General features: G+C 39.2%; 1 protein-coding gene across 1 annotated transcript; it reads right to left on the bottom strand.

The window, feature by feature from the left end:
- Nucleotides 1–27,879: 27,879 nt before the first annotated feature.
- Nucleotides 27,880–56,057, bottom strand: NUAK2 (NUAK family kinase 2). The gene is made up of 7 exons (XM_044076809.1): nucleotides 55,651–56,057; nucleotides 43,575–43,695; nucleotides 41,012–41,163; nucleotides 37,022–37,087; nucleotides 34,834–34,953; nucleotides 32,711–32,843; nucleotides 27,880–30,764 (listed from the first exon to the last, which is right to left on the bottom strand). Exons 1-7 carry the CDS (start codon nucleotides 55,867–55,869, stop codon nucleotides 29,647–29,649), a joined length of 1,929 nt encoding a protein of 642 aa, XP_043932744.1. The 5' UTR covers nucleotides 55,870–56,057; the 3' UTR covers nucleotides 27,880–29,646.
- Between the last annotated feature and the right edge of the window lie 16,032 nt (nucleotides 56,058–72,089).

Genomic DNA, 72,089 nt, shown 5'->3' on the forward strand with positions numbered 1-72,089 from the left:
CAGTCATCCAAATAGGGGTATATTTGTATCCCTTGAAGTCTGCAGTAGGCAATTACTGATGCCAGGCATTTCGTGAATACTCTGGGCACAGTAGATAATCCAAAGGGCAATGCAGAGAATTGATAATGGGTTGAACCTGCAAGAAATCTGAGGTACCTTCTGCAATTTTGTCTGATTGGGACATGCAGGTATGCCTCCTTGAGGTCCAATGTTGCCAGCCAAGACTCCTTGCCCAGCATAGGAAGAAGTTGCTGTAGAGTGAGCATCTTGAATTTTGGTACGAGTAGAAATGTGTTTAGGATGGATAGGTCCAAAATAGGTCTCCAATCTTTTCCCTTCCTTGGCACCAGAAATAGCCTGGAATAAAAACCTTGACCTTGTTCGTGCGTAGGTACCTCTTGAATAGCTTTCATGTTTATGAGATCTGTAATTTGCCTTTGTGCCTCTGCCCTTTGATTGTGTGGCAGGTTTGGCATGCCTCTCATTTTTGGAAGGGTGTGAAAATGGAATTTGTAGCCTCTGTTTATAATGTCCAGGATCCATTTGTCCTTTGTGACAATATGCCAATTTTTTGAAAATAATGCCAGCTTTCCTCCTAAGGGGGCTGCCATTTGAGACTTGGTTGGCATGCAAAGGGGAAAGTCATTGGGTTTGCTTTCTGAAAGATTGTGAGTTATCCTCACCACCTCTTTGTGTAGGAGCTTGCCATTGTCTGCCTCTAAACGATCCTTGGGATTGTCTTCTGCCCCTCGGGCGCCTGTATCTGCCTCTTTGAGGTCTGTCCATGGCAGGAAAGGACCAGTTTTTTGGAAGGCCAATTTCGACTAAAACGTGGGGGTTGTACCTGTAGAAATTGTTTCACAGTTTGCATTGATTTAGCCTTTTCCTCCATTTTCCTTAATACCTCCTCAGCATTAGCACCAAATAGTACATCCTTTTGAAGAGGGGCGTCTAGTAATTTAGCTTTGACATGATCAGACAAGGCTTGTTCCTTGAGCCAGGCATGCCTACGTATGACTGATCCTGTAACAGCAGCTCTACATGAGGCCTCTAGAGCATCAAAACCACATTGTAAGGTATGCTTACCCACTTGTTCTGCACTATGCATCAAATCCTGCAACTCCTTCAAGTCTGGTTGATCAGGTTGTGACATTTTACTTTTCAATTGTGATAACAAAAACTGTTGGTATTTTAGCATATGAAACTGACAGTTTAAGGCCCTCATGGATAAGGTAGCCGAGGTATATACCTTTTTTCCCAACCTTTCTAAGGATCTGGAGTCTCTCTCAGAAGGTAATGGATTTTTAGCAATGGAGGCCTTAACTCCCTTGGGGCCCTGTGAGATGGTTTTTGGGTCAGCAGCATGGCGTTTGTATAGAAATTGGTGTCAGGAACCCTGTAGTACCTGTCAGGCTTAACTGGAGCTGGAGGGAGAGAGTCCGGGTTAAGGCAGGCCTCCGAGTAAACATCATCTAAGATGTCCAAGACAGGAGGTATAGCCAGAGGCCTGTGCTGAGGTAGCAAGAGAAATTCCCTGAGCCTTTTCTTGGAATCTGAATAATCTTGGCCTTCCCAGTGGAAGTGTTCCCTTAAGGTATGCAAAGTTTCCCCAAATGAGTAATCCTCTGGGGGGGGATGCAGAAGGGATGGATTCCTCCGCATCAGAGTCTTCAAAAGGGGAGTAAGAATGTTCCTGATCATCAGAGTGCTCTGAAATAATGGAGCCCTGATCAGAGGAGGGGGAATCTTCCTCCACTCTGGGCCTTTTGCCCGGTGGGGGCTGAGAACCTCTGATTAGAGTAATTAAATCCTCAGCCATTTTAAGCATCTGTTTCTTAGGCATGGGGCCTGGAGATGGGCCCTGTGTAGCTGGTCTCTTAGAGTGCATGGTTGCTTTAGACTTAGTGAAAGCCTTGATGGAGAAAGAAGCGGAAGGTCTGAAGACACCTTGAGTGGAGGTGGACCTGTCCACATTCTGAGTTTCAACGCCAAGAGTGGCTTCGGTATCTGTAGTCATGGTGTGGGCCGAGGAGCCTGCGACCTCAGGTACAGGAGACATCGTCAAAGAAGTGTCGTCGGTAGTCAGGGGCTGCGTAGGCGCCTCGCTGAGAACAGGACCATATGTAGTCGGCTTTGGCGTGATGTCGGTAGAGGCCGCGGACCTCGTGTGTCGGTCCTTATCTTTGCGTTTTTTAGACAAAACCGGAGTCGGAGTATCCAACAACATAGTATAGTTAAATGCTTTTCCAAAATAATGCTGGGCGAACTCCGCCCGACGCTTAATAGCTTTTAAAAAGACTTCGGTTTCCAAATTTTCGTAATCTCAGGAGCTGGCCGACCGGCACTTGCGAACTGCTTCTGCTTCGGGCACCGCGCGGCAAGAAAGACTGAAGAAAATGGCGTCGGCTGGTTCCTTTATACCCCTGTCGCACTGACGTCAGGGAAGAAGCGACGACAACTGACGCCGGACCTAGACTTTGGAATTCGGCCAACCGAGGACCCGCCTGACGGCAGGAGAACCCATCTGTTATGACTGCAGCTGTATGCACGATGAACATCTCCAGCTTTACTCCATAGCATATCGCCTACTCCTAGGTGATCTCTGCCTAACATATAAAGCTATGTCAAACCCAGAGCTGTTGGACATGATACACCTAAGGAAATCCCAATCCCTCCAAGCTACACACTCTAGGGACCTAAACCTTGTCACCACAATAAACAGGACATGCTGGAGAGATAGATTCCTGTCCCAGAGACCTCCCCTACTCTGGAATAGGTTATCCATCTATGTCAAACAAAGTTCTTCATTAGCACTCTTCAAGAAAAATCTTGATGAGTGGATGGGAAATAGGAAATACACCCCAGGGATAACTTCTGTGTCTCTGCTCGACAGTGGCACAGGAAAATAACTTTCTTGGGTGGCATAAGCCAGGGAACCTTGTTGGCTAGGCTTACGTAGGCCCTCGGCCTAGTACCTACCTATGAACCTATGAATCTATGATTTTCTCTAGATCAGTACATTAGCAAGGCATGCCATGAAAACAAAGCTAGGAAAGGTTGCTAAAAACACATTTCAGTGGAATGAAACCCACAATAATAAGAAAAGAGAGATACACCTGAAGAGCTTTGAAACACTGACTTTGTTACAGATATTCTCTAAATCACTGTATTAGCAACTAAATCCACAGACAAACTTATAGTGAAGGTGTGATGACCCACCACCACTGTCAACCAGTCATCAAGGAGCCTCAATCCTCATCACTGGCAACAGTGGGGGGACATTCCATATTAATTGGTGGGTAGTGGTGGGATATCCACATCACATATTAATTGGTGGCCAGTGGTAGGATCACCACATTACATACTGGGATTCAGTGCTGTGGATATTGAACTCCTGTAGCCTGTAAACAGTGGTTACTAAAGAAATTGTTTGTACTCTCAAGAAGCCACATGGTAAACATTCAGAGTTTCATATCACAATTGTTTTATTTATTTATTTTTTGTTAACTTAGTTAGTCAGGGAGAGCAGGCAAGGATGTCAGTGGAGGATTATGACAAGCTGACAAGGAACAAGTTGGCTGAGATGTGTCAAGCCAAAGGACTGGTGGATGCAAACCTGACTAAAGTGGAAATGATTGCAGCCTTAGTCACAGCTGCATCACAGATGGCCAGACTGGCCTTGGGGATCTACAACTGTCAGAAAATGGGCAGTTCAACTTTGCCTCAGAGGACTTAAAAATCCATCTGGAGTTAAGGAGAGTTGAACTGGAGGCCAATCATTTGGAAACAGAATCAGCAAAGAGACTGCAGTATTTGGAGGCAGAAGAAAAGGAGAAACAGAAACAAATGGAATTAGAATCAGCACAGAGACTGAGATATCTGGAAGCCGAAGAAAATGAGAGGCAGAGGCAAGATGAAAAGGAAATGTTGACTTCACCAGAGTCATTGAGGTAATGGGGAAGGTAGTAACTGAACCCCAGAAGCAATTAAGGTCAGTAAATTTATTCAGTAATTTTCAGAGGGTGATGTGATACTTTTGATAGTTTTATTCATATGTTTGAAAGGGTATGTAATCAGTATAATGTTGACCAAGGGCTTTGGGTACGATTCCTGACCCCTTTACTCCATGGTAAAGCTGTAACTGCTGTTTCTAAATTGTCTGATACTGACTGCTTAAAGTATTATACAGTAAAGAAATGTTTATTAGAGTGTTTTTAAGTTAAAACCTGAAGATTACAGAAAAAAACACAGATGCAAAGCAGATGAAAGTGTGTGTGAATATATTGCTGAACTAAGTTACTTTCATAGGTGGGTGAGTGGGTGTCAGACCACCAATTGTGAAGGGCTGGCAGACATTTTGGTGAAGGAACAAGCCCTTACCTGTTTGCCTGAGGACATGAGAATCTAGTTAGCAGATCGGGAATGCAATACCACAGATGAGTTGGGGGAAAAGGGAGACCTATACCTAGCAAGCAGGGCATCACTGCACAGGAAAGTGATACCCAGTGCTGCACATGGGTCTAAGAGAACCCATGATAGGCAGGCTAAACCACCCCAATAGAGTCTGCCAGTATAAAAGGAAGCCACTCATTCAGGTACATGGCCAGGATCAAGGGTTAAATGTTTTAAATGTAACCAGTGGGGCCATGTAGCATATAGGTGCCCATGGAGGCAAGGTGGGGAATAAAAGGTGTTAGAGTTAGCAACTGGGAATGACAGAATGCTAGTGGTAAGTTGTCTGGAGGCAACAAGGGTACCAAACTACCACAAGAGGTTATATCCTATCTTAGTAGATGGGAAACAGGCCACTGCTAAGACAGACACAGCTTCTGACCTAACCATTGCAAAGCTTGCAATGGTTAAAGAGGCACACTAGTTGCTTGGATAGTCTACTCCAGTCAGAGGTTTAGGAGGGACCCCATTCTAAATACCTTTGGCCAGGGTTCACCTTGACTGGGAGGGTGGAAAAGGAAGAAAGCAAGTAGGTGTGTTTGAGGATATCCCTGCAGATCTCATGATAGGGAATGTGGAATGTGTGCATGCAGTTACATGCAGTCAGGCTTGGAAACAGGCATGTGGGTCTGGTAGCCTGGGGGGGGGGGGCCCAGACAGACAGCACACTTGAGGAGCTACCATGTAGCAGTGAGACTGAAGGTGAGCCACAGCTGCTGTTGGGTACTGATGTTCCCTTGGACAGACTGACTGCAAGGGCAGAGGTGAGTAATAGTACCCAGGCTGACAGTGAGGCACTGCTATCAGAGGATACAAGACTTCCTGTGGAAGTGCTGGGAAGGGTTACAAAGAGAGAGTTGAGACAGGCTCATCTCTCAGACCCTACATTATAAGGTTTGAGGGAGGTAGCTAGGGAGGCACCTGATTCTTAAGGAAAGGGGGAATCTGTATACTGGGACAAAGGGGTACCGTATAGAGAGTGGACCTTTGATGGTGGGCTAGAGGGTGAGAGAATACAGCAGTTGATAGTGCCCAGAGCCTACCATCTGGCACTTCTAGCCATAGCCCATGACATTCCCTTTGCAGGTCATTTGGTCATAAAGCATACAAAGAGACGTATTATGCAGAACTTTTATTGGCCTGGGATTTCCAAGGATGTAACAGGGTACTGCAGGACCTGTGTGCAGTGGCAAAAGGTAGGCAAGCCAGGAAAGAAGGTCAAAGCTCCTCTGATGCCTTTGCCTGTGATTGAGTAGCCATTTCAGAGAGTAGCTATGGATATTGTGGGACCTCCAGGTACCCCAAGTTCCACAGGAAAGAAGCATATCCTAGTGGTAGTACATTATGCTACCAGATATCCTGAGGTGGTGGCTCTGTCCTCTATGGAGGCAGAAAAGGTGTCAAGTGCTTTGTTAGAGATTTTCTGCAGGGTAGGTTTCCCAAATGAAATGCTGACTGATAGAGGTGCCAAGTTCATGTCAGACTTGTTGGCTTGTCTGTGGGGACGCTGTGGGGTGAAGCACCTAAAGACCACCCCCAGACTAATGATCTGGTGGAGTTGAACTTTGCACTAAAGGCTATGCTACAAGCATTTTCAGACCAGTTTGAGAGAGACTGGGAAAGATATTTGCCCCATCTGTTTGCTTACAGTGGGGTGTCTCAGGAATCCATAATTTTTTTACCCTTTGAGTTGCTGTATGGGCCATAGGGTTAGTTGGCCTCTAGATCTGATTTGTGATAAGTGGGAGGGTGAGTGTGAATCCCACAAGGAGTTGTTGTGGCATATGTCCTAAATCCCAGGACAAGGGTCAGGGAACTCATGGGCTTGGCCCAGGAGAACCTGGCAGAAGCCCAACAGCAGAAAATGGTTTGGTATGACAGAAATTCTCAAGTTAGAGAGCATACTGTGGGCAGCAGGTTATGGTACTTATTCTTGTCAGACACAACAAGCTGCAGGCAGCTTGGGAGGGACCCTTCAAAGTGGTAAGGAAGGTCAGTGATGTTAGCTACCTGGTAGAACTGCTAGGCAGGAGCTCAAACTGTACCATGTTAACATGATGAAACCTTTCCATGACAGCAAGGTCCTTGTGCTAAGTATTTGCAGTACGAGGCAGGAGGAGTCTGAAAGGGATCTATGGCTACAGGGATCCAGCCAGCAAAATCCCAACTTACTATGGTGGAACCTAGGATTGCAGGCATATATGACTTTACAACACTGTACTGGGTTCAGCAATGCCAAGCCAGCTAGGATCTCAAGACAGGACATGGGGTAATGTATTCCCAATTAAGCTCATTCTTGTCAAGCAATGTTTCTGAAGGATCACTTGAAAAACTAGCTTGAGGCTTCTTAGAGTGGAAGAAGTGTGATGAAAGGAGATACTGCCAGCACAGCTAGCTAGAATTTTGTAAATAACGATACGTCACTTGTGAATATCAAACTAATGCATAAAAGATGCTTGTGGTACAAATGTATTACAACTGTATGTCATGTGTATATCAAACTGCTCTGTAAAGATGTTTGTGTACAAAAGGTATGTGTAAAGTGTTTCTGCTTAAATGTATCCACAGTGTGCCTTACCAGAAGAGAAAACGTACATGCACTACTGTAACTGTTTAAATGCATATAACAGAGGAAACTGGAGGATTAACCTCAGTCCAGCAAACTTTAGAACAATATTTGAAATTAAATTATTTTATATGCTATATAACAGGTTTCAATGCAGCTAGAGACACAAAGTCTGTACTAGGAAGCTTTCTGTATTGTCTTTGGAGTGAACTAATTTCTACTTTGGAAGCATGAAAGAATGTAATTGTATTATGACTTCCAGCATCTGCCAAGGATCTGAGCAAAAGCCCTTGTAGGAGTATTTTTACAGGTAAATGTTAAATACTGCCACCTTCAGCAATGGAGGTTTTCATGAGAACTAGAAGTCAGATGACCAGAACTGATGTCATTCTGCAAGCTACCTCAGCAGTAATATTTTAGATGATATCCAGAGAGGTCTCTTAGAGAGACAGGGCATTCTGTATTCTGTCTTGGACCAGACAAGAACCATTCAACACAACATCTGCCTTGCTCTAATTAAGTAAGTTAACTAGGGTGTAATAATTCTCTTAGATACAGTCAGGAATATATTGAAGTGTAATTTAGATATTTTCCTTTATTTGTTTGAGACTGTCCTTCAGTGTTGTTTTATATATGTCCTGTGATTTTGATCTCTGATGTCACTGTGACTATATACTGAGTATTTTTTGTTCTATTATTTATTATTAAATCTTTTATTGTGGCTGAACTGTGTAGAAGTTTTGAGAGGACTTGCATATTTATTTGGTGACACTATGTGGGCCACTCCTAATAGCCTTGCTCTTGGTCAAAGTACCATTTGTATTAATATTAATATTACACAGTAAGACTGGAGACTCTTTGTTAAGGGCCTTCAAGTAGCTGATAAGGAGTTGGCTGGTGGCAGTGATAACTACCTTATAGTCCAAGCAAAAGGGGGCATAGCTAGTAAACCTGTGCCAGCATTTCCCAGGTGTGCAAACCTCAAAGTGTGTGTGTGTGCTACTTGGGCAGGGACATGAAACACTGATTGAACAGAGAGGGTGCTGGAGGTGTTGGCTTGGCCACTCAGTGGAGATCTCAACTATATAGCTGTGCCAGTGCAGAGTCTTATTGGGGATCTGGAGAAAGAGGGAGAAGCCAGCCCTGGACTGACTTTTGTCTCTGTGTGCTCTTAAGGGAAATTGCTACATCTGGAATATTGTATGTGTGTAACTTATCCTCCCGGTGTACAACCACCACTGTTGCCAGTGGTGAGGATTGAGGCTCCTTGATTACTGGTCCAGTGGTGGGGCATCACAGAAGATATCAGAAAGCATATACTTCAAGGGAATGTTAGAACAGTGTTGACTGAACACTGTTAAACATACAACCATCAGGGGATTAAAATCCTCTAGCTAATGTATTGGCAATGTACAATGTACTGTATGGGTACACTTAGCCATGAGCATACTTAGACTCTATACATTAGGAGTTATTTTATTTTATATTTGCACAATGATCAGCTCATATGTATGAGCGATGATAAATTATTAGTGCATAATATAGACTTCTTTACAGACTGATACAAGGTAGACCTCAATGGATTTGTACCCTGCCTTTCTAACTGACCGTCTCTAGACCAGTGTATTAGCAAATGAAGCCACAAAAGCACTTAAAGGGAAGGTGTCAGGAAAAACATATTTCAGGGGAATGTTAGGACACTGTTCAAGACTGAAAACTGAATATTGTAAAACACCATACAACCATCGGGATTAAAACCCTACCATCAGTGATTTGACAATAGGCACATCACTGTAAGAGTTACACTGATCCACAGAAGCTGTTTACATACACATATTATGTTTCCTTATTTCATTTTTGCATAGTAAGTTGTGAGCCCATAATATGAATTTTTCCTAATTTTTGCCAGAAGAAAAGTAGTACCATTTCTCTTTGTTTATTTATGGATATTGCAACTTGTCGTGTAACGCATGACCATGGAAAGATGGTTTTATTTTATAAGCCTATTTTGGGCACGTGTGTGGTGCAGCAATGTATTTTTTGACCAGATTAATTAGGACAGAGTTAAGAAGGGTCTATATTAAATTCTTGAAAGCAGACAATGTCGAATCTCACATTGTCGACACAAGAATAGTGAAACTGCAGAACATCGAACAAGTAAACTGAAATCTCCGTAAGGGAAGATTTCCATTTACTTCAATGTAGTGCAGTCTCAGAGTTGGTATATTTAAGTAGTGGGGGGTGTGGGGGGGCTTGCCCCCCTGCCTACACCTTTTAGGTTTTTTTTTGTTTTTATTTTTTTTTCTGAACATTTGATGTTTTAACAGTTCGATTACTAAAGGTCATCCTTTAGTTATTCAAACTGTTAAATATTCAATGTTCTAATACAGACCCGTTGAGGAAGGGCAACAAGGAAATGGAACAAGAGGTAAGAAAATAAGGACTGAGCAGGATGGAGTTGGCTGAAGAAAAACGTTTGGCATCAATGGATTTGAACCTATGATTCTGAAAGTGACATTATCCATAGTAGTTCATTAGCAACAGGAGGCACTGAAGCTGTCTATAACCTGTCATAATGGATATAGATCATGGAAATGAAGCACATTTGCAGACTGATAGCAAAAAAAAAATACAGACTTCAAGGGATTGGAACCAAAGCCTTTAGTAATCATATTCACTATTGCAGTGCATTATAGGTAGACAGACCAATACTAGACAGTTAGTCTGCAGACTATTATGTACCTAGTCAACAGCCAAACAGAGCCTAGTATGCAACAGCAATTTTCCAAAGATATGGACCTCAAACTTTTAAGAGGCTGATTTTCAAGTTTCAGCAATTAGTGAAACAGAGCAATAATATTAACAGGTGATGACAACTCTGGAACAGGCATGCACGACATGAACATGTCTGCATAAGTTGTTCTTTCATTCAGAGAGGATTTTTCAATTTTTTTGGGTGACTCATGGAAACGTTTGCTGTTCATTTTTATCCACCTGCTGTCACTTTGATCTACACATTATTTTGGTCAGTAAGGATTTTATTGTCCTTTTTTTCCCCAAGTGCCATCACTTCATATTTTGTGCACATATATGTGAACTGAAATGCGCCATGGCAACAGAAGGACATAACACTAGCAATGGCTCTGCAAATATAGCAGAAAATGGAATAACTATCTGACATGATCCAGGTCATGTTGCAGGACACAGCGTGGCTGAAGGAGGCCTCTTCCAAACAGGATACAACTCTACATGGCAGCAATAAATTCTCAAGGATGAAAAACTGCACCTCAGAAGAATGTAGTGCCATTACTTGGGGTTCAGATCTCCAAGATGCTGTGCAAATCATATACATTGAATATTAAGACAAATAATTTCAATAATCATTGTCATCACAAAAATCTAAGATGCAAAGGGATTTCAGAGGGAAAAGAAGGGGCCGAGCCTATTTGCTTCATGAGGTAACAGCTAATGAAAGCACTGCAGCCGGCTCATCCACCAGTACTTGAAGGGAATTACCAATGACAAAATAATACAATGGATGCTATTATTAGAAATGGTGTTGGAAAATAATATATTATTGCACGAAGATAGCTATTTTTTACAACAAAAGGGAGTAGCCATGGGCACTCCCTGTGCAAACTCCTATGCCAATTTGGTATTGGCATATTGGGAGGATATGTATGTGCTTAACAACACGATATACACTGACTCCATAAAATACTATGGGAGGTTTGTGGACGATGTGTTCTTCGTATGGAAGGGGACTGAGGGTGAGCTCTGTGACTTCATTGTGTATCTCAATGGCACAACAGATTTTTTGACATTTGAAGATACTTTTTCATTAATTGAAATTAATTTCCTTGATGTTAAGTTAACTAAGGGACCGAATGGGATAAACACAGAGATTTTCAAAAAGCCTATTTGGAGGAATAACCTCTTACACCGCGACAGCATGCACCCCAAATACATATACCCCAACATTGTGAAAAATCAGACACTTAGAGCTTCCAAACTAACCACTCAAGACACAGCCTTTGTTGAACAACAAACGACACTAGTTGACAATTTTACAGCTAGAGGGTATAGAAAAGATGAAGTAAAAAAGATAATAACCACCTCTAGTGAACTAAGAATATCTAAAGCGAAACCATTTTTTCATAGAAGAATCAGAAATGACATAGAAAAAACATCCACACAAAGAGAAAAGAAAAATAGGTTGATCATTCCATTTTCTAACAGAAATGGTCAGATTAAAACAATAATAGAAAAGAATTGGAAGTTATTATTAATGGATGACAAGATCAAAAAGTTAGTGGATGATAGACCCAGCATAACATACAGAAACATGAAGTCTCTAAAAAGACTATTATGCTATGAACAGACAGGAAAGAAACTGGTTCAGTCACAAAGGAAAGGGACCTTTGCTTGTCGCACTAGTAATCAGTGTAAGTATATAGTAGGTAATGATACCTTTCAACATCCTGTCACCGGTCAGGTCTATGTTTTTAAAGGATATGCAGACTGCAGAACCAAGGATTTAGTATATCTAGCACAGTGTCAGACATGTGACAAGTTCTACGTGGGCAAGACCAACAGAACCCTACGTGAACGCATTAGAGAACACATATATGCAGTCAATCAAGAGAACGACACTAATGCTTTAGCATGCCATATCATGGAACATGGATCTGCACATAGCTTTAAATTTAGAGCATTAGAATTAATAAGGAAAAGCAACAGGTTAGGTAACGTGAAGAACTATACGGAAGAGCTAGAAAGCAAATGGATTCTGAGGTTACAGTCACACAAACATGGGTTGAATGAGAAAATAACCCTGAAGCCGTTCTTAACCTCTAGGTCCCTTAAACACTAACATTAGATTAAATTACTTTCCAGTTAGATGAATTCAGATGCCACACAAGACCATCAGTGTTATGTATGTTTTTTAATGTTTTTTGATGTGTTTGTTTTTTAATATTTTAATACTCTCATATATATTTAAATATTTATATATACATTCAAATATTTTATGTACACATGAGAGTCAGTTTTTAAACTTATAAATGTTACCATAAATTTTATTGGATAGCAAGATAGAAGGTATAATAGTATGTGTTTTTTTATATTAATCATAAATATTAGGTCTTTTCATAAATTACATAGTGATTTGAATCACATAGCTATTGGTTTTTATAGTAAAAAGCACTAGCACTTTAATTTATCAAATGCTATAGAGCCAATTATGTTAATGAGGCATTCAGCTTTCTGTATATAAGAAGTAATTCATTTTGAATTTTATTGAGGTCTGAAGAAGCGTCTGTATGACGTGAAAGCGCTTACCTTTGCTTGTTGTTCTCTTTATATTTAATAAAAGACTTTATTTTTCACTGAACCTGTTGGATTTGTTCACAGTTCGTGGTGCACCATTGGGATTTTGTACTTGACTTTTGGAATATTTGTTATCCACAAGGTGCTTCACTCGAGAAGAAAAAGTTTTTTGCTAGATATATGAGTGTCAAATCTCTAGACTACAATGATCATGAGTATGTCCACAGTAGGTGTAGAGAGCTGGATGCAGACTTTAAAACTGCTGGTGTTACTGTGAGGGTGGTGCCTGATTCTTGCAATGTTTTGTTATTCAATAGGAAAATTATGGTTCCATTTATAAAAGGTGGATGAAGGAAGTTGAAAGGAAATCACAGTTATGCTTTACTGCCACCCTTTACATTGATTTAGATGGGTGTGTTTGCTCCTTTACTAATAGTGAAGAAGCTCACACCTTTGTAGATGACCACGTCTGGCAAAATTTGCAAAGGAACCGATAAGGGGGCTGGGAAGATGGAGGTGGACCACAATCAGAGAGAGGTTTAGTATGTTATTTATTTGTTTTATTTTATTTTATTTTACATTTGTTGACCGGGCTAGTCCAGCTGGATCAATGTCCATTTTCAGTAGAGGCCCGGGGAGAAAAGCTCCAAAGATTAAAGCAAGATAATAAACATAAACAATAAACACTTATTACAAAGGCAATGAGCAAAAATACAGAGATTTTAGTACAGGTAATACAAATCTAAAAAGAAGACAATTAAAACAACTAAGTAATAAGTAAGGCATTAACTACTTTCAGTACAAAATATGGTAGACTGGAAGTATTACGTAGTTCAATATGTAATACATAATTGTTAAAGATAAAACAAAAAATTATATATATATATTTTTTTTAACTATATGAGAACAGTAGTGACATTAAGTCATTTGTAGTCAGAGAGGATATTATAGTGGTGAATAAAGAATTATGATAGGAGATAGATGAAAGTAGGTTAGTCAGGATTGGTACAAGAGCAAAGCCAGAACTTGTTCAGATGTAATAGAAGTTGTTTCTTAAAGAGTGGAAGAGTGGCTAGAGAGGAGATGTGTGAGGGAAGGTTATTCCATATTTTGCCAACTGAGTTGGAGAATAGGCAGTTCCCTGCAGAATTTGTAATTCTAGTAGTGTTAACTTGTAGCTTTTCAGAAGAACGTAGTTGTTTCAGGTTATTACAGGGAGTCAGGAGGTTGCTAAGAGCTGGTGTTTTTGATGGTTGATATAGGATTTTGTGTGCTATTAAGAGTTGTTGATAGATAAGCTTGTTAGGAAGTTCAAACCAGTGTAATTATTTTAAGTTTAGACAGTGGTGAGTTCTAGACTGAGATGCTGTGGCAAATAGAGCAATATTATGGTAGGATGTAGTCAGTTTCCTGAGGTTGCTTTTAGAGAGATTAGTGTAAATAGAGGAAGCATACAGAAGGGTAGAGATAAGATGTGATTGGGCTAAGGTGGTCCGTGCTTCAGGTGTAAGGAAGGGTTTGATTCTGTACAGTGAACCAATCTTTTTATTAACCGCTTTTATTGTGTTATTGATGTGATAATCATAGTTAAGATTATTATCAATAGTGACACCAAGCAGTTTTGTTGTAGAGTCGGGAGAAATGTGGGAATTATCACTTGTAGTTATAGTGAAGTTTAGTTGAGTAGATTTGTGGGTAGGTGAAAATAGTAATAGTTTAGTTTTCTTGGGGTTCAGGAGAAGACATCTTTTTGAGAACCACTGTTCAACGGTTGAGAAGGTTGTTTGTGTGAGAGACTGGAGTTCTATTTGAGAGGAAGCAGTACAAATTATGGTAGAATCATCTGCATATTGTATACAGGTAGTGTTTTGGATAGATGATTGGAGATCATTAATAAAGATAGAAAATAAAAGTGGACCTAGTATAGATCCTTGAGGCACTCCTAAAGAGATAGGAAGTAGAGCAGATAGTGAGTTTTTTCCAGAGTACTGCTTGTTGACGGTTTTCAAGATAGGATGAAAACCAGGTTAAGGAAGAGTACTCCAAGGCAAGGGATTTAAGTATATGTAAGAGAAGTGTATGGTTTACCATATCAAAGGCTGTTGATAGGTCTAGGAAAAGAGAAGAGGTTAGTTTGTTGTTACAGTTACAGTTGATAGTGTTGGTAAAAGAGAGCAATGCAGTGGTGGTACTATGTGAAGGTCTGAATCCATGTTGAGTGTTAGCTAGTAGATTGTTATGGAGGAGATGGTTAAGTAGTTGTTTGTGTATACATTTTTCCATGATTTTAGCTAGAGGAGATAATAGTGCTATTGGGCAGAAGTTAGAGAGGTCAGTAGATTTACCTCCTTTGTGTAAGGGTATGATGTATGATATCTTCCAGATTGCAGGGAAAGTACTTTCTTTTATGGATCTGTTTATTAGAATAGAGACAGGGTAGGCAATAGCTTTAGCTGCTATTTGCAGGAATTCAGCAGGAAGCTTATCTGCTGAAGGGGTAGTGGGTTTAAGTTTTTGTAAAAGAGATTGTATATAGGAGGTAGATATAGGTTGTAGTTGAAGGGGAGGAAGAGAGTCATTGAAGTTACTTAAGAGTAGTTGAGAAGTGTCAGGTGATAGGTGGTTAGCTAGACTTTGTATGGAAGTAGTGAAAAAAGTATTGAAGTTATTGGCTATTAAGGTGGGATCATCAGGGTCAGAATCCTGAGGGTTGGGTGTAACTATTTTGCCTGGGGTTAGTAGATTGTTAATACTGGACCAGAACTTTTTTGGTTCTTTTCTGGTGGATTGCTGAAGTTCAAAGTAATAATTCTTTTTATCTGAAAGGATGGCTTTTTTGGTATTGTTCCTGAGCTCTCTAAAGGTTTGATGATCTGTTGGGTTTTTAGAGGAACGCCATTTCTTCCAAGATTTATTTCTGAGGATGATTTTATGCTTAGTATTGGAGTTTAGCCAGGGTGCTGTTTTAGTTTTTATTCTAATGGTGCGACTTGGGGCATGTTGATTTAGGATTGAAAGGAATGTTGAATTGAAGTGTTCAACAGCCTTGTTAAGTGTGAGATGTTTTAGAGGGGTCCAATTGTATTGTGAAAGTTCTGTTTGAAACTGTTCGGGATTAAATTGTTTTTTGGAGTGTAGTGTTCTGAAAGTGGTAGGTAAGGTTAGGTTAGTTTTAGCTCTAATGACGTAGGTGAGGGAGTGATCACTAAGGTCATCAGGAAGGATGCCAGTTTGGTAGGTTTGCAGGGGGGAGTTAGTAAGGATCCAGTCTAAGGTGGTTTCGTTTTTGCTTTTTTTATTGATTCTAGTGGGACTATTAATGAGTTGTTTGAAACCATAAAGTTTATGTGGGAAGTAGGGTTATTATTGTTACAGGATTTCCAATCTATGTTAAAGTCCCCAAGGAATAGTGCTTCTTGAGGGAGTTTATTAGAGAGTTGGTCAAGAATATGTTCTAAGGTGGAGATGTTATTTCCAGGGGGGAGATATGCGCAAATGACGTTTATTGCTTTTGTATCGTTGACTTGTAATTTGGAGCAAATTACTTCGGCATTGTTGTTTTGGGTAAGGGTAAGGTCTTGAGGAGTAAGCTTTGAGTTTGTTTTATATAGAATTGCTACTCCCCCTCCCTTTCTGGAGGTGCGATCAAGTCTAACAATGTTATAACCAGGTTAGTACCAAATCTAATGTTCCCAGAAGCAAAACTATCAAACTGCTTTTGGAATTACCATGACAAACAGATTTACAAGTCCAGAGATGACCTCAGCTCATTTTGAACTGCAGATCCGGATCTGGTAGAGAGAGGAGGTTGATAAAAGGGTATCCACCCCTTCAGGCACAGCTTGTAGTGCTGTCAGATGCTCAGTGGAATCCTACCTGAACTGTTGAGTTACTGTATTTTTTTTCGATATTACTTCCCATCTGTTATTCCTCCCTTGATCTGTTGGTTCATGCAGTGTGTTCCCTCAGGGATAAAACACTTTTTTTTTTCCCCAGTGGTTCCTGCACCTCGTACTTCTCTTGACTGTTTGTGGTCTCTGCCCCTGGAGTACTATGGTGCAACTTTTTTTTTTTTTTTTGGAATGATTGTTCACTTTTATACACGGATATCTTCACTCAACACTTATTTTTGTCTCGTAGTACAACATTGGTTACATTTTCAAATCCTTCTTGGAGTACTGCTGTTTTGACTGTTTTAGAATTTTATCACAGAATGTGAAAAGTATTGCCTAAACATTCTGCATTTTTTAATGAAATTCATAGGCTTAAACAAGACTTTTTTTTTTTTCCTACAGGAAACAAAACTTCAAAAAAAAAAGAATACTGTACACTACTTCAATGGCACTGGAAGGAATGGTTTGTAAATGGTTTGTTGCCAGTTGTGTCCAATCAGCCAATTAAGAGATGGTGTTGTTGGTGCACACAACCTTGATCTGGTCTAAGTCATTGTCCAACCATGTACTTGCCATCATTCTGAACTGCATTTATGGGCCTTATCAGGATGACCCAAAACCTATTGGGGAATTACTAATACACTTTTAAAGTTGTCCCCCTGGGAACTCTAGGAGGTGACTTTACTATTGCTCTGGACCCTTCTTTGAACAAGCTGGGGAGTTACACAGAGAGGATTACCAAGGTATTGAGAGCTACAATAAACTTTAAAGACTGTAGGTTGCTGTACTCTTAGGGAGCTTTTCATTCTGAGTTGTGAGATTTTCCATTTCTTTCCCTTAATTCAGGCTTAACCAGTAGATTAGTTCACCTGTTTATTAGTGCTGAAAGAATTAATTGTTTGAATTGGGTTGAAAAAAAAAATAGTTCTGCTTTCTGATCACTCCATGTTGTGGACAGAAATTGGAAATTTGGATGTTCTTGCCTGTAAACCACCTTGGTGGTCAAATATGTTTCTCTTGAATAAAGCTTGTAATATGCTCAGCGATCTTATTCAAAAATGTTGTAGTGATGAACGGGTACAGGCACAGGCTTGGTCATATGAAGTGAACAGATTTAAAGGAGATTCAGGCTGATGTCAGAATGCTGCTTACTGAAGAGAGATCAGACCTCTGGGTGAACATTTACGCACTGGAAGTTAGTACCATGCAGCTGGAGGAGTTCAAGGAGCGTGTAACTTTTGGCATTAAGAAAAAAATACAATGTAGTCCATTTGTAGATGGGAGGAGTAAGATTTTTCACTGGGCCAAAGATATTTCAACTCTTGGCATATAAAGTGAAAATTAGGAAAGTACAGTTGTGTACACTTGCCATAAATGTAGATGTTGTGTATTCACTGTTGCAGTCATTACGTTTGGGTTATCTGCCTGCAGGTAGCCCTCAGCCTGCCTGATTAGCAAAGTCTTGGGTCCTGCGTCAGATACTCTCTCTTCTTCCATGACATCAGGTAGTCAGGGGTATAAAGCATGCAGCCAATGCCATTGCATCAGTTTTTCTTGCCCCAGATATCAGGTGCCCCCCCCCCTAATGGGAAGCAATTAAATCTATAAATATACAGGGTTATACCTCAAACAAAAAAGCAAATACACCAACAAGTTTTTAAGCATTGAAAAGGAGAAGAGGTACAGCCAAACAAAATCAGGGGGATGGAGGGAGGGTAACCAGGACTGCAACAGTGAATACACTCGAACATCTACATTTATGGTAAGTGTACACAACTGTACTAAGTTCTTCGTGTTTCACTGTTGCAGTCATTACATTTGGGTAGATTCTCAAAGCTAAGGAAGGGAGGAGGCAGTTAGACAGCATTAGGACCAGCTATTGAGCCCAGCAAGACTGCAGTGGCAAAACCAGCTCTGGATTTAGAAAAAATAGGCAAGTGGTAATGCTTGGTGACGGTATGTACAGAGCTCCAGGTAACAGCTTCTGTGATGTCCCTGGTAGGAACACCTGTGAGAAAGGCTGTTGGAAGTAGATGCAGCTCTGGTGGAATATGATCTTATCCCCTTGTGGGGTAGGTTTTCCATGGTGCTTATAGCAGAAATTAATGCAATGGCTTTTCCACTTAGAAATGGTTAGATTTGAAATGGTCTTCCCCTCTGCCCCTGCAGTAAAGGAAACTAGCAGCTGTTCAGTTTTCCTGAGAGGCTTAATCCTGTCAAAATAAAATCTAAGTTGTCTGTGCATGTCCAAAGAGTGAAGTATTCATTCTCCTTTGTTCTGTGGATTAGAAAAGGTTGGCAAATGAATGGACTGATTAAGGGCCACACTAGATATCACATTGGGCATAAAGGAAGGATTGGTCCTGAGGGACACCCTGTCAGCATGGAAGATGATGAAGGGTTCCACTGCCATGAGGCCCTGTAATTCAGACACTCTTCTTGCTGAAGTTATGGCTAGAAGGAAGGCTGTTTTCCAAGAAAGGAATTTCAACTCTGCAGATGCAGCTGGCTTAAAAGGAGGTAGAGTGAGCTTTTCCAATACAAAGTTAATGTCCCAGGCTGGAGTAGGGGCTCTCCTGGGTGGTCTTAAATTTTTGGCCCCTCTGAGGAATTGCTTCAGCAGGGGGTGAGAGAAGAGGGGTGGCTCAGTATTGTAATGTGCTGAAATGGCAGAGGCATGAATTTTAATAGATGAGAAGGAAAGGCCCTTGTGGAGCATCTCTGTTAAGTATTGGAGAATATGCGGTAAGCTGGGCACTGCTGTGCCCATCCCCTGTGTCTGGCTCCAGGAACAGTATCTTTTCCACTTTTCAACATAAGATTTTCTAGTACTAGGCCTCCTTGCCTCCAGAATGACATCCAGCACTTGCTTACTGATGGATGGTATTGGAGAGCTCAGGTAATTAGCCAGGCTGCAAGGTTCAGGGTTTGAAGCTAAGGGTGCAGAATCTGGCCCTCCTGCTGGGACAGCAGGGAAGGGGTCTGAGGCAGGTGCCTTAGTTCCAGCAGTGACATACTGCGCAAGAGGGGGTACCAGTGTTGGTGTGGCCAGTCTGGAGCAATGAGAATTGTCCTTGGTTTGTCCTGTTTGATCTTTAGCAGAACCTTCGAGAGGAGAGGCAGAGGGGGAAAGGCATAAACTGAGAGGCTTTCCCAGGTAAGGACAGAGCATCTACTTTCCAAGCTCGTCTGTGGGGAGTCCTTGTGCAGAATATGTCCAATTGGTAGTTCTGCGGGGAGGCAAACAGGTCTATCTCTGGGTGCCCCCATTTGTTTCTCAAAATGTTGCATATTTTGGTTCCAGTTTCCATTCGTGAGGGTCCATGAGATTTCTGCTTAGGTCGCCTGCCAGTGAATTTAGCTTGCCTGGCAGGTATTGAGCTTATAGGTGCACTTGATAGCTTAAGGCTGTATTCCACAGATCCATGGCTAGTCTGCAGAGAGGGTACAAGTGGGTTCCCCCCTGCTTGTTTATGTACCACATAACAGTGGTGTTGTCTGTCTTTACCAATAATTGTTCTGGAAGAATGTGGTCCATGAAGGCTGTCAGAGAATTCTGTACAGCTAACATTTTTTTGATTGATATGCAGGTGCATTTGAATGGGGTTCCATTTGCCCTGAATGCACTGCCCTGTCAAGTGAGCCCCCATGCATAGTCTGATGCATCTGTTAGGGTTTGGGTGGCAGGAGGTAGAGTGAATGGCAGTCCCTTGTTGTGGAAGCAGGCCTCTGCCCACCAAAGGAACTCTGTCTTTATACAAGGAATGATAGGAATCACTGATTCCAGGTCCTGAGAATGTTAATACCATAGGCTTTTTAGATACCATTGTAGTTTCCTCATATGCAGTCTTGCATATGGAATTAGTAGGATACAAGAGGCCATGAACCCCAGGACTTGCAGTATTTTCCTTGCAGATAGCTGGGTCTTTGTGGCCAGTAGTTTGAAGTAGGCTGTCAAATAACCTTGTTTCTCTGGCGTGAGGTAGGCCATTTGGGAAGTTGTGTTCAAGCTTGCTCCCAGGAATACAATTTGTTGGCAGGGTACTAGGTGAGGATTATTTTCATTTATGGTGTACCCCAGTGAGGTCAGCAGTTTCTTTACAAATTCCAGACAATTTAATAATATGTCCTGGCTTTCTGCCTGAATTAGACATTAGTCTGGGTATGGGTATATCTGAATATTTCTTTGCCTGCAGAATGCAGTGACTGGAGCTAGGCACTTTGTGAATACCCTGGGAGCAGTAGATAAGCCAAAGGGCAATGCAGAGAACTGATAGTGCATGTAATCTGCTCTGAAGCGTAGGTATTTTCTGCAAGATTCCCTTATTGGGATGTGCAGGTAGGCTTCCTTTAAGTCCAGTGTTGCCAACCAGGCATTTTTGCCTAGCATGGGAAGCAGCTGATGAAGAGCTAGCATTTTGAAATTACCAAAAAGGTGTTTAGGATAGACAGGTCTAGGATAGGATGCCAGGAGTTGTCTTTTCCGGGTACCAGGAAAAGTCCTGAGTAAAAACCTTGTCCCCATTCCTCTGCTGGGACAGGTTGAATAGCCCCAGTTCTTAGAAAAGAGAGAACCTGCTGTTGAGCCTCTGCCCACTGATTTGGGGCTAGGTCTGGCCAATAGTTTGGGGTTGGAAAGGAGTGGAAGTGGAATCTGTATCCTTGGGAAACTATATTTAAACCCTTTTGTCTTTGGGTAATGAGTTCCCAATTTTTTGCATGCAGGGCGAGCTTTCCCCCTAAGGGAGCAGACAGTTGAGCAGGGCTTGGGAGGTTTAGGGTTAGGTCATTGTGACAGTTTACCATAGAGGGTGTCTTACTACTTCCAGCTTTGGAAGTGGGAGCCCCCCCACTGCTTAGGCCTGTGAGTACCTTGAGACTGTAGCCTAGGAGGTCTGCTGTTCCTGGGTTTGGACTGAGAAGGCCGGGAAGAGACAGAAAAGGACCAATTCTTAGAAAGCCAATGCCTACTAAATCTGGGAGGTTGTACTTGCTGGTAATCTTTTAACAGTTTGCATAGATTTAGCTTTTTCCTCCATCTTTTTAAGAACTTCTGCTTTGTTACCAAACAGGCGGTCTTGGTTTAAGGGAGCATCCAGTAATTTAGCTTTAACATGATCTGACAAATTTTGCTCCTTAAGCCAAGCATGCCTTCTAAGAACAGACCCAGTGACAACACTCCTGTAAGATGCTTCTAAAGAGTCAAAACCACATTGCAAAGTATGTTTACCAACTTGTTCAGCAGAATGCATTAAATCCTGCAATTCTTTACTTTCAGCAGAGTCAGGAATCAACATTAGTTTCTGTTTAAGTAGTCCAATAATATGCTATACTTTAACATATGAAACTAGCAGTTTAAGGCCCTAATGGCCAAAGTAGCAGAAGTGTGTACCTTCTTACCCAATCTGTCTAGGGCCCTGGAATCTCCATCAGTGGGGGTAGAGTTTTTGGCAGTAGTAGCCTTAATGCCTTTGGGTCCCTGTGAAATGGTCTCTGGGTCCGCAGTAGGATTCTTAAGAAGGAACTTGAGAGAGTCAGGTGCTCTGTAATACCCATCAGGTTTCCTGAGAGCCAGAGGTAAAGTGTCTGGGGCCAGGCTAGATTCCAAGAAGACATCTACAATGTCCAGTACAGGAGGGACAGCTACAGGTCTGTTTTGAGGTAGGAGTAAAAATTCCCTAAGACTCTTTTTGGAGTAAGAGTAATCCTAGCTTTCCCAGTGGAAATGCTCCCTATGAATGTACAAGGTTTAACCAAAAGAAAAATCTTCTGGAGGGGAAGCAGAGGGTATGCAGTCCTCTGCATCAGAATCCTCATAGGTAGATAAGGGCAAATCCTGGTCATCAGAAGAAACAGAAATTTCAGAATCCAGATCAGAAGAAATCAGAAGTAAAATCAGTTCTAGGTCTCTTAGAGGGAGAAGGCTGCCTTCCCCTAATTTGAGTAATAAGGTCTTCAGCCATTCTTATTTTTTTTTTTAGGCATATGGGCCTGACCGGGTGTTTTGGACGTCTGTTTTCTAGGCGTGGGTCGAGTTTTAGGCCTTGAAGAAGAATATGGTGTCAGTTTGAAATGCAAGTCCATAGGCTTGAATACACCCTCAGGAGCCCGTGCCTGCACAGCGGCTCCGGACCCATCCAAGGTAGAGACATCTGCAGTTTCCATAGTTGAAGCTTGAAGAAGCATCTCGCGGCATACCAGACTCCGAATGGGTCGCAGTAGAGGCCTGCGAATCTGAAGTAGTGGGTATCAGGGGCTGCGAAGGCACTTCACTGAGTACCGGTGAACTGGCGACTAGGAAGCGTTGTTGGCAGCTTTGAACCTATGCGTTCCGTCTCTGTCTTTATCTTTACGTTTTTCAGAATGTCAGTAGTCAGATGGCTTACCGAAGCCATTTCTGGAAAATTAAACAGAGTACCAAAATGGACCGATGAATAGTGAATAGTTTGAGGATTGAATAAGGCACAAAACTGACAGTGAGGGACGTTGTGGTCTGAGCCTAGTCAAGGAATGCAGCACGAATGAAAATCTTTGAGGTATTTGCTTTCCACAGGTAATACAATTGTTAACTTTTACTGACATCAGTTTAAGGCAAGAAAAAGGATCCCCAACTTAGCTTTTTTGAAGACTTCAGTTCTGAAACTCAAAAAGGAAAATTTCAGGAGTTGGCCGACTGGCACTTGCGAACTGCTTATGCTTCAGGCACTGCACAGCAAGAAAGACTGATGTAATGGCGTCGGCTGCATGTTTTATACCACTGACTATGTGACGCCATGGAAGAAGAGACAGCATCCGAAGCAGGACCCGAGACTTTGATAATCAGGCCGGCTGAGGCCTACCTGCAGGCAGATAACCCAAATGTAATGACTGCAACAGTGAAACACGAAGAACATCAGGGAGATGCAGATTCTTGCCCAGAAAGACAGTTTTGGTTACTTGCAGAACAATGCCTATACTATCAACCACATTATGACCAATGCTTTTAAGGAAATTTGACAAGGTACAACCTGTTTTAAGGACAAAGTGACATCGCCCTTCCCAGCTGTCAGATAAGAACTGATGCAACTTATCATCCCGGAGGAGAATAGGAAAGTGAAAAAGATTATGTCTCGAGGAAAGGTGGTGAATCTGGATGGACTCACAGCAGAATTCTTCATCCTTTATGCCAAAGAGCCAACACCTGTGTCTATGCACAGATGAAGAAAAGGGATGGACTTCTCTTTCCTTCTAGAACTACAGCTATGGTTTTAATTCCTAACAAAGGTCAGGGCTTGTCCTTTCCTTCTAAGGGTATAGGCCTCTTTGCTACAACTTGAATCTAAAACTTACACCAAGATCTTGGCTAGCCTATAGGATAGATGCTTGGCATCCTTAATTCCTGTCAATCATTCTGAGATTTGTCAAGGAGTTCCATCAAGGCCGGGGGACAGGATCTTGTTAGAGTTTGGTTGAACATAATTCAGTGGGCAAGTCATCATAGTACACCAGTGGGTGCTTTGTGTCCTGATCTAGTGTGCATTTGATTTTAATGAGTGGGATTTCTATGGGATGCCTTGAGTGCGTATGCCATTACAGGTGCTTCGGTGGATAAGTGTAAATTGCTACACTCTCTCATGCTTTCCAGAGTTAACACTACTGGAATCCTAGTTGCTGCTTTTCCCCTTGCTTAGGGTAACATGGCAGAATTGTCCTTTCGCCAGTGTTATTTGTGTCTTTGTGTCAGTAATTAACACTGTTAGTGTATCTCCATCAAAAGGGATCCAAAATGGCAATTGTATTTCCTAACAGTACAGTTTGCGTTTCTTCATGGGTGCTTTGGATTACCAACCCACAGGATAATCGAGGGGGGGGGTCACATCTTTAACATTATTAAGCAGTCAGAAAGTTGTCCAATTTCTTTCTGAAAACAGCAAGTTATGCCCATTTCTGCTTAATTCTACCTGTGCTAAATTTAGTGTTTTTCAAACATGGGATCACAACTGTCTCACTGTACTTGTATGGGGACCATCCAACCTCTCAGAAATGCTTGATAAAAATACCAAACTTGTTTAATCTGAAGTTAATCTGAAGTTAAGCAAATGTTTCTGAACTGGTAGCACCCGAATATTCCTTTCTTTAACTAGAATAATGTCATTAAGATGTTCCTTTACCTAAATTCATATTATGTAGACACTTGCCTACTATCCGTACCAGTAAATGAGACACTGGAATTCCAGCATATTATAGTGAGTACTTTATGGGACTTCTTGATGCCTAAAAGATTCTGAAGGAAACTCGCGGCTGTTTTCAGTCAGCATAGTCTCCTAACTTCCAGATTGTTCATACTATGCGCTGTCCTCTGTAGCTAGTTAAGTACTTCAGGCAAGATGTATCCCCATGCCTCTTTGGTGGATCCCAGACCTTTATGCTATGTTTGACTACTACATCCTAAAACTGATGAGGGAGGGAAGACTTGGGACCCAGGAGGGTTAGAACTCTGGACTGGTTGCAAGATCACTGGTTGGAAATGTAGCACTTTCTTTGGAATACGAGACCGAATTTGGGATCAGGCATGTTTTAGAATTGATGGACAATGCAATTTTTGACAGAAATAGATTACCAAGGATCGTTTCTTCTAGAAGAATATCATGCATGGCCAGTATCAGGACTTCCCTACATTTCAAGTGTCAGTCCAGACTTAAATTTAAGAGATTCAGGCAATACCACCATCTATTATAAGGCTGTGTTTGGCTAATCTGTTGATAATCAGTTAGAATGGGCAGTTAAACTGGGTATGCCAGGAAGGAGAAGCACTTATTACATCCCCTCCATCTTGGTGAGTATCAGTGGCTTAACAGCCTTAAGGTACAATTCCACATGGACTAGAAATACTTGCATTACACAAGCCACCAACTTGCCCGAGAGCACTTGGGTCCAGATAGGAGTACCATGGAGGTCTTCTCAGGGGAATGCCGATTACTGTACATGGTAGGGTCTTGTCCTAGAGTTAGGCCATTTAAGAGCAGCTTTTTAGATGCTGTTACATGGTTGTGATAACCCTGAATTCTTGTTAATAGGGTCACAGATGGAAAATGTCCACCTCTCTGAGGGGGAATGTATGTGGATAAGAGTTGCACACCATATAACGTTTGTGGTTTTATGTCCTAAATAGTGCAGCAACTGTGTTTTATAGGCATGTTTATAGTGTGGTTTCATCTTTGTCACAAGTTTAAGAATATGTTTCAGGATTACAGGAATACATTTTTCTTGTTTTGGTCTGAATTTTCTTATTCTACTAAATTAACACCCTCATTTATCTTCTTTAAATGTTAAGTGCAAAACCCAAGAATTGTCTGGAGTGTTCTTCTGTTAAGAGAATTAAAGTTTAGATTTTTTTTTTTTAACAAACACTGACAGCGGGTAATATAATAGCAATAACAATTCAAAGTCAACTAAGATTTCCCTATTATTTAAGTTCCTTCTTTGTTTCAGAAAGAACTTTGTAATGGTGGCACAATTTCCATACATCTGTGACAATGGGCAAGACGAAGATAAGCCTACGGCATACATACATAGAAGCTCTACATGTCAGACCAAAAGGATGAACATCAGCAAATCCTAGGAATAAAAACAGCGCTGCAAATGTGGTCACTACAATGAGCATTGACACATTATACTGAAAACTTCAGCTCTCTACTGGCCATAATGTGTGTACTGGTATTGTATAACAATGCAACTTATACTTCTGCCTTTGCTAACCTCAAGTGTATTATGGTTAGATGGGTATAACAGATGGAGACTGTCCGAGAACTTGTTGAAATCCTCATCAGCAAATGCAAACTCTCCCTATCAGCACTCCAACAACCCATCATCTGGTCAACAGTGGCACCCCACAATGGTAGAATTATGGCACATATACTATGCAATACTGCATTCGCCATGGGGACAAGGCATAGAGGGATGGGGGGGGCACTGAAACTGAATCGCATGTACAAGAGGCATAGCAACATTCCTGACATCTGCAGTTGACACAAGGGCAGTGCAGAGGGTATTCCACTATCCAGAGGTCTGCAAGACATTTTTATTTAACATTTGTTGACTGGGAAAGTCCGACTAGGACAGAGCTTATTTTCAGCAGAGGCCCAGACAGAAACACTCAAAAAGTACACTGGTCAAACTCACACAAAACTCAGGGAGGACATCCAGACTATGCACAGAAGACACCCCAGCAGATAATTGAACTGGAGAAACTCTTGCTATGAGGTGACAATGTTAACCACTGCACCACCCCAGAGACAACAGGAAGCATGATCTCTTCTGCTCATTTGCAACAGGTTTGTGTCCAGTGCAATTAAACCTGCTAGGTAAATGAGGTGAACCCTGCATACACTGGGGTTCATACCTCTGTGTTGTGTCAGTAACATGTTAAAAGCATAATGTAAATGAGGTGAACCCTGCATACACTGGGGTTCATACCTCTGTGTTGTGTCAGTAACATGTTAAAAGCATAATGTAAATGAGGTGAACCCTGCATACACTGGGGTTCATACCTCTGTGTTGTGTCAGTAACATGTTAAAAGCATAGTATGCATTCTGATGTTGAGGGGTTGCATTAGGAAGTATCACAAAAGGTCGTCGGAGATCCACTTTTGGCGACACTCCTGCCATTAGTTATTTAACTCCCTTCAGTTACTGCCTCCTGCCTTCCTGACATGATCCTTGAACAGTACATACTCTTGGTTTTGTACATTGCACATCAGTAGATGCATATGGGGTCAAGTAGCACAAATCCTTGTAAATGTCAAACACATGAGAATCCCTCATTGCTGCTTACATATGCCAGAGTCCTTGCTGACATTTTATTCTTAAACGTTTTCTTCATTTTCAGTTTAAACCTGGGCGCCAAGCTAAAAAAAAACAGATTATTCTGCAAGCACTTATCCATACAAGCAAAAATAAAATAATGGCTATAACTCCCATGATGGCTGTAATGTGCTTTCAAAATGCAGTGCATTTTTAACTCTTAAAGCAACAAAGCTAAGAAATTTTATTCCAAAAGTAAAATAAGACTCTCCAATGGTTGCCCACTGTAAAATAAAAAGACACTTTACAGGGGGTCCAAGGAAACACCTATCGGTTTCATGTCTTACAAGACTCCTGCATTAAATGTTGCAGTAACATGATATAAACCCCAACACACAACTCTTCCACAGGGAAAGAGATCTCCATGGTCAATATTTCTGCATGTATGTGTGTCAGAGAGAGAAAGAGAGAGAGAGAGACATTACAGTGAGACAGAAGAAGTGTGTAGAAGAGGTACATGAATGGTTAAACATCATACCTCTTACCACACGAAATCTGGACAAAACCTAAAATAATGGGGGGAGGCCCCAAAATAAGAACAGATTTTAAACATTGCTTTTATACACTTAGAAAGTTGCTAGAATAACAGCATTTGTCTTAGCATGCATTTTCTGAAGGAATTGGAAGTCAAAATTAAGTGTATGGCATTAGTTATTTCAATCCTTGGTGATTTGTAAAAAACACAAATTTTATGAGGAATAGGCCAAAAATAGGAGACAAAAATCTGTACGGTTAAGAGGCATGTTAAACATACAAAGACTTTACAATTAACACCTTGAGAGATGCATTGATCAAATATTATTTTTAAATTTTATTTTATTTTGTGAACCTATGTGGACCACATCCGTAAAAAAAGAATACAAAAATTTAGAAAACATTAAACTTTTGTTACCCTGAACAACCCCATCCTGCACATAGTGCAGCTGATACCCCTTACAGTCCTAAATCATTTCAAGCGATCCAATTTTTCCACAACTTCAACTTTATCAGCAGTCTTGGAAATTAAAAGGATCGAATACAAAACAATTCCTCAGTACTTCCAACTTAAATTAAATAAATCAGAAATATTTCTGAAAAGAAAATAATAAATAAACTGCCCATGTTTAGAGCTCAATATATACAAAAATGTTACTTTTTTAAATCATTAAATAAGATCGGTGAATTCCAGTCATGTGAATGTAGTGTCGTACTTCGTCAGGACATAACAATACTGCAGAAGACTTTCCTTCTGAACAGCAGCCATTCTTCTATCTCATCATAATATTACGGAAACCTGATTTGACACATAATGATTAGGTGAAAAATGTGGATTATTTTCGTATCATTCTCTTTTCTTCTTTCAAGTGCTGCTGGTTCAAGCATTAGTACAGATATGGCTACAGAAAAGATGTTGCCAATGGATTTACTTTTTTAAAAATAAATTTGAAGCCAATCTCAAATTCAGAAAGTTTAAGAAAACTTTGTTTAAAATGCTAAGATGTTCAGACTTCAGTGAATTATAATCTAGCAGCAATGCATTTCTTATTCACAATTAAAAATAGACATTTTCCAAAAGTAACAGCCTAGCTGAAGGTCTAACACTACGGTTCAATGATCCAAAGCCAATAAGTCTGTTATTTAGTAAATTAAATCCAAGGCCAACATCTTTAAAAGTCTGCCCCAGCAGTGAAGGCATTCCCTAGTTACAGCCATTGTTAGCTGCTGTACTGTAGACTGTTAAACCATCTAAAAGCATTACATTCTAGAACCACTCCTCTCAGTCCTCTTTACTTTCTGCATTTATTTTTTTTTTTTAACACTTTCTTGTTCCTTTCTTCCACTGGTAACCACCTCTTTATCCATCTTGGAAAATTCCAAGAGTTCATGCCTCTCTCCGACTTAGTCGTCAACTTGCCTCTGACCCTCAACTCTACTTCCTCTTTCCATCACACTTCCTGTTTCTTTCTCTGCATCACTTGCTTAGTACAGCAGCCTTTACTCATGGTGAATAGTGCAAAAGAAAGAATATCATGGATACTCAGACAAAAACACACACTTTAAATAAATTTTGATAGTGACAGTACAAAAATTCCAGCTATAAATATCACAGTTCCCACCTCCCAGCCATTTAGATTTCAACTGTAAACTATAAATTCCCAATTAAAACAGGGAGTACATTTCTGTTTTTACAATTAAAACACTAAAGGTCCACCAGTACTGCTTCTTCTTGACAAGACTCTTGCATAAATGTTTCCAGTCTTAATCATGCATCTGTAAATACAGGAGCAATACATTAGTTCCTTATTGCACGATGCCTTTATTTCTTTATTTCTTTTCATGAGAGCTGTCTTTCTCTCATTTACCTCCTCACGATACATCTTTGGCGTTCATGCTTCCCAGTTTGCTCTCAAACTGCACGGTGAGCCAACAGATGGGCCTCTGCTGTACAAATGCTTTCCTCCAAAAGGAAATGGAATACAAAATGTCCAGCTTGGAGGCCATGCCACATAAATGTGATTGACAGTATACCAACTCACATACATGGTATCTGAGCTTGTAATGCCATGCCTGCAAAAGTCAAATTTATTACCTTGCTAATCCACAGCCAAGTTTTACATTGATCTGCATGGCCTTCTTGTAGACCTCGGTTACATTGTCAAAGTCTGTTAGGGAGAAGGTACTATCCCCAATACGGCTCTGGTAGCATTGCATGCTCCAGAGACGTGGCCTATAGTCCATTTCATTTTCATCAAATTGGAGCAAGTTTTCTGCAGATATGCAGCCACGCATGTTTCTGCGGCAGGGCACCTGTTTTGGTAGGTCTAGCTGGTCAAAGGACTCTGTGGATAAGATGCTGTCATCACTGATGGCACTGGAAGGGTGTGTGCGGCGTGGAGCCAGGTCACTTTTGTTGAAGGTAAATTCATCTAGAGGTCCAAAGGTCATACCCACAGCATCATCTATTGCATCCTTATAGCTTGATGAAAACTTTCCATTTCGCTTTAAAATGCCTTTTCGCTGGGAAGTCTCTGTAACTGGGCCATCCTCATTCTCAAAAATGGAGTCTGTGACTTCATCTTTATCATAGTCCAGCATTTCCTGTGATTCACTACGTTCGAGGGAAGAGTAATAGCCAGATTCTCTCAGTTGTGGTTTCTTCAGAATGCCTTTTTTGGGTGCAGATGGAGTTTTTGCATCAGTCATTTTATTCCGTCCTTCAGGGGGGTAAACAGTTTGTGAAACAGCTGAACTGGTAGGTGGCAGGACAGTATTATCCTTTTTAGGTTCCACTACAAGGGGAATATTTCCACTCTGAGGTTTGGGTTCATAGTTGCTTTTCTTCTTCAGAATCCCCTTTGGCCGCTTTAAGGCAGACTTTGGGTCTGTAGTGTCCTGCAGGGTATGGGAAACATCATTCTCCTTCTTTGACTTCTTCAGTGATCTCTGCCTCTCCAAAGTTGATCCAGATGTATGCTGCTTGAAGAAACAACGGACCTTTGAACCGTTTTCAAAAAGGGGACGAGAGGAGCGCCTTAGCCACTCTGCAATAGTTGCTAGTGGAGAATCCCCTGCCAAATGTGACTCTGTTTCACAGATGGATGTTTTGTAGCCCCAGTTCACCCACCAGTGGTTAGCAATGTCATCAATAGTTGCTCTGCGTTCTGGGTTTACCATCAACATCCATCGTATCAAACCACTTGCATCTGTAAGACAGTAAAAATGACAATTAACCACACACAATGGCGAATACATTAATATAAACATCAGCATAAGATAATTTGAATACAAGTAAATAAATACAAACTCCTCTTTATGTTCTCCCACCACATTGACAGTTCACACTCAACTACCACCATCTTTTATATTCTTAATGAAGTACTCCTTTCTAGTACTAATCTTGCCCCTTCCTCCTTCTAGATTCCCTTCACAACATTACTACACCATGAACCTAACCTCAGTGGTAAAGGTCTGTCCACACCATTTCCCTTCCCTTTTCCTTCTGTCTTTTAAATGTCTGAGCTCCCACTTCTTGAAGCCTTTACTCACCTCTTATGCCCCCCAATCCCCCTTAATCTTGATAACTTCTTCCTACATATTCTACCAGCTTGTTGTCCAACTCCTAGTATAGACTTCAGAAATGACCACAGCACTCCAAACTAAGGCCTCACAAAGACCATCTACAATGGTAATATATCTGCAAGGCTAGTATCCACAGTCTTGGGAAGTTACTACAGTATTTCAGTGGCCTTTACCTTTGTCCTCTCTTATATGCTGTAGAGCACAATTCAGCCTAGGGATAACTAGTAGACATAGAAATATTGCCTTAGCAGTCTGTCTTAAGGGTACTTTTTCTAACAGAAGTCATTACTTGTATTCCTTATAAACCCAAATTCTGACGCAGTCTACTATGCAATGCCTTCTAACTTAGCCATCTCCACTTGACAGGCATGTCCTGCCTCCTTCCAGCTAAAGAAATCTCAGACTACCTTATCAGTCTGAATCCTATTTCCTTCTCTTTAGTTTGCCTGCCAAACATTGGTCAGACACTATGTTAAAAGTCCTTGTCAAGCTACACACATGCATGCACACACGTACACAGACATTAGGAAGGACAGAGGATTAAGACTATGAGCTATTAACAAGCTACTTCATGTGGAACAGGATTTGATTCCTTCAGCTTTCATCAGCCTGCTGTGTGACCTTGAGCAAGTCACTTAACCAATGGATTACAGCAACTGCGAAAATGGGCTAGGCTTCTGAATGCTCTCCTATATTGCATGCCTAGTAGCTACCTAAGAATATTACAGATCTGATCCTCTGTTACTAGTCTTAACAGAGACCCAGACAGAGAACTAGTTTAGGTTAGAAAAACAAGACTATCGGTGTGTAAATCCATGTTACTTCCCATCTGTTAATTTAAATTCAGTTACTTCACCAGCCTAACACTCTCCATACACTTTTTTCATGGAAAGGAGAAAGAAAAATTTACAGGCGTACAATTACATCTTACTGTACTAAGGATAGTCCAGAAAGGAGTCAACAGTTCTTTCAATTTCCTATTAACAGACAAGTGGATCACACAGCACATATTGTGTTTGTCAGCATTGATTGGTAACTTTTGTGACACAATATCACTATTCTGCTGAAACTACACATGGTGCACTAACCACACTTCTTAAAATAAAGTGTGGTCTCTTGTTAAATGTTATACCTCCCCCAAGACAGTCTACCCTCTCACCCCAAGGTAGTCCACCAAACAGGAAAAATCCAATGCTGATGGCAAGATCTTGTGCCCCTCCCCCCACCTATAAACGTCACCAAACAGACAAGTTAGTTTTCTGGGAAGATATTGGAAATTATTTCCAAGCCACCACTACAACAGGTGCCATCTTCTATAACGTACGGCTTTTTTTAAAAATATCCTGCGGGAAAGGTGAACCTGTACAATCCAGTACAGAGGATATAAATACACCAGGTACCAGACTCCTGCCTGCTGATGCATAATGCACAACCAAGTAGCACCACTAAACAAAATGACAAACTGCTGATGAAGCACACAATTGAACCTTGTATGGCAGCTGATTGCCACCAGCATACTTTTCAGGATAAACATTTTTTAATGAAGCAATGTTTTTTTTTCTGTGCTTACCAGAGGAGCTAGTTGGCTCTTTGTATTCTCCACTGCTAATCTGGTTCACCAAAACCTTGTAGTCCTGTCCATTAAAGGGCATAGCACCATGAACCAATGTATATAACAGCACACCCAAAGACCAGCTGTCAACCTAAAAAAAAAAAAAAAAAAAAAAAAAAAAATTAACAAACCTAAGATGACAACAGAAATTTTTAAGCTGAAAACCAACATCATTAACCTATCAAAATGTTTCCAAAAGTCTACTGCTGGAATCATATGTCTGTTTTATTAAACATTAATAACCAAGTTAGCCATTCTGAAAGTGATTTAACTGGAATATACAGACGCAAGCAATTACACATTGCTAACATTCTTGTTTTGAACCTCTTGAGTAAAAAATAAAATTCCACAAATGACTCAAACAGCACAATCCGGGAGAAAAACATACCAAGGACACATTGAACACAAGTCAGCAAAACAGACGCAGAACTTTTCATAAAGGCATTAAAAGAATGCACTCCCACATGAGAGTATGCTCCTAAGTTCTTTCTTCCTCTGGAGTTATGTTCACATGGTTCACAGGTGTTTACTAGGCTAACAAGCACAAGGGACTTTTTAACCCTAGCCATGCATCCCAAATCTCTTTAACAAGTTCTGGTACCCTTGATAAGTGTAAGCAGGGGCCTTGGAGATTACAATTTACAGGTTGCCTGTGTCCATTAGAGACACAAGTGTCAAACCAGGGATGAATTTCCTGTTCCCCATCCAAGTTACACTTGAATCGGGTTACGGATTATCCCGGCCTTCTCAACCATTTGAGCAGAGATACTTTTTGTAGTAGTATTCTCAGAATAGCAAAACCTATCTCATGGGCACAACAAGGCTTACCACTGTGAAGGAAAAGGCCCAATAGCATTGGATAAAACACCCATACTCTTAGCATTACAAAGGGAGGACTTGTATCCCTGTTCTGCATCTGCAGTTTTCCAGAAAAATATTGATTCCCTTGGAATTCTGAAATATGAAGGGAATGTAATTGAATGTTTACATGACAAAGGAATCTAATGGGTCTTGGAAAAGGACTATGCAAACACCACACCAGAGAAGATCTGCTGTGGATACAACTACAGTCATACTAATCATGACACTGGTACCCCCGGGTAGTAAGTCCAAGCTTTGACCGATTCCAGGCAAGTGTGGTCTAGGGTGAGCTTAAGGCTCAGTCGTGGAACAAACACAAATACCATTTAACTTCTGCGTAGCCCAGTGTATATCTAATAGTAAAAATATTACATCAGGAAGTAAAGGAGTGCGTTTTTTTTTCCCTTGGTGTGTTAAGAAATAATTGAAACAGTCTGTGCAGTTGTGGGAACTACTATATACAAAAAAACAGCAATTAAACTTAGAAAGAAGGCCAGAGAAAATGAAAAGTTTAAACAGGCTGGGAAATCTGACTATTTATCCAGTGGTGTGTAACATAATAAGGGAGCAACTAAATAGCAATATGTAAAATCTGGGATGAATAAAATTTAAGGGAGGATGGGATTTTTTTTAACTTGATGCATATGAAACACTGCCTATGAAAGAATAGGAAAGATTGTATAAAAAGAAGCTGTTTTCAGAGTAAATTAGGCAAATCATTCTTAGAATATGAAGTAAAATTAGAATAGTAAAAACAGCATAAATGTGAGTGAGTGAGTGAGTGAGTGAGTGAGTGAGTGAGTGAGTGAGTGAGTGAGTGAAAGGGGAACAGACAGGGTTAACACTCCAGAAGAATTTAAAGAGGCTTACAATCCCTTTAGATATGAAAGCCTGTAGCAGGGCACCGTTGTCATCATACCTATCTGGATATAGAAGTGCCATCAGAACTAATAAAGATATTACATGAGTCTAGTTACATTCTGTGCCATAATGAAAATGAACATAAAGCAATTAAAGTAGTAACAGTGGGATATCAAAGAAACACAGGCATACTGGTGGTCTAGCCACAAAACTGTGATCGCACCATTATATCCCTTTCCTTGAAGCCCAGTAACAGCCCCAGACAATTGCTGTTGTATGTATTTCTACTTGGACAAAAATCAGAAGTTTAACAACATTCAGATGTTTTCCATACTGGTATATACAAAAGAACTGCATACCTCTGGTCCTTTATAAGGGCGACCATTCACAATTTCTGGAGAAGCGTAAAGAGGGCTCCCACAAAATGTCTGCAGATACTTGTCATGTTGAAAGAGATTAGACAAGCCAAAATCAGCAATCTGACAGGGAAGAAAGATCACAAGAGATACATTAAAACACAATGTCTCCTTAAGTATGTTGCATTTATATTACATATTTAAGGCTTACTGGGGGAAAAAAAAAATAAAGGCGAAATGTACTGAAGCCAAAAGCTAAACATTCCCATAACAGGTGCTAACAACCAGAAAGGATTTCATCCATTTTAGATCCTGGTATAGTTTCAAATGTACCTTCATGTTTAACAGGTCAAAGTACAGAAAGCTTATCTAATCTGCAAACTGAAAAAAATATATATACACAACACTGAGAACTGCACATATACCAGTGCAGGAACTAGAAGGTAAAACCAGACGAATCTCTCAAAGGTTTAGCAACATTCACAATGGAAATGTGGCAAGAAAAACAAACAATGAAGACTGAGAACAATCCCCACCAAAACAGTAACACTACAAAATATACAGAGTTAAAAAAGAATACCAATTGACACATGACAATGGGTCAATGTACTGTATTTAGCACCCACCTTAGAAAAGATGAAATAGAAAATGCAATGTGGACTTGCTAAATACTTCAAAAATGTTCCCTGTGAATGTATGGCCTGCACCACCTGCCTTTAAAGGATTTATTTTGCTAAAGAACTGCTCCTCTTAGAGTAGTAATCATAATTTTATGTCAGTCAACTGCACGCGCAAGATGCATCAAATGGAAGTCAGATGGGCACATCCTTTAAGGCAGAGTACACAAACAGAAACATTCTATCCAGTTAATGGATTATACACCAAGGTACTCTGCCCACAAAGTAAATAAAACTTTAAAACAGTATCAGGTTAACTAAAACCATTTTAGGAAAGCTGATTTGTATTTTTATTACAATAAAAGTTCATAAGTTGTGCAGCTTACTTTTAAAGTCTGTTCTGTTCCTGGTACACTAAACCAATTTTCCATCCATACCTTCAAAAGGACGAGGTATGCCTTGCTAATTAAGTACGCTAAATTAAAACTTTTATTTTATTTTTTTTTTTTTACTTCCAAGGTCAAGAAGAAGTTTGAAACATTTCCTTTTCCACAATTAAACTGCAATTACTTTGTAAGGCGAAGCACTTCATTAGCTAGTAACAAGCATCTATGTAGAAAATAATTGAATCCAATGGCTAACGCCTTGAGAGAAAAACACACACAGCCCATCACCTCTATCAAGTGTCAAATATGTGCACTTCTATTGATGTAAGTTTACTTAGGTTAATGTTTTAATTGTGATTTAACAAGGTGTTCATAAAAATGTCTGCTTTTCCCCCACACCTTGCAGCTATATCATCTATAGGATGGCTAGACGGATTTATTAACAGATAAGATACATTTATTAACAGTGTAAGAGCACCAATTCAAAAGAACAGATTTCAGACTCAGCCCCAAGAAAGAGTTTAACAGCAGCAGACAAACAGCATGATAACATGCACATAAAATGAAGATGATGCAACTGCTCAAAGAAACTACTAACATTTCAACAATGAAATGAAGAAATCAGGTAAAATGAAAAGACAGATAAGAAAAAGAGTATAAAAATGAAGAGGAGGAGAAAGGCATACATGACCAGTAACGAAAAGGAGGAAATGGCAAAAAGGAAAACGATGAAGACACAGGAATAGAAGAGAAAATAGGAATTTGTGGAGAAAAACATCCGAAACATGGAGCAGGTAATGAAGACAAACAGTGGGACTACGATGCTGGGATGGCAGGCATAAAAACATAGAACTGGGCTGAGAGGCATGAAAATTCAGTTAGTAAAGGGAGGACTTAAGCTACACAATCTAGTGATATTCAGAACCGTGCAGCTTGATCCATGCCTTATACACACAGGTTCTACACTTGAATGTTTTTTTTTTGTTTCCCTGACAGCAAAATAAGGGCTGATACCAATAGCGTCATGTGTGTGCAACCTCTCAGAAATGAAAAACAGGTTGTTTTATATACACCTACCAGCAAATGACAATAGAATTTAGCTTTCTACACCCAAGTGATTATTCAGTCAGTTCACCATCATTACTAAAAGGTTATCATCACACACCTTTTTGGAAATAAAGATCTTACCTTAATGTTGCCATTAGCATCAAGAAGAATGTTTTCTAGTTTCAGGTCTCTATGAACAATTCCGTTCTAAAAAAAAAAAAACACAAAAAAGCAGGATTATGTTCTACTGCTGATTCAGTGCAATTTTGTTATTAACCAGATAACTAGTTTTCATTTAGGTATCATTTCAAATTCCAATGACTTTGCCTCTACAATCTGTCAAGAAAATAACAAAAATATATTCTTAAACATTTATATTCATGTCAAACATGTGACGGTATATATTCAAAAAATACTAGGTCCACATACAAACCCACTAAATTATGTTCTAATACACATACACTAAGTAGTATTTATAGTTTCAGAGGTCAGTTCTACAATTTTTTTTCTAGCCAAATTTTCTAAATACAGGGTCTCTTAAAATCTGGTTATTGAAATATCCCACTGTACCTAAAAAAATGGATTGGAGAAACTACAAACCCTCACACATCCTATCCTGCATCCATAATATCTGTACCATCACAACTGAGCATGACTTGCCCAAACAACAGTCATCTGGGGAACAACAGTCATCTGGGGAGTTAAGTATAAAATCCCTTTCCTACATCAGATGTATTATTTTTTTTACTTGCTAAGAAATTTTGGATTTGAAGAACAGGACTATCCATTTTGTTACAAAGACCCTTGTGATGTATAACCATTATGCTGTTTTTTTTTTTTTTTTTTAATCAAATAATCAAGGAGATCCTAAAAATGAGAGGAATCTTGACACTTACGATCTCCAGTTACTCAACTTTGAAACTACTGCCATAATTCAGGGACAGTACTAAACTGCTACTTTCCAGTTTTCCCAAACTGCATATTAAATTCCCTCCCTACAATACAAGTTTCCAATCTCTCTTACTGATGAGACAAAAATCAATACTCATGTCTTTTGAAGTTAGTTAGTCCTGTTATGTTGCTGTATATAAGTGTATGAGGGCTAGCAATCCAAGTAACAAGATTCAAACAAAACTGACTGGAGAGAAGAATTCAAATCGATTTACAACTCACGGCTTTGTATTAAAACACAACCCCACCGGCATTTCTGTGCAGAAATGGGCACGGCGAAAGTGATCGGCATGGCAAGGGGTTGGGGGTTGTGACGTAGCATGTTAATCATGCCCGATTGACAATACATGCAGATTTGCCAGTGCCATCATGAATATTCATTGTGTGGTTGTACTGTGACGTTCTCGTCAATGTTCATTCTGGTGGAGTTTTAGCCCATTTTTAAAAAAATCTGTGGCCATACAGAAGTAACTGTTCCCTGCTCAAACTGCCACAGATTTTAGCAAACACTACTTAGTCTTTCCCTGATAACCCACACATTCATTTCAGAATCATGGAAGACACAGTATCACAGCAACAGATTGGCACAACTCTAACTTATCCTGAGCATTTATTTTACCAAAATAACTTTCTGTAGTATAGTACAGAACAGTAATTGCTTTTGCAGTGGGGCAAGCTCCCCTGCACCCCCCCCCAGACCAGCTACTTAAATATACCAACTCCAAGATCACACTACTTTGAGGAAAATGGTAAACTATTTTGAATGAAGATGAACAGCTCCATGTTTTGAATACTCATATGGAGGACACAGATGACCTTATGTTTATTCACACATATAGGAAAATCCTGTGCAGGGTTCTGGGTGGGGTTTGAGTGGTCCTTACTACTGTGCATCTGGCGGGGGGTAGTGTTCTAATACAAACCCCACTTTGCTGTATGTTGGGAGTAGGCATTCACAAAGCTTACTAGTTAATAAATAGACTAATACACAAAAAAAGAATGACAGGAGGATTTTATTATGCAACCTACAAAAAACAGGCATGTTGTGGTAGAAAATGACTCAGTTCTTTTCACGTGATATTTTTAATAAAAAAGGAAACCTGAATCCATGCTACACTTCTGTAATGTTCACAGAAACAGAAAGTGGTAGCTTCAAATCACTAAAGAACAAAGACGAATAACAAAGGAAGGAAAAAAAAAAAAAAGACTGCCAAAAGAACAGAAGCCACTGCTGTCTCATGCCGCACCCTTCTCATAAGCACCTTCCCAAAAAATGACAGTATGTTTACAACTCACTAGGTCCAGAGAGATTACAGTAAATAGAAAATAGTATAGGCCCCAGGACATAGCAACCAACCCACTCTAATCTGACAGTCCATACCTGTCTTGCCATTTACCTGCACTACATTCATAGCAGATTTAATGTTCAGATTCCATACTGTTGACTTGGAAGACAACTTTAATTGCAAGAAGAACCAGAAACCAAAATCAAAGCAGTTAAAAGTGTACATAGTACTCTCTCTGTAAATACCACTTGTGTGGAACAACTGAGACCTTACAAGAGCAACTATGAAGATTTTCCTTGAAGTTGTGGTACCATGTAATTCTACTTTCAGAGAGAAAAACATGGAAAAGAAAAATAATGGAATATAAACAGAAATGAACAATCCAGAAGTAAAAATGGTGGGACATAATTAAGAGATATGGAAGGAAATGTGCCACTGCAGGGTGGTATAGACACAATAAACTACAACAAAAAAAAAGGCCTGAACCAGTATAATGTGAACTTCGATAAGCAATGAACCAGAATCCACAGAAATATATCTGCGGTGTGTTCTTAAGATATTATGCCCTTTAATTTACCATCATACATTCGATTATCCCGTTCAGATAGCTTTAAAGCACTAGGATATAATACAGCTCAGCATAACACATTAAACTTTATTTGATAGGTTTCAGGCTGCTTTGCTTGGCAGGGATCATACTGCCATACCTGCAGAGATCAATTACAGGCCTACAACCAGAACAAAGCAGCACAGATGTGCAACTCTGCATGTCCAGTCTGCACCAGTAGCCAATCCTACAAGTACTCAAAATCAACAGTAAGGTTATACACTTGTGAAAATCGCTACTAAACATTGTTTTAATGTTCCCACCTGTGTGTCACATATAACCAGCTTGACAGGTCTTTGAAGGCTGACAATTACCCACACAGACACAGACACACACACACAATAGTTCTCAAAAGACACTTACTCGAGTCACATGTAACATTCACTTGCCCATTAACTGCAAGGAACAAATGCAGGAAAAAAAAAAAAAAAAAGAGAGAGAGAGAGAATGAAGGAAAATCTTAGGTTCTGATCTTGCAACAGGTAATCCACTCACTGCAACACAGCAATGTTCACAAACCTCTTTATGACCCTTGCATATTAAATAAATGGGATACATCACACTGATGTGGAACAGAAACCATTATAACAAGAAGATATACTGAGATGCAAATGCCAATGGGGTTGGTAAAATTAGCAGAGCACAGACCAACTTGAGAACAACTCAAAACTGCAGACCTAAATGGAAAAGCATAGCACAAAACCCCAAACATACACAAGACATGTACATTCTCTGCAGGGTACTAAGCAGTGTAATTCCCACCTAAAGAAATAACAGGGCAGGCACTAGAAAGGGGGTTAACAGTACAATCAGGGCTGATGCATTTACTGATTAGTTTGCAATTTGCGACTATATTAGAAGGGAAGAGAAGTAGGAGAAACCATATATGAATAATGGGTTGGTTACACTTTCCAGAGGTTGTGTTGCTGTTAAATGATCAGGAGTGAGATGTGAGAGACTGCAACACTAACACAGCAAGCACGAGTAACAGTCTCTATAGATGGCAAAAGCACCACTTTTTAATGTTTTGTGAGGGCATCACACAATATACAGAAGTTGGGTTGGGTGAAGAAAGAAGCCTGATCTCAGACTCATTACTTCATGCCTAGAGTATCCTCCTAAGAGTTCACAACAGCATTTCAAACCACTGTACACATGCATCCATACCCACAAGGCAGCCACATTTCGGACATGCTCCCCGCATCCTTTTTTGTCAGTAACATTTTCAGGGGCCCAGTAACATTTCATAAGCTTTCCCTTCTCCACTGGACAAGACACGACATTTACCTTATGACAATAATACACTGCAGACACAATCTGTCGAAAGAAATGTCGAGCCTCTTGCTCCGTCAGCCTTTGTCTCTCACTGATGTAGTCATACAAGTCTCCTTTGCTGGCATACTCCATAACAATCACAATTTTGTCTTTATTTTCAAACACTAAAAAAACAAATGAAACAGCTAAATTACAATTAGTTTACACAAACAATTTTAAGACAGGTTTTCTGCTGTATGCACACTAGATTTAAATCAAAAATACCCCACTGAGTTCAGTAATGTCACGTGTGTTCACGACGTACAATGGCAAACATTCTGCTTATAAGGAATAAGGAGAATCACTACCTCTCTTGGATGCAAGGCGGACAAACTCATAGGTACCTAAATGGCAACGCTACAATCCCCTTTACAATGTGTGTACTTAACTCAGAAATGCATTTCAGTGCTGAGAATGTGTAATAGAAAATGTCTAGATAATGAAGAGCTGGGTGCACACTGCAGTAAGAGCAGGCTGTTGCTGTATTTTAAGTCAATCATGTATGCGCAACACACCTCACAACTAACAAAACTCCTGTTCTATACAGTGCAGAGTCGATTATCTAAACTAATTGGGACTTAGGGTAGTTCGGACAATCAAACATAGAATTGACCCGAATAAAAAACTTCTAAAATCTTGTTTTTTTCTGCATGTAGAGAATACACTTTTCAGCCATTCAGAAATTCCAATGAACAATAATATTTTTCACACATGAGTGGGCTACAAGCTCAAAAAACATGCACAAGTGAGTACGTATATTGTTTACATATTCAGACTTCATGATTTTTCCTACTCAAACTTTGGAAGGCTGCGTTCTGATAATGGACACTTGGAATAATAGACGTTCAGATAATCGACTCTCTACTGTATTTACTTAATGAAAAGAGGGTGTAAACATGAAAACTAAGGAAAACCAGTACCAAACAAACAAATAAGAACTTAAAAAAAGCTTCAGCATGCAACACTTAAATTTACAGCCTAAATATAAAAATATAGGCTGGTACAGATTAAGAAAATTATTTACCAACATTTCTTTCTAGAGTTGGTACCACTGCATGTGGTGCATAAAGCTACAAAAAGCACCATGGCTCCATAAATTTATATTTTGTAGCTTCCAATGCTAAAAAAGCTGTTTTCCCTACACTCAGCCTTACTAACAGACATAACATTCATACACTGGGAAACAATTAAATTTGGGTCATGGTTTATTAAAATGGTCAACAAGCTTATTAATACAAATAGTCCAAACAGGCAATGACTGAAAAGAGGAACAATATTTTATTTATATATCTATATATATATATATATATATATCTATATATATATATATATATATATATATATATATATATATATATATATATATATATATATATATATATATATATATATATATATATATGCATACATACATACACACACACACACACACACACACACATGCATATTATATACTTTACATATCTATAATCTATATATACACACACACATTAATATAATTATATATATATATATATATATATATATATATATATATATATATATATTATATTATACACACACACACATACATACGTTGACATACACACACAAATACTAAATTATACTACTCATGCAGTCCAAGTCCACTCATCAAAATCAAAAGGTTTCCTCCTTGAGAGAGGCAAAGTCTCAAACTCTTCAGATGTGTCAGCTTTTGCAATCTCTCAGCTTAACTTTGTCTGCAAGGTCACCAAACCTCAGAAGTTATGAAACAAGTTATTTATAAAATTTTATTTGAAAACAAAACTGTAACAAAAATAAAACATCATTCTTTCCACTGCTTGCAGCAAAAAAGAAAGTCATCTGACTAAATGGTTTTGTTCCTTTTGTTTCCTAAACAATGGATTGTGGGTATTATTTATTTTTCCATTCTCACTATTGTGGTTACAGTAAATATAAAGAGAAAAAGCTTTGAAATAATCATCAAAACATTAACCTCCTAAGGTTTTACATGTTTAGAATCACTCTTGTCACATGTCAGTTCACTGAGATGCAACTATTCATAGCAAATCTCCATTCTTTCTCATATTGTGGATGCTGTAATAGCATCTGCAAAAGCTAGGGGGTTCAGTATAGTCCAGAAAAGTGCACCTCCTCCCCCATCCTATCACAGCTGGCATATCGTTGACAGGAAATCTAGTGCAATAAAATTATTGGGTCAACTGAAGGGGGTGGCTGAATTTTCCCTTTTTAAAATGGGATACCTGGAAATGCAACTCCCTCAAGCTTCAAAACATCAAATGCAACTGCAAATGAAATACAGCAAATCACAAATTTTGCTGTTGTGCCTTAAAGCATCTATCATTGGGTTTTCTCTCGACTACCTGGTGCAAAATGCAGCCTTACACTTCATAAAGTGACAGTTGAAACTGCCCAGCAAAAATTAATGATGCACTTGGATGACATTAACTTAAGGTAAACTCAAGTGAAAACACTATAACATCTGTAGCAAAAAAGACAAAAACAATGAAGGTAAAATGAACATGTGACCAACCTTCATAAATACTAATAATATTTGGATGGTTAAGGGAAGACATAATTTCAATTTCTCTTCGAATATGAATGAGATCCAGTTCATCCTTAATTTTATCCTTCCGAATAGATTTGATAGCCACCTAAGAAATAAAAGAGAGAGAGAGAGAGATTATAAAAATGTATTCCAGAATTACTCATTTTTTAAATTATGGAAACATTACATGAAGGCCTCTACTGAATCAAAAGTGCTTCTTTCTTTTGCAAAGGAAAATGCTCTTTGACGCAATATATGCACTTAAACCAAAACGTCTTGTAGAACAGCCTTGCATATAACACACTAGAACAACTCATAAGAATGAAATGTAATTTTTCATGAACATTATGATCTACTTTACAGATTTCATACTTAAAAAATATTACATTTTTCAATTTACAATGTTGGAGAATTTCATTTTTACTCATTTATTCATTATCAGTAAGTTTGTTATATTATTAGTAAATGAAACTCAAAATACTACGAACTGGCTGAAAAAATCATTTTTACTTCTTGAATTGGAAGTAAAAAGGATTATTTCAGCCAGTTCGTAGTATTTTGAGTTTCGTTTACCGGTTTTATTGTGCTCTTATTGTCTTGTTATATTAACCTGATCACACAATTGGTGTAGGATATTTAAATGTTTTTGACCTGCATGGCAGTTTTGGCTGTTATTTAATAGCTTTCATACTTAATAATGTACGATAAAACCTACAGATGCAGTCAGTCTTCATGTATTTTTTTCTTTTCTTCTTCTACTATTTATTGAGGGGTGTAGGTCCATCTTTTTTGTTGCCAATATCCAAAAAGGAACATAATGGAGGTCAATCACGCAGCAAAGCATCAACAAATGAAAAACAGACTGTGCAGATTACAATTGACAGGATTAAACATTTGATGCACTTCTTGGTTCTATGACAGAGGGGAGAAGGCCTTGACTCAATTCACAGCTCAGGTGACCAGAGTTCAAAAGTAACACCTAGAGCTCTTACTGAACCAAACACAGGAGAGTGAGTGGCTTATGCTGCCACACACATCATAACAGGATGGATTTGATCATTTCAGTCAACCAATATGCTCACAAGCAGAGGCCTGCATGAAATCAACAGCCACAGCAACTGGGTGACATGGGTCTGGCGATGTCAGGTGAGGGACAAAAATCCTCAAGGGAGTCTGGCATGGAAGCACATACATGTCAAGGTGTTGGGTGTCCACATCAGCCAACAGTGGTTCAGTTAAAACCATAACAAAAACGTCCCTCATGACCTACATCTGTGCCATGGATTGCTCTAGCCCTGGTGATGGGAAACAAACTGGCAATGGCAGCAGTTTGATGGTAATCTGGCACTGGTTCCAAAAGAATATACAATGAAAAAAAAAAGAGAGAAATGTTCTCTACCATCATCACGGACGATGCTCGTCACAGCTCAGTGAATTCAACCATATTCATTTACCTTCAATAACATCACACAACTAATGATAGCAGCAGAAGCATATGTATAGTGGAACTCACATGTACTTGAATATCAGACATGTTATATTCAAGAACAAAGAATTCTAAGTACTTCTTGTTCTCAAACACACTCAAAGATCCATAAGCTTCAGTGAACAAGGAAAGAAAGCAAAACCAGGAACCTATGAAACAAACGTATTTAATTAATTAAATTTGTTTACTGCAGTACAACACTGATCAAACAATGACAGATTACAGGCTCAGCCAGAGTTATATCGTGTAACAAAACATTGTACAGTATACAAACTGACCAACTCTGCTATATGGATGTCCTTTCCCAGACTTTTACTATTAAAAAAAACACAGAGCTACAAAAGGTCTTAAACAAACCCACAAAAGTAGCAATTGTCACAAAGTAAAATTGCCTCATACCCAGCCAGACATCTGGCATGGACTCACTCTGTATATTTTACTTGGCCACTCTTTCAGTTATTCGTAACATATGAGACAATAACACAGGCAGTTTCATATAGCGTTTGGGAGAAGGCCACAATCACATAAGGAAAAAAATAAATAAATAAACACATGGCATACTGGATCATCATGCAATGCACGCACAAACGTTACGCAGACCATATGACAGCACTACACACTTACCCCTCTCTGTAAGCACATACTTTTCAGTCAAGTTCCTAGTCTCCTCTAGGTAATGAAAGGGGAAACACAAAAAACTCCCGGTTAAGGTTAGCAACAGTCAATAAAAATTAAAAGTACCCCTGAAATAGCCTCTAACTTTAGATTCTTACCAGTCAAAATGAAGCAGGAGCAAGCTTACATAAAAAGACACTATACAAGAAATAGTGGTTGTGTGCTCATTAACATCACAGTCATAATATGATGAAGCTTTGTAGCCATCAATGTCCAAGGATGTGCATAACCCAAAGAGGAAAAAAAAAAGACAATCTAATGATAATTCTACAGATGCCAACAAAATGTTCTAAAAATATTTTCTTGTAACTAAATTTTGCATTCCCCAGTCCTTCTCAACTCACTTCAAACAGAGTTCTGAGAACATGTGAGAGCAACGTTGTGGATGTCAGAAATGCTAGGCCTTTCTGTACTTTTGACAGAATCAAAAGTATGTCACAAGCCAAAATCCTGGCACCCTGTGAGCATGCAGCAAGGTGTAAAACCTGATTACAGCTCGGCATGTTCAGCTCTTAGAAAAACTATGAAGCAGTAGCCACATTTATGTAATTATTTGGAACTTGTGCCCTGTTATCTGTGAAATGCTACCACTTAAAACTACCACAAAACAAAATCAGCACCTTGCAATTTACAATCCAAAGATTGAGTAACAGACAAGTGTTAAGGGTGGGAACAGATCAGAAAACAACCTTTTTAAGCCAATAGGACGTACCCCACAAGAGGTCCGCAGGGGGGCTACATACATACCATCAAGCCACCACCTATCCATCCACAAACAGACATATGCGCATGTGCGCCCACACACACACACACACACACACACACACACACCTTGTTTTTCTACCACGGCCAGACAATTCTTGGTAGTTCAGGACATGTTAAACAAAATGATCAAAGGAAAAATATCAATAAAACTGAAAGCAACCCGGCTACTCAGACTACTGGGAACCATGAAATCCAGACAATTTCAGGATTAGTCTTAGCCTGGAGTAGTAGTACATTTAGGACTCCTGTTTCCTCTCCATGTCATTTCACAGGCAACTGTTATTTGGCCCACCCCCCCCCCCCAAGTATGACCCCCACCCTATCCCTCATGTTCTTTTAGGAATGCAGAAGCAAGCAGTCTTGAGTTTAATAAAGTAAGAAAACAAACCAAATTAACCTTTGAACCCTGATGTATAACACAAGAAGACACACTGCAGGGGGTAGACAGCAAGGGGTTAGGATGTCGGATTACAAATGACTTCAAATTATTCATGTGTACAAAATAACAGATGTGGGCCAGGATTATTCATTATCCAAAGACTTAATTCACATCTCAGAATAAAAGTTTAAAAATTAACCCTCTTCTGCATTGGTATGTGGAATGTTCATCCTATACTCTCCTCTGACCGTAGCAAGACTACATCAGGATGTTTTGCCTGGACATACTAAAATTACTTGTTTTTGTTGGCATGTAATATGTCCAATCTCCTCACACCCTACTACAAAATCTGTTGTTCAATGAACTCCCCCAGATTTTATTTGCTTGATGAAACTGTGTGCATGTGTCTCTGCACGTGCACATTCAAATTCATGCAAGGAAACCAAAACAGAATGTGTTAAGATGTGAAATACCTCCAGGAATTCCAGTTGTACAATTAATAAAAAAGACTGAACCCACAAATTCCCTGTGAGACACTGCAGCTTTATTCAAGCAGATGTGTATAAAGACTTATTTATCCTTCACTTGTTTGTACTCGTTCAGTTGATGGTGGTCTTGTTTGTTCTTTCAAACATCACGTCTTTTAAAATAAAGAACTCCGCAAACATATTTATAAGCTGCAAGGAATACAAGACATCCCATAATGACACTCAGCTTCTATATCTTCTTGAGTACCAAGTGTGACAGTAAGTCATACAAAAGAGGGTGTATATTACATTATCAAAGTTCGAATGTCATATGGTCAAAGCCATATGATCAAACTTTTAAAAGTTCGAAAAGCTAAACAAAATAAACAAAAAAATCTACCTGACCATTTTAAGCAGGGGTCAAGCCCCCATGCACTCCCCACACACCCCCGTACTTTAAATATACCAACTCCAAAATCACACTACAGTGCAGGAAAGGGAAATCTTCCCATTCTGCACTGTACGGAGATCTCCGTTGAAACGTTCGAACTTTTAAAAGTTTGATCATATGGTGTTGACCATATGATGTTTGAATTTTTAAAAGTTTGATAACGTAATATACACACTACAAAAGAACCCACACAGCCATACATCATACATAAAGGTTTTGTGCAAGTTTTAGACAGCTTGCATCCTTGTTTTCTTACATCCAGCATGCTACTAACTAGAGATGTCAATGGTTACATCTAAAAAAAGTAAAGTGGGGCTAGGCTGCATGCTATGCCAGCAAGACATGCTCTAGAACAAGAACTGTTTAGACTCGAGTAGGAAAAATGTCATCAGGTTGGTGGTTTGATCCACAATAAATCACCACAGGAATAACATGTTTATTGATTTGTACTTGTTTTCTGGGGTAGACCACCGATTTCCATGGACCATTTTCAGACTCGGCCCGGGAGTGGTGCCTCATTAAGTGACTTGCTCAGGGTCACATATTTAGGCAATATAGGCTGAACAGATCTGACCTTGCACTAATGGACCATAGGAAACAGATTAATACCAGCTCCTTAATGCTCTGAACCAACTGCCAGACAGTTACTCGGCCATCCAAGATGCTACTTGGATCATGATGACATAACACAAATAAGATGACAAAAGGCAATAACCCCAACTCCACCTTTCGGTCCACATTGCTTATACTACACAAGTGTATTCTGGAAATGGGTGTATACTACCCAACATTAGATGTACTTTGAAAATGGGCTGTGAAATGAGAATAATCAGGTCACGGGTACTTGTGAAACGGTCAGAAACCATTTCAATCATTATTTGGGAAGGCTCAGGGTGAAGAGAGACCATAAGAAGTAAAACAGATGTGTGTCTGCATCTATGCATAAACCTACACATCTGTGCATCTATACATCTCAAACATCTGTCAAAATAATCTTTCAACATTAAGAAATGTTAACATATAGAGAATATATATACACACACAAGTGCAAAAACACACACACCCCGGTAAGTAGGGTCCACATCCAATGTCTAAAGTAAAAAATTAGAAGGATACATCACTGAAAACTCTTAAAATTAGAAGGATGCATGGTAGCAGAATATGTGCAGAATGGTGGTTTAACAAAAAGGAATGTACTCCCAATACAGGGACACATGCAAACTTCCAGTGGAGGACTTATATGACAAACTGTTGTTTATACATCTGCTCCAAAAAGGTTAGAGCAGTTATTAATGATATCAGTATCCCAACCCCCCCCCCCCAAAAAAAAATCCAGTGAAATAGTTCAGCTCATTCCAGACATTCTTAGCAAAGAAAACACAACCTGCTAGTGAAAGGAAGTTAGTCCAGATGTGGAACAAATAACAAAATAATATTTTCCAACTGTCTAGGAGTTCTTAACATTCCTCCGCATGTTTTTCTTTCTTTACCAACAAATTGCTAATTTTAACCGCCAAGCTGACTGTAGGAGCATAGTACAAACCAATGACTTGAATGAATGAAGTGCCTTTCTGCAGACGTTACTTTGTGCAGCTAGTTTCAAGAACAGAGAAGTTAGTCTAGCCATTAAGCACATCTTGTATACTTTTCCACAAATATACAAGAGAAGAAAGTAATTTTTGCTTCTAACTCTTCACAGGAGTGTTATCTAATAATGTAACAATGCCTCTGTTGAAATTCTGATGACTTAACTTGATGCTTCAGAAGAGTACCGCAATCTAAATGAAAACCCAAGGCTGCAGTGTGTCTCAAGTATTCCTTAGTCTGAGATGTGTGTTCTAAGACTGCAGTCTGAGTATTACTCCCTTAGTCTGAGATATGTGGCTGCGGTACCTCCGAATATTCTCCTTATTGTAAGATGCATGTGCTCTAAGGTGGCAGTACTTTTGAGTACTGTCCTTACTCTAAGATGTGTGTGGCTCTAAGGCTGCACCGAGTACCTTACTCCAAGATGCATGTGCTCTAAGGTGGCAGTACTTTTGAGTACTGTCCTTACTCTAAGATGTGTGTGGCTCTAAGGCTGCACCGAGTACCTTACTCCAAGATGCATGTGCTTTAAGGCTGCAGTATTTCTATGAAATCCCTTAGTTTGAGATACACATGCTCTAAAGTTACAGTGTTTCAAAATATTCCTCTTACTCCAAAATGCATGTGCTCGGTGACTGCAGTGTTTCCAAGCATTTCCCTTACTCCAAGATGAAGCAGCATGGAAAAGCCTGCAGTGTCCGAGTATTCCTCTTTTTCCAAGATACATGTATACTCTAAGGCTGCGGTGCTTAGGAGTACTCTGCTTACCGTGAGATACATGTATGCTCTAAGGATGTATTGCTTAAGAGTACTCTGCTTACCACGAGATACATGTATACTCTAAAGCTGTCTCCTTACGATGAGATACATGAATACTCTAAGGCTCCAGTGCTTAGGAGTACTCTGGTTACCGCGAGACACATGTATATTTTAAGGATGCAGTGCTTAGGAGTACGCTGTTTACTCTAAGACACATGTGCTCTAAGGCTGCAGGTGCTCTACAGATGCAGTGTCCTCTTCGCAGTAGAATGAATGAACAAATATATATATATATATATATATACATACACACACACACAACTAATAAACCAAGTGTCCACAAACTTCTGCACCAAAGGCAAGTGTACTACCTCTTGCACCTCCCCCCCCCCCAACACCAGTATGTAGTCCTTACAATATCTCAGTCCTTGCAGAAATGGCTGCGTGTCAAGAACTGCAAATTAACTATACTACGCAATAAACACTGACTTACAATTCTAATTTCAGCTCTCCTTCAATTAACTTAAATAAGCTGCATAAGGCTTACAATACTGCAGTGTATATATACAGTAAAATACAGTGCTGGAAACCAACTTTGTTTTCTGAAACATGCACAGTATCAAGGCACAGATGGTATGCATTAGCTAGTAAATTAAGCTACGGAAATTAATTTACATTATCTTCTAGCATCATAACCATAGCTAGAAAATGACTGGGGTGGGGTGAACAGAAGCCAGTCAGGTAGCCAGCTTCCACCTGCAGTTTCTGTTTACACAAATAGCACACATGCAAAGTAGGAAAGATTAGCCTCCCATATGTACACTCTACTTGCTTACTGGTGGAAAAATAAAAGCAAGAATTAAGGTTTTTATTTTTAAACCAGTCCTAGGCATAAAAGGTTTGATCTGCTACTCAAATTATCACAGTGCACATTCCTTGGCTTAAAGCCAAAAGGGGAAAATGCAGCTTTCAGATTCTTTTCACTGATTTTCAATTACCCATGGTGTGTGTGAGTGAGTGAGAGGGAGAAAATGAAAAAGCAAAACATACAAAAATAAGGTTCTAGGAGGAAAAAAAGAATACTAGAAAAATTCTGTCAGTTAAAATGGCGTAAAATTAAACAATTACTGATCTTGAGTACAGATTAAAACAAGCTACAGAATCCTGATAACTACACATACTATTTTTACAATGTTTCATTTTATTTTACTGCCATATTCAGTTCAGATTATTCTAAGGGAATGGGGAGCTCCCTTCACAAGCATCTGCTACACTGTTAACTTCACACTTTAATGGAATACTATAGCACTTGAGTATTTATAAAGTCACAGAACTTGAACAAATGTCCTTTCTTTTCTTCCCACACTGTGTGTCACTACTCTCAAATGAGGTCATAAACTCAAAAAGAGACTTGCCAGAAGTGGATTTTTTCACCTTTGTTTTTTGAGAGCTGTGCAAACCCCAACCTCCCAAGTTTTAAACGAGAAGATAGAAATTCTCTGAAAGCCTACATTTTGCAGCCTATTACATTTGTTCTTAAATGTAGCTAGAATAAACAGCTAAGAAAAAAAGATGCATCTCAACTCCTCCAACTACAAATAAATATCCCCAATATTCTATTCACAATATTTACTTTTAATTCTAGACAGCTCTGAACTTTTATTTGTGTGAGCAGAACAAAATGCTCAATGAAAAACTGAAGATAATATATCGTTAACGAGTTTCCAAACAGTGCAGCCTCTGACTGAATGGTAAAGGTTCCCTGACAGCAAACACAGTCTAGGAAAGCAACAAAACATTTGAATAGGCAGCTTCACTTTTGGGACCAGAGCAAAAAAAGGGAGTTTCCAGCGTTTTGACAGTTATATTTGCATGTGAGATATGTAGTCATCATTATAAACCAACTGCTAGTGACGATGATGCTTTCTGTGAGGAACAATGGCCATCTACTGGAAACGGTTGGGAAATGCAGTCCTATAGATTTACCCATGTGTGAAAGTTTACAGATAATAGGTCATACCTCTCAAACTCTTAGCAGATCTGGACAAAAGCTTTGTGTTTTCATGCATTTTCTGATGGATATTAAGTCCAAAACTCAAATGTATGTCATTACGTAGTGACTTCAATCTTAAAGTGATTTGCCAGAAAACCAAAAATTTTATGAGGAACAGACAAAAAATTTTCAAGCCAAAAATATGGACAGTTGAGAGGTATGACAAGTGTATACTAGACATCGACCATTGGGGCCTTAAAAAGCCTAACCATGCAACCCAAATGTATCCCACAAGTTACTGTGCCTTAAAAGGTTATTTTAAGGGGTGTATGTTAGTTAGGGCAGGATTTAATAACTGATGTCCATCACAGACTTAAGTGTCAGACCGGGGTGAATTTCTGATGTCCCATGCACTAGTCCAGGTTGCAGTTGAATAGTGTTAGGAAGGGGGTTCTGCTCCACATGGATGGGAAGCCTATTCCAGAGAATGGGGATTCTCACCTGTCCCTCTAACATGTCCTATTTAAGTCATAGGCAAATGTTAAATCCTTTAGATCTAGTACTTCTGGGGCTAATTTAGAAGAAAAGTAAGACAAATAAATGCATTCTGTACAAAAGAAAAAAAATCCCATCCAAATTCAAATAAAAAAATGCAGCAACTGTTTAGCAATTGCCATATTATTTCTCTTCTTCTTTCGGATTTTACTGGTAGGGGTCACCACAGCAGAACTCCGGTCCGCTAACGATTGGCAGTAGATTTTTACAGTGCTGAGGTGCAAGCTCAATGCCCAACTCTCTGTCTCTCTAAAATGCATTTGTAAAACCACAACGTTTTTGTGACAATATTTAAGGATAGGTGATCGGGGAAGTGTTCTAAAGTAACTCAAGGAACAGTGGGAAAGCCAAGAAAAAATTAACACAAGCAATGAACATGTGCATCAAATAAAGAAACATCAAAGTACATACACAGGGAAAAAAGAAACCAAGAACACAGTTCCTTTCAGAGAATTAGACATTTTCACAGTAGTATGGATGAACAGTACTAAACTACATAAACATAAGTAACAATTGAAAACAAAAAAAGTGACAGACCTACATAAAAAATTGTAAAACCAAACAGTTAAGACAGCAAAAAAAAAAATGCTGAATAAATTAAAGAATATTTTGGGGAATAATTACATTTCTAAAGTAAAAATGCAGCTTGCTCTTCCATACTGCTAGTTTTAAAATCCACATGTCTATAGTAGTACATGACCGTAACAAAGTAAGAGAATTTCAGCATGTAAAAAACACAAAAATATATTTCTGGTGAGAACAGACTAATTTGCATGGCAAAGCAGACACTTTCTGATCAAAGTTCAGTCCCTTGTACAGTTCTGGTTTCAATGTACAGTGCAGCAATTTGAGAACAGTGCTCTGAAAACTGTAAATATATAACAGTGAGGAAACGGGTTACACTTGAAAAAACAAACCCAGTGTTAAGTAACAAAATATACAAGCCAAAAATGGATCGGTCCATTCTGATGAACTAAACTTACTCATTACTATGAACAGGGCAATACCTATACAATTAATCAGCATCCACTTCCTTGTTCAACATTAAATACCACTCTATACAATTATGTTCCCACTTGTTCATTATGATCCAATGACCAAATGCTCCTCTGTCCACAAGCATATCAAATCTGTTGGGCATAGTCTGTACTCTTCTTAACATACCGCCAAGGCCTGGAACTCTTCCTCTGCATCGACCAGGTCAATACCCTCCCTCCAGTCCTTTAAAACCATTCTGAAAGACTTCCTAGCCAAAATCTGTCTCTATTCTTGCTCAACCCCAAAATAAAATATATCCCCAAATATGAACAAGTACCTATTCATACTTTAAACCTCCTCACTCTCCCTTTTTCACTCACTTCCTTACTTCAATTTCTTTCTCTTACTAACTTTATCTATATATTGCATTTCATGTTTGCACTATACTAACTTACCTTTAATTTCTCTAAACAGGCTAAAATGTTTTCCAAATATTCAATCATACAAGCTGTTTCTATTCTCAACCAATGTTTTCACATTATGTCTAATTTGGTATAATTGTTTAAACTGTAGATGTTTTACTGTATTTTTAATACTGCAAAATTATTGTTTTTGTAGTACTTTGGAGGTTTTCTCTTCGGGCTTCTTCCGAAAATGGGAATCTACCCAGTCGGACTTTCCTGGTAATAAAATGTCAAATAAATAAACTTAAATAGGACACGTATATCTGTATAACTGGCTAAAACCACAGTTCTCAATGTTCTACTTCCAGAGCCAGAGCCAAAATAAGCAAGGACAAAGGCTTACAATTAAAATCAGAGAAACTTTACATATTTTGTTAGCAATTCATTACAAAATTGGCAAAACACGACTAAATTAATTAGCTTGGAAGTTCTGAAGTTTGTAATTGTATGTATTACTATCACTAACTGAATGTAATACACCACTTTTTCTCATGAAGAAAAAGAAAAAAAAAAAGAACACAATTTTGAACCAAACTCGGGGAGGTACCTTGAACGAGCATCACTTATGGGGTATTGCTAAAAATGACTGGTGTTAATGAAACATAAATATCCCTAATGAACTTTCAAGAAAGTGCAACAGGAAAAAGGGCAGCTGAGCAAATACTTCATATCAAAGAAAAACCTGGACAAACTCCAGGGGCAACGCTGATGGTGCCAGCAACTGCAATCACACCTCATCAGCCACAAGCAAAGTCTGGTCGTTGTCTCAGAGATCATAATTCAAACGTCCTGTACAGGACAACTTACAGCTGCAGATCTCCTGACCACTTCACTTATGACAAGTGGCTTAATGTCTGCCATCTGTCAAAACACTAACACTGTAAAGCTAAAACAGTGTTGGCTTTTTATTGTCTGGGTATGTCCTCCGAGAGAAACCCCCACACCTCAAGATAATATCTACGTTTGTGCTTTTGAGTTTAATGGATATGGAGACCACAGCAAAAATGAGCATTTCTAGTTAGCAGGTTTCCTATTAGGCTTGCGCCGTTCACTTTTGGAGACGCTACTTAACTACCAGGTACTTGTTCTTCAATTCTCAATGGTTCATCTCCCCAATAACCAGGTTTAGACTAAACCAAATCCCCTTCCCTCGTTCCTTCAGTCTCATCCAGCACACATTCTGAGGTAAATAAACGGGATCAAGCTGTAGTGCTTTCACCACTAAACGTAAAACAACGTTCCTGATGCAAACAAAGGGACCAAGACATCACTTTCATTAGAGTGCCGGGTTAGTTTTACACACATAACTCGGGCTGGACCGACGGATAGAACCAAAGGAAATGTATATAAATTAATTCAGAAGCACACCTGTACGAGGCTCGCTGCCTCTGAAGCATCTCCTAGAATACATATATGCATAAACAATTTATACATTACATCTGCACAAACTACGGAACCATAACGCACCATGGCAACCAATACCACCCGGAGCTCGTACTTACCGCACGGCCCGAGCGGTCGATTGCCTTCTTCACCTTGCCGTAGGTGCCTTTGCCCAAAGTCTGCAAGAACTCATAGCGGTGCTTGAGGTTGTGCTTGTGGTGGTGTCTCTTCACCGCCTGTTTTTTGAATAACAATCCAGCCTGCGTTGGTACTTTGCTTAGCAGATGCTCGGGTGTCGAGACGGCCAGGGCAGCTGATTTGCAGATACCAGAAGTCATGGTGGTTACAAAGACAGGCGCTGGATTCGAACACTCAAAATAGATACAAATGACTTAGAAATCAGCTAGCTAAGAAATGTGACTCACAGATTACAACCGTTACAGAAATGGTAAGCGCTGACACTGGCATATCCTTAAACACTGAACAACAAACACTTCTGCCTCAACCTTCCGAGGGACTCGTTTAAAACAATAAAACCACCTGGGCGCCGGAGAAGCCGTCCTCTGATGGGCGGGTCTTGAGGCGGGGCACTTACTGGAAAGTACCCGCCCATCCTTTCTCCAGCCTTGACAGCTTGGCTATTAACACAACCTAGAGTGTCCCTAAACGTGGTGTAATAAGCAGAGGGTGGTGGTAATGGGGTTACAGAGATGGCAGACGGTGTACCCTCCCTTCCACTGCCAAGAGTGCTTCTCGTTACAGGGCAGGAGTGGCAGGGCTCTTCGTTGGCTCTTTGTCAGCAGGAGATGTCTCGTCTGTAAAACCCACTGGTGCCATATTTTCATTATGTCAGAGTGGGGCACGGGAACGTGAGATTTTTCAGGACAAACCATACTCACAACCGTGCAAAAAGCCGAAGTTCAGTTTTGTCAAAGTAAAAACTCACTCTTAATAGAATTTTAATTTTTTTTTTCTTGTTTCATATAACGTCATTTAGTAGTTCAGATCATTCGTTTATTTATGCAGCTATGGCTAGTCGATGTCCTAATTTCAGATTACATTTGCCACTTACCATGCTTTTTTGTGGAACACAACTGCACAAATAGGGGTTGCCTTGTGTAAAAATGGACAGGCGGTAACCCTGGTAAAACCTGGTCCCATTCTTTACCAAACCTTAGTATTAAAGTTTGCTACAGAGCACTTTGAGGAGGCCAAGGACGGACGGATGCAAGAGGTGTCCCTTACTGCAAGTATCAAACTGCCAAACTATATGGATTATAATTCCAATACATTTAGTTAGGTATATGCTGGTTACTAATGCGCAAATACACATTTTTGAAACTCTTCTTGGCAAAATACCCCTACTGAAAAATCATTGTTGGCAGTAAAGATCATTGATGAATCTAGCCTCCATGCGATCCCGGTTGAATGGAGGGAGAAACTACAGTCCCTCTGGGTCAAGACAAGAGAGTCCCTCCGCATCCCAAGTATCCCTGATGTTAGCCCAAATTTTGCACAGGTTGTTCAAAAACGCTCTATGTTCATGTCATGGTTTTTATCCCATCTGACAAACACAAATTTGTTCGAAAAAAAATCACCATGAGGGGAATTTTACCCCCCCCCCACACACACACACAAAATAACTGAACATTTGATTACCCAAGTAGTAAAGGTATAGGGAGTGCAACCTCTGTCGTGGGAGGTGGGAGGGGCTGTTGTACCTCACGGGAAATGATGCTTTTTTTCTTCAAATATAATTTAAAAAACAATTTGTTTTAGATTAAAACTGCATTAAACAGCTGAACTCCAGTGAATTAAGATAATGCAGACCACAATTCCTGGCAATAAGAATCTCCTCTTGCATGATAATAGCACACTTCAAGGTCACAGAACTTCAGCAGAAATTCTTCATTGACCACATACAGTCATAGGCTCATAGAAGATTACTAGGTAATCGACCCAAAGGTCATTTTAAGCCTAGTCATTTCAACCCAATGTAATAACTTAGAGGTACTAGTCAATACCCAAGACTGCACTTAGTGATGACTGCCCATGTCCAGGAGGGTTGTGTGCACTATCCCCAGTAAGAATTTACAGACAGGTGTAGCAGCAGAAGAGTGGAAAAGGGTTTAAAGAAGGACTTGAAAAGGCTGACCATTTGGGCAGAAAGATGGTATTTGACATTCACTGTAGACAACAGCAAAGAACTTCCCTTGGGCTGCAAAATGGTGGTGTGAAGCATCAGATGGGGAAGTGGAACTGATGGAAAAAGAGAAGGGAAAGGAACTGAGGGTACTGGGGCCACCTGGACTGGACCACCAAGAGCAGAATGAAAGTGTCATGACAGCAGTAAACAGAATGCTGGGGTATATCCTCATCAACAGACTAGTCACACCAGTCACTGACTACAGAGTGCAGTTTTAGAGGCCAGACAAGAACAGGGACAATGGACTGCTGGAAAAAATCTAAAAAAGCATTAGAAATGCATGTGAGTTGGGGTTAATGTAGGATCAATAATTGTAGGAGCCCGAGTATTGATGATCATAAAAAATAGGGAAGGAGAAAACTCAGACTTTTTATTAGGAATTAGCTATTCCTTAGCTGTAGAAAAAATATTTCTTTATATAAAAGGTTTTGATGTGAGCAATTGGAAATAGCTCCCAGAATTGGTGCTGTAGAAGGCATACACTGAGTCATTTAAGAAGGCATGACACAAGCAGAGAAAGGGTACAGGAGGCAGTAGGCAAGTCCAATGTCTCCTGTCATCACACAGATGTAACATACATAGTTTAAAGAGAGTACCTGCTAACTTATGACGGTTCATAGGTTCATAGGTGTGTACAAGGCTAATGGCCCTGGAGTCTTTACAAGCCTAGCCCATAGAAGAGTCCTGGGGTTGTGCCACCTGACATTAGTTCCCAGTGCCTCTATCAAGTAGAGCCACTGGAGTGATCCCCGGGGTGAACTTTCTATTACTCATACACTCATCAAGATTTCTCTTGAAGAGGGATAGTGAGGTGCTCTGCTAGACATGTATGGAAAGTCTATTCCAGAGCATGGGCAGTCTCTAGGTGAGGAACCTGTCCTTCCAGCATGTTCTGTTGATTGTGGTAATGAGGTTGAGGTCTCTGGAGCATGTGCTGCGAAGGGGTTGGGATTTCTTTAGATGTAACATTTCTAACACAGCTGGGTCAGACATGGCTTTGTAAGTCAAGCAAAGATCACCTCTAAATAGGCGATATGAGACAGAGAACAGCTGGAGTCTTTTGAGTCTGTCCATGTAGGACATATGTTTAATGCCTAGGATCCTCTTCATGAGGTAGTTCTGTGGCCTCTCCAGCTGTTGCAGGTGTCTAGTGAGGTACATGCCAAATGGGGCATTATACTCGATGATTGGTCTAATGAGGGAAGAGTAAAAAGAGATGATGACCTCTTTCTTCTTGGATGCAAAACCCTTGGTAATGTGATGTGCCACACAGAAGGACTTTCTGACCACAGTAGCAATGTGGTGGTCGAAGGAGAGGTTGCTGTCAACCTGCGTCCCCAGATGTCTTATAATGCCTTTAGTGTTCAGTGGCCTCCCATCGATGTGGTAATTAGTGGGAACTGAGTTTTTACCAAAGGGGATGATGACACATTTTTTGGCATTAAGCTAAAGGTCATAGTTTCGACACCAGTCATTGATCTCAGTGAGGCCTTTCTGTATGATGTCTGCATCACTTGGGGAGTTAATAATATCTCCCAGCTTGCAGTCATCTGTGCACTTGGTCAGCCAGAGTCCCTTTGTGTTGGCCTGGACTACTGAGAAGTAGATGCCGAACAGGAGAGGACCCAGGACCGATCCCTGTGGGACTCCACTTGTGACTGTTCGGCAGTCTGAATTGGAGTCTACTACTTTAACACTGTGGGTTCTATCTGTGAGCCAATTTGCAACCCACCTAGTGATATAGGGTTGATGCCGAGCTTGGTCAATTTATCAATAATTCCCAAGTGAGGAATGGTATCAAAGGCCTTGGCCAGATCAAGGTAGGCTGTATGCACTGCCTTACCTTCATCCACAGCTCTGGTGACTGACTCAAAGAAGTCAACCAGGTTGAGCAGGCATGATCTCCTTTTCACAAAGCCAAATTGCATGGGGTTTAGAGTTTGGAGATTTCCTATATCTTTGTTAATCAAGTCCATGATGATACGCTCCATAGCTTTACACATCAGACTCATTAGGCTAATGAGGCAATAATTCCCAGGGTCTGTAGTTGCTCCCCCTTTATGTAGAGGGATGACTGTAGCAGTGCGCCATTCGGTACGGACAAAGCCTGAGGTGAGGCTGTGACTGAACAGGGCACACAGATGTGGTGCCAGTTCACTTTGTAGTTCATGCAGACACAGCCAGGGATATTATCGGGTCCCATGGAAGCTGTATTCTTGACCTTGGACAATGCAGCTTTAACCTGTGCTGCAGTAATGCTGGGCGCCTGGCATTCTTCCAGTATTGTGATTGGCCCTTTAGGGGGGAGGTGTAAAGTTGGCACTGAATCTGTCGGTCAGTATGTTGGCAACATATGTTGGCTCAGTATAGGAGGTACGATTGTGCAGTAACTCAGAACAAATCTGGTTATTGCAATTGAGGTTCTTGATATAACTATAGAAGGCTTTGTGATTGTTTTTAGTGTCTGCTGCAATTCTGTCTTCATATCTGGTTCTTGCTATTAAAATGAGATCATTGGTTGAGAAAGGGCCAGTGGAAGTGATGAATTGTGCTCTAAAGCCATGAGGCTGCTGGGAGTATAACTTACTTAAGTGACCACCAACTGTTCAAGCACTTTGGAGTGTGGAAGTAGTACTGAAATGGGCCTGTAGTTTCACAACTAACTTGAATCCACACTAAAATCAGTAATTTTTAGCAAATCAAAAGTCAAAGTCCAGTCAAAAATAACTTTATTGTCATTTAGATGTACACAAGTACAGATTAAATGATATTACTTGCAATCAGCTCATCATGGGACAGACAAAAAAAACACATACATAGAAAGACATAATTTAAAACAAAGTATAATAATACTACCACCATCTTATAAATCAACTCTACATTTAAGTATATAGCTACATATATTCCTAGAAACACACATTTAAGACACTAAAAACACACATCTGGCAGTCAAGTTCTAGTAATATTATTACACATGAACCATGTACAACATTATGGGTGAACAAGCACATAGTAGTAGCAGCTGAAGAAAAAATATTCCACTTGGGTTAGTAGTATAAATTGTAACAGTTGGCTGGGCTTAATAAATAACAGATAAAATAATATTGCATGGTGAATGGGAAGTCCCAACATCCTGACCCGTCAGAGATCAGACCTAACGTTGGAATTAAGAAGTCTGATCTCCTTCGCATAAAAACTGCATACTATTGAATTAAGGAGGAATTATATCACTCATGTTTTTCATGATGTGGAGATACATAGGGTGAACATAATGAATGTTCTGATTATTTTAACAGTACAACTAAAGACATTTCTCATACAGTGGCAGCTGACTGCAGATATCTTTGACACAGCCATTGTGGTAAAAAGCAATAGAATCCTCATGGTTACTTTTTTAGGACAACAGACAGAAATACATTTCTGATACCTGCTAAAGCAAAGACATCATATACAATTGCCTGAATTATGTTTTTTTGAGGGGGGATAAAAAGGTTTTATTCATTAGACAGGGATTATAATTATCATGTAGAAGATGTGATTAATACAGCTTTGAACAAAAGGGATATCATGGGGATATGTTACAGCAGTATTCTTCTCATGAATGTGGACAGACAAGAGCTCAAAAGTACATCTAATTAACACGATGAGGTGGTTCAGAAATAAGATGGCTCCTAAAATGTTATCAGATTTATTATTATTAACTTGACTCCAAAAGCTAATGTTATAACTTTTGTAGCGTCAACACTAAGATATTTTATGTTCACATTGTGGGCAAATTTAGTATGGTGGAAACAGGGTTAATTTTACTTCCAGAAAAGACCATTCCCTGTATGGTAAGCAATAACATATCCATGTCATCATGAAGAGAAAAATAGCAAACACTAAATACCAAGTTCGGGGATTTTTTTTCACCCTGTGGACATTTTTTCCACCTGTAAAACAATAAAACAATAAAACATTTTCAAAGTACAGGAATTAAACAAGGCATTTTCTTTTTAACAGTTTATTAACTGAAGAAGCATTGGCTAATTTTACTTGTGGAAAATGTTATGCAAGGAAGATAAAATAGAAGTTTTGCAACCAAACTATGACATCATGGCAAAACAGATAAAATCCCTTGTAAGTACGTGTTTATGTATAGACTGGCCAGTAGATTATATTTAAGAATACTGAACAAGTATTCAAACAATCCAGAGAAACAAATCTTAGTTTACTACTGAAAAGGACCACGTGACCTCAATACTATTTTTAACAACATTTTTTTAAAGAAACTGTAAACACCACATTTTAGTAATTATGAATGTAGACTGTAGTTGCTTTCAAAGTGCTGACATTGCAACATACACCTCTTATTTGGAATTTAGGGTAAATAGCAGATTATGAGCTATAAGAATCTCTCCTTTTCTATATGCTCTTTTAATTGCACATTAGATATGTGATTATTTTCAGTTCAGTTGATTTGTTGTGCACAAATATTGGTTACATAACATCAGATGGTTGTATCACACAGGTATTTAAGTGGTATATTTTTAAACCTTTTTCATTTTAAGTTTTACATCCAAAGATAAACACGACTGAGTCCAGCTGAGCTTCTTTTTTCTTAGCTTGTAATAATCTGTCATTGTAAGGTAGTATCCATCATTTTGTTTATTAGGGACATATGCCACTATCTGGCATCCATGGTAAATGTCATCTCTGTATGGCATGTGTTAAAATGCATGCTGGAAGAAAATATTCCTAGATTTCTGGAACCTGCTGTGCATTTTTTTTTTTTTTTTTGTTTTGTTTTCTTTTCTTTTTTTTTTGCCAGCCAGTTCTTGGTCTCACACTTTTTGAAGGACTTTAACTACTTACTTTGTTATAATCCTGCTGACATTTAAAGTAAATCCAGGTGGTCATGTCTTCAGAGTACACTGTTTTGGATTAACACTATTGGTTGGGAGAGTGATGACACCTGATGTACATATAACGATTCCAGCAAAGGAAACTGTGATTGTTTCATCATCACAAGGGACATGCCCATAAATACTATATTCAATGTTTTAGCTCTGTAATGTATCCTGTACTAAATTTTGAGATTGCAGTGCCTTAAGCTGACTAAGAATCTTAGATGCTTCTCACAGAAATGAGTAATTTTAGGCAGCTATCTTATCTCTCACAGTCATTTCTCAGCTGTAAATAAGTGATGAGTGTCCTTTAAGATTGACTATCTATCTATATATATATATATATATATATATATATATATATATATATATATACACACACACACACACACACACACACACACACACACACATACACACACACACAGTCACACACACACACACACACACACACACACACACACACACACACACACACACACACACACACACACACATATATATATATATATATATATATATATATATATATATATACCTGACAACACTGATGCGCTAAAACACCGACAACGAAATCACAGACACCACAAAATCGAAAGTTCAGAAACACGAAATGTCACATACCCGACAAACCACAATCCCGACACTTAACAAACAAAACAAATCCCTTGTCCAAAAAGCACACACACAGCACAAGCACACCAAAGCCCTTACAAACCTACACTGAACCTTACATACACAAATATCTATGCACTAACCTTAACCCAAACCCTAACCCTAAGGTCTGTCACTATGGCACACTCACCTAACCCGTGCCCTAACCCTAACTCACTTAACCCGCCCCTATCCCTAATATCTGTCACTATCGCGCACTCACCTGACCCGCGCGCTAACCCTAACTCACTTAACCTGCCCCTAACCCTACAGACCGTCACCATCGCACACTTACCTTACCCACACCCTAACCCTGACGTCCGTCACTACTGCATACTTACCCACTAGCGCTCGTTTGACACGTCAGTGTTCTCAGTGTCGGGATTCTCAACTGTCAGTCATCTTCGTTGTTGATCTTCCGGTGTCAGTCTACTCATCATCGGTGTTTCAAGCTTTCGGCATTATCAAGTAGACCTATATATATATATATATATATATATATATATATATATATATATATATATACCTTATTGGTCCCTCCTCCACATTTTAAATCTTAAGTGTTGGAGTGATCACCTAGATGAACAAGCTCTGGCTTTATGTGAGTTTAATAAGAAGTATTTCTACCACAAATTGTGCTTTGCTCCAAGATGCTAAGCTGTTGCCTTGCAATCAAGTTTTGATTAACCAGCCTTTAGGCAAATGGTCAGACCTGTGGTCCTTAAATTGCAGGACATGGTAGCAAACCTTTATGTATTACAGCTTTCCTTCACATGGTGCTAAAAACAATTTGTTCATAAATATAATTAAGATGCATAATAATTTTTAGACTGGTTGCCAAATCATTTTCTTAAGCAGGCACTGCCACTTGGTTATTGCATTTATGTCCCCTTACTTATGTTTAGCAAAATTTTGCAGACCTTGATAACTCATTTATTTCTCTCAGACTGCCCAGTTGATGAATGCTTTTCTTAACATTCGGTTTACCTTTACATGTGCGTATTGCACACGGGCGACCGTCAAATGTTCGAAAGACAGTTTTCAAGTTCTGAAAACTTCGAATGGAAGATGGTTCGAATGTGCAATGAGTGAATGCACAGTGAGAGTAGCAAATTGCACATTCGACATTTAGGGGCAGAGCACACTATAGTGGGGTGTTGGAAATGGTTCCATTCCCCGCTGTAGTGCGATCTCGGAGTTAGAATAATAAAGAAGGGGGGTGTGGGGAGGGTGCAGCCCCCCACATGGAGGGTGCAGGGGGGTTTGCCCTCCTGCATTACATGGCATATACTTTTGTTTTCGACATTCATGTTCGAAAAACATCGAATCGGCTGTTCGATTTACTGCTTTTCGAACATTAGAAACTGTCGCTTTTTCCAGTTTCGTTTTTACGACGCAAGGATATGACCACTCGCACAAGTGTGATTCGAGGTTTTAAAGGTAAACCTAACATTCATATTATATAATAAAACAGTGAGCAAATCTCAAACTTAACTGAAAAATAATAAAAAATGAAAAAGACGACAGAAGAATACTTTAATAAAGTAAAACACCTTCAGTAAGCTCTTTCATCCCTTGCAGTCCAGTGAGACTTCTTCATACTGAAAGTAATTTATACAATGTTAAACATTTATATAATTTAAAAGAATCACATGACCCAAAACTAATTATTGCCTTAACCCTTTGCACTTTAAATACATAATAAAATCTTCACGATTATTTAAGCCAGGAGGATAATAATTATAAAAATGACATTTGCAGAACTGAGATTAAGTTTTTAGTGCTAGATGCTTTAAACAATGTTGAATGTTTATTAAATCCAGAAGAAGAGCTGGGTTGGTTGGAATATTCTTGGCAAGTGAGGTTAAACGCTAGTTATTCTCCTCCTACTGAAGGTTTACTTTATTAAAGTGTTTTTCTATCAGCTTTTTTGTTTTTTAACATTCATATTACTTTGAAGCTGTAGGCTGTAGATTTGGATGATACTATTTTTAGCCTTGGAGTCTTAGGAAATACCAAGTTCTCCTATGAGTGGTGTCCTGCTGCTGTCCATGGTATATAGTGCAGCTTCAAAGCACCATTCATCCATATACATATATATATATATATATATATATATATATATATATATATATATATATATATATATATATATATATATATATATATATATATATATATATGCATACATATATATATATATATATATATATATATATGAGATTGTCTTTGCATGTGTCCAAAAAGGGTCTAGTACCAGGCATTACACCAGGTTACCAAATTAAATAAACAAATGTATCAAAATATTAGTTTCATGTATTTTACTGTCATTTAAAAGTCATTGATTTTTCCACAAAATTGGCCACTTGATTTGACTTATAATTCACGGTCCTATATCTTATGACATAGCAACCTACTTGTGCTTCAAAACATGTCTTGTTTCTCTATTCTTCTGTTTTGTGCATTGTAAAAGGATTTATAACACCCATATTGCAAATAAAAGTGAGCCTTTGGCCTAAAGGGACCCATTCTAGTTAACAAACTGCAATACACAAAATAAAATAAGTTATGATTAAATTTACATGCATGTATCCATACTTACTTAAGTCTCATTTTTTTTTCACTTTACTCAGTTGTTGTCTGTATATTATACCATTTGATTTATGTCATGTTTTTTAGAGCATTTGCACTTATGAAAATTGGTATTTAAATTAACAATAAATGAAACAACCTGTGTTGTCATGCAACCAGTTTTGTGTATTTACCCAGTCATTTTGTTGTATTGTGCATGTCCAGTAGCAGTTCATGCCATTTACATTCATTTTGCTAACAGTGGCATATTTTAAATATTGTTTTTTATAAACACAGAAAGTTGTTAGAATAACATTATTTGTGTTAGCATGCATTTTCTGAATGATACAAAATCTGCAAACCAAACATGTATAAATATTTAGCGACTTAAATCCTCAATGATTTGCCAAAAAAACTAAAAATTTATGAAGAACAGACCAAAAAGTATAATGCAAAAATCTGAACATTCTGCAAAAATCTGAAGAGTTGAGAGGTATGTTTTTCATGTATAGACACGCTTCCTAGGAATGGTTCAGCTAGCTGGATGAATAATGAGCATTTCCAGCAGCCTGTTTTGTATGCATCGCCAGCATTAGGAAGAAGATTAATTAGCATCGCTATAGCTGTGATATAAAGTGTTAGTGCAGGTAATGTGTCTGACAGATCACTGTCATTGGAATGTGGGTTAATCACTATTCCAGATTACAAATACACATCCTGATGCTAAAACCACTTCATTCAGCTTTAAAAGCCTTCACAGTGCTGATAAGCGACAAGTCTCTACAGGTAAAAACAGATGCTATCACAGCATTAAATCAACAAGCAGAGAAACAGGACTCCCCATGATTCTGAAAAGAGGTTTTGGGAATGTGGATATTCCCTGCATCTTACATGTGAGAAAGAAGGGGCCTTTTAACAGACAAGTTGAGATGACAATAGCACAATATCAGAAGTGAGTCCCAGCGTGGTCAAGTGCTGCTTGAGGTTTTCAGAAAGATAAGACTGGTGTCTTCTGGATGTGTTTTCCTTCATACTCACTGCTCAAAGCTTGGTGTGCAGATAAAGGTACTACCCAAGAGTGTTGACAATACAGAACCGTACAGGTTCATTTATGTATGCTCCCCAATAAAAGGAAGCACAGGTCAAGCCAAGGTTTTGGACATTAGTTTGTTTGTGTCTTTTTGCTTTTCCCGGTTAGGGGTCGCCACAGCGGAACTCCGGTCCGCTAATGATTGGCAGTAGATTTTTATGTGCTGGCTTGCCGGGCCTAACGCACAACCTTCAACAAAGGAATGCCCATTCACGCATGTCGACACACAGAAGACGCTCTAACTGAGAATCGAATGGGCAACGTCTAACTGTGAGGCGACAATGCTACCGCAGCACCACCACCTCAATTCTAAGGTTTTGGACATCAGTAATAAACCTTATTACCTTTGGTCACCCAGTTCCATTATCGTCTACTGCTGTCCTTAGAACAAGGGACAGTACAATCATAAGCACTAATTTTTTGCATCTGGCTTAAGGAAACATCAGATACCATGTACATATCATTGTGTTATCTTGCAAAATAAAAGGTATAGTTTTCAGGTGCTAATCACTGGGGCTATAGTTGATGTAGAAAATATCAGCCAGGGTGTTAAATAACATGGAAACTGTCCTATGTTATAGGACAAATCAACCACGGTGTTAAATAACATGAATACTGACCTATATTTTTGGACCAATCAGCCAGGGTGTTAAATAACATGGATGCTACCCCATATTAGCCCTGCTCTGTCTGAATCAAGAATGGTGTGTAATGATATAAATGAAGAGGAACCTGGCTGCTTGTAAGAGTTGCTTTACCTTTATAATTTCTGTTAAGCATTTAATTTATCATTTATGTGGTTGTGAAGAGTGTTCAAGTCAGTAAGTGACATGGTTTAAACTTATGTTGGGGTTTCTGAATGAATAGACACATTTTTCAGGGATGAAGAAAGGAAAACATGGGACTAAGAACTCAGTAACATAGGTATGAATAAGGCAGCACCTCACAGGTATCTTACTGTGTGGTACAATACAGTTACGTCCCTTTTCCAGTGTTCTACTTATCAACAGATGCTCCATACATGTCTGTTTGTAGCTCATTGCTCCATCTACTTATCAGTTATGCTGAATATGAAGTGCAGAGTGGCTGGAAACTACTATGGTATAGTTCCTCAGGATCGTACCTGAAGTGCATGATAGAGATCTAGAAGTACATGGCAAAATAATTCCTTTGAGCAATATGCATTCATAGACAGCACAAAGCCTTTATTTGGGCACTGCGCATTCATGGAACAGAGAAGAATTCAGGTTTCCAGGCATTATCTCTCCATTTCTAGCTAAGGTATGAGTCATGTTGTTACATTTCAGACTAAGAACTGAACCACAACACTGGATAGGAATTACAATTACTTCGTTGCAGCAGCCTTGGAACATTAGATTTGCCTACAGGTTTGGTAAAACAGTTTGGTGAAGACTGGAATCACATGACATTTTGCTTTTCCTTCATTCATGGTTGCCTGGGCTGAACTGGACTAGACTGGACTGGATTGGACTGGACTGGATTGGAGTGGGACTGTTGCTGCTAACTATTCCTGGTATGAAGAGGAGTAGCTGTCATGTTTCTCAGCTGTCCTGCTGTGAGCCCTTCTCCTGGCTGTTCTTCCTTTTGGCAGATTCCTGTTTTAATGGCATCTTTTATGATATAAATAAAGAGGTATTGCCTGGCTTGGCAATCTTAACCTATTGAATTACAAACCACCATGCACACTTGTGCAACACAAGAGAAAAATAAAGAGGAAGCATTTCTACTAACTGTGCAAAGTGTGACACTCTGTCATTGGGAAATTATTACTCTAACCCTTCCAGGTATAATTCCAGTCTCTTCTTTATAAGGTAACAACTACTAGGTATGATTCATACCTAGAAAGGTACCACGTACAGGGTAAGATGGCTTTTTCCTGTGGGGTTATGCCCTTACTGTTGGGCTCTCTGCAGTTGCACAGTTTGGCCTTTTTACTGATCTTGCTGCGTTCGTTATCATTTCACTCTTCCTTACATTTGTGCTACTACTACTTACTGAGCTGCCTGCTTTTGTACTCTTCTCTGGGATTCTGCTTTTCTTTGCCCTTTTACTGATCTTTCCATATTTACAGTAATTTCTTTATTGTGTTTACTTAACAGTATCTTTATTGAACTGTTCCCTGCCATTGAGTTGTTGCCAGCTGATGACTGGACTTGTTTTGCACTGTTTGCAATTAATGTGCTGTCTTTTGCACTTTTTCTAATCAGTGTTACTCGGCATTTTCAGATCTTATTAGGTTATCTGTTATTTACCTAATATTTACTATTGGTTGTACTATTCTGCTAACACAATGTTTGTACCTAGATTTTGTTATCAGTACTTGTTGACATGCTATCTATAGATATATATATATATATATATATATATATATATATATATATATATATATAGGTCTACTGTCATTCATTGAAAACTCATTTACTCATTTCACTGAATTTCAAACCACTCACACCAAATCGCTGAAAGCTCAAATCACTGAAAAGTTATTTCACCGATTCATATTTCACTGAACGTAAGTACTGTTGGGCAAATAAAATGTATGTGCCCTTTTCCCCACTGTAGTGTGATCCTGGAGTTAGTATATATAGTTAGTGGGTGTGTGAGGCACAGCCCCCCACATTGGGGGTGTCGGTGGCATAGCCCCCCCACCTACTTTTGTTTTATATTGTTAGCTTTCAGTGAAATGAGATTCATAAATATAAAAGCTAAGGAGGTGGGGGGCTATGCCCCCATGCCCTCCAACTATATATACTAACTCCAGGATCGCACTACAGTGGGGAAAAGGGCATATACATTTTATTTGCCCAACAGTATTTATATTCAGTGAAATGTGTTTTCAGTGATTTCAGCTTTCAGTGATTTTTTGAGGGTGAATTGAAATTCAGTGAAATGAGCTTTCAGTGAATGAAAGTAGACCCATATATATATATATATATATATATATATATATATATATATATATGGATTCCATTCACTTGGTCAAATTTCATTTAGTCAAAAATGATTCCAGGCAGTACACTTCACTGAAAGCTCACTTGGTCGAATTTCATTTGGTCAAAAATGGAATATAGCCCCTGCCCCACTGCAGTGTAACCCTGGAGTGAGAATATTAAATCGGGGGGGGCATAGCCCCCCCACATTATGCCAATAGTTTTTACTAAATATTTATATATCAATGCATTTCTAATTGATATACCTTCATATAACAGTGAATACTTTAAAATTATGTGGGGGGGGCTATGCCCCCACACCCTCCAATGTGGGGGAAACCCCTCCCAATTTAATATTCTCACTCCAGGGTTGCACTGCAGTGGGGCAGGGGCTATATTCCATTTTCGACCAAATGAAATTCGACCAAGTGAGCTTTCAGTCAAGTGAGGTTTCAGAGCAGTGAACTGCCTGGAATCATTTTCGACTAAATGAAATTCGACCAAGTGAATGGAATCCATGTATATATATATATGTATATATATATATATATATATATATATATATATATATATATATATATATATATATATATATATTTTTTTTTTTTTTTTACCCTGCGCATCTCCCATATTTGGAATAAGCTCCCACCACCAAACAAGTAAAGGTAGCTTCCTAAAAAACCTTTAAAGCAAATCCTCATAACTGTATGTGTAACCATAAATTCATGCTTGGCATTACTGCTAATGGTTTCCTATCCAGTAGGAACTAATCTATTCATTTAATTACAAAGGTGATGTGACTATTATTCTCACTGGTTCTTCAGCTATAAGCATACTACAAACCTATGAAACCATCAATCTCACAAATCTCAGAATTCCCATTTTAGCTACTTCAAGGGCATCATTTGTGCATTTGGTAAGTTATTAGTTGGACATCCCTTGCGCAGTATCACATTTTTAATTTCTCCAAGTCTTTTGGGTTTCTAATACCATGACAGGAATTGACTCTATTCTTAAGTCAAAGTAAGATTAAAGTTCATGAAATTAATATTGTTTCAATCTTTGATGCCAGCCAAAAGTGTTCTTTGCAACACCCACAGTGTGTATATCTCTCAACTGTACAGATTGTCGCAGAATGTTCAGATTATTGCTTCATAGTTTTGGTCTGTCCCTTATAAAATTTCTGGTTTTCTGCCAAATCTCTGAGAATTGAAGTCAGTAAATAACAAAATTCATTTGAGTTACAGACTTTATATCATTTAGAAAATGCGTGTCTAAGTTTATAAGAGCAATATTTAAATCTGTCCCTATTTTTGAGCCTTTGTCCCCCCAAAATTTTAGGCTTTGTCCAGATTTCTTGCACTAAGAGGTTGAGAGCTATGAAATTGTGTGCCCAGTAATGACTCCTTTTGCAATTCATATGGAGTTACTGTATATGTACTGGTAACATATCCAAGTATGATTGTAAATTCTTTTTTATAAGACTCATTGCCCCTACTACTTTTGGAACTGCCTGGGTATCTTTCTTCCACATTACCTTCATTTCTGCCTACCAATCCTGATATTTTACAACTTTGTGTCTCTCTGTACGCAAGACACTGTAGTCAATGGATGTAGCAATTTGAATGATCAATGCTACTTTTGTCTTCTTTTCATGGACCATTATATCTGGTTTTCTCACATCTCTCTTTTAATGGTAATGGGGGATCCCATGTCATACAAACTTCATCATTTTCTTTAATGCTTTGTGGCTCATTTCCAGTATTTTTCAGATACTTCAATATTATAATGTTTGCACAATCCCCAGTGCAACAGTCTTGCCACATTAATATTATGCCTTTCAGTATACAGTCCTTCACCTATGACAGACATATACCTATACAGTATCACCTATGAGAGACTTCCAATGATGTCACAAACTTCAAAGGTGAGTTCAGAATATTCATGACTTCTTCTTTATACCCCTGTATATGTATAGCCATTCCACAAACATAGGGAGACTTCAGTTGAGGTTGTTCCCTAACACTCAGCAACACTGGTCGACACTACTCCACAAAGATATGCTATCCTCACCAGCTATCATATTAGCCTTCACGTGTCTCTTTCTGCAGCCATGTGGCTATGCAGGAATGCAGAAGAGAAAGTCTAACTTAGCGGGATGCAAGCCACGGGAGGGGCTCTAAACTTTATGGACTGACAG

This window comes from Protopterus annectens, chromosome 7.part0 (genome assembly GCF_019279795.1).
Source record: "Protopterus annectens isolate FY-2018-M chromosome 7.part0, PAN1.0, whole genome shotgun sequence".
In the NCBI taxonomy this organism is placed as follows: Eukaryota; Metazoa; Chordata; order Ceratodontiformes; family Protopteridae; genus Protopterus; species Protopterus annectens.

Bases quoted from the DNA above. Each gene is read 5' to 3' on its own strand.
- NUAK2 (XM_044076809.1), bottom strand. From the start codon at position 55,869: ATGACTTCTGGTATCTGCAAATCAGCTGCCCTGGCCGTCTCGACACCC. The intron at 34,954-37,021 runs GTAAGATCTTTA...CTTCCCTGTCAG, and splicing joins ATGCTAATGGCAACATTAAG to ATTGCTGATTTTGGCTTGTC. The intron at 32,844-34,833 runs GTATGCAGTTCT...TTTTTTTTTTAG, and splicing joins GCCCTTATAAAGGACCAGAG to GTTGACAGCTGGTCTTTGGG.